This window comes from Paramisgurnus dabryanus, chromosome 7, assembly GCF_030506205.2.
Source record: "Paramisgurnus dabryanus chromosome 7, PD_genome_1.1, whole genome shotgun sequence".
Lineage (NCBI taxonomy): Eukaryota > Metazoa > Chordata > Actinopteri > Cypriniformes > Cobitidae > Paramisgurnus > Paramisgurnus dabryanus.
In genome coordinates, this window is record NC_133343.1 from 14,323,104 (window position 1) to 14,395,192 (window position 72,089).

The window sequence follows — 72,089 nt, forward strand, 5'->3', positions numbered from 1 at the left end:
AAGGCTACGTTATCTTTTAAAAAGGAAACAAACACAACACAGAGTAATACAGAACATAAAACATATTTATTTCAAGATGCAAAAATTAAACTGTATAATACACTTCATATCAAAGGAAAAATAAACCTTTGCTATATCATAAAAAATACAATAAATAAACAACAACAAAGAAAGTGAATATATAAATATTTTTTTTAAAAGTTGTATAATGAACTGAAACATGTCCACAATCTGCACTTCTGGTCTGGAATGTTTGAAACGTTCTTTAATGCTAAGGTCCTCTCTGGAGTATATGAAGTAAAGTAAAGAAAAGTATTAAAGTTTTAATCCAAGAGAACTTTGATCCGCCTTCCCTCTGTCACGACGCATTTTTTTTTACATTTCAGTACACCAACGGAAATGGAAATGACGCAAATATGTCACGTGGCACGCAAAGAGCCAATGAGCTTTTGATATCACTGCCGTAAAGCAATGTGTTGTAAAGCTTCTTGAGGCGGGATATTTGAAATCAAATTTATATTAGCCTATGACGAACGCGCGAGGGCTGAATTTGGATCTATTTCTCCGAATCGTATGAATTTTAAAGATGTGGATTACAGCAAATGAATAAAAGTAACATCTTTTGTGAATTTATGTTGTATTTTGGTGTAATTGTTGCTTAGTAGTAATAATAACGTATTGCATAGATGACACGTATTGCATAGAGAAAACGCGTTTTTGTTTGTCATGGTAAACTAAATGGTAACACTTTATAATAACTGCACACTATGAAGCATTAGTAAAGCATTAGTTAAGCATTACTAAATAGTCAATTCTTCATTTATTAAACATTAATAGACATTAGTAAGTAGTTTATAAATGCTTTATTGTTGATTTATAAGCATATGTATATATATATATATATATAAGGTTTTTAATAATTGTCTTTTCATGCTTTACTAATGATTAATTCATCATTTCTAAAATAAGTTTTACATTATTTACAAACCAGTTATTAAGGAGTTTTCAGTGGTTCATAAGATCATTTAGGAAGTGTAAGTAAATAATTAATAAACTATTTAAACATTCATTTATACCTCTTATTTAATTATACATATAGTAATAAGTTAGTCAGTGTGTTAATAAATGCTTCATTAACACATATTCCTACTGTAATTCATGATTAATTCAGGTAGTTATAAAACATTAAGAAGTGGTCAGTTAACTATTTTTGTGAGCTCATCTAAAGTGAGGACTATTTATGCTTTGTAAAGCTTTTATAAAGGAGATTTAAAGGCTCAGTTATCTTTTAAACAGAAAAAGGAAACAATCACAACACAGACTAATACACAACATAGAAATATTTATTTCAAGATGCAAAACTTAAACTGTACAATAGTACACTTCATATGAAAAATAAACCTCTGCAATATCATAAAAAGAAAAAAGCAACAAAATGAACAACAAAGAAAGTAAATATTAAAAAGCAACAAAATAACAGAGATAGAAAAACAAATATTTGACAATTACGTTTTATATAAATTCTTATATAAAGTACTCTTATGCTTGTTACAGTGACTAAATAATGCTACTTGTACATTCTTGAAATGTCATGAATCAGTCTGCCACATGCACCATCATAGTGTTTCTTTGCCAGCCATTCATTCCACTCTATCACTGCAAAGCAAACTCTCAGTCCGATTTCCCCTAAGCCTCCAGATCTGCTCCTTGTAAGATCTCCAGGCCCTCTCAATATGTTGGGTATGGGCACCAGTGTGGGGATCTACATACCACTTGCTGTGGTTGACAGTGTGACGGTTGTATGATCGACAGCAACTTATCCTCTGATAGTCATATCGCCAACGTCTGCGGCACAGCATTCTTCCATCTTAGAAATATCTCAAAAATATGCCCTATACTGTCTACATCTGACGCAGAGAAGCTTATTCATGCTTTTATGACCTCTAGAATAGACTATTGTAACTCGCTACTCGGGGGATGCCATTCAAATCAGGTCAACAAGCTTCAGCTAGTTCAAAACGCTTCTGCAAGGGTACTTACTCGATCTAAGAAGTATAGGTAGGTAGGTAGATTTTTATTGTCTCCCTTGGGAGAAATTTGTCTCGGACAAGAGAACCGCTGCAGCGTACTCACAACACAATAACAAACAGACATCACAATATAACAATAAATTATCTAAAAACAAAAATAGGTAAAAAGAAAGTTGTACCAGCAACTGCATAGTTTGGCGTCATAGCAAAAGCTTCCAGTTCACACACAGGTTAACAACCGGCCTATAGCTATATTCCTGGCAAGAACCCGGTGGTTCACATATTATCAACCAGCATATGTGGCTATACTCATTACATAAACTCATTAATTCCTAAGAACCCATTCTATTGCAGTTGCTTATTAATCAATTTGACTGACAGTGGGACAAATTAATGTTTGTACCGATTATGCCTGCACAATGGGACCCTATATCTCCGGCCAGAGTTCATCAATGTATATTCTGAGTGCAAGACATGTAAAGGGTCCTGTAGAATCCTATTAGCGCACTGGACCGTACAAATCTCAAACATTTCTGGTAAGGAACTGATTGTCTTAATCCCCATAATTTTCCCCGCCACTCTCACCAAGCTATCTATTTGAGCCTTCATTTGTACGGATAGATTGCCAAACCATGCAATAATGCCATATCTCAAAATAGACTCTATTGATGCTCTATAAAAAATTAGCATTATATTGCTGCTCACTCCGAACAGTTGTAGTCGTCTTAAAAAGTGTAAGGTTCAGTGGCAAACGAGGTTAGGGGCTAAGTAGACCACATAAGCCCAATTCTTGCATCTTTACACTGGCTACCAGTTAAATATCGCATCCAATTTAAAATATCACTAATCACCTACAAAGCTTTAAATGGCTTAGCACCCTCATATCTTAGAGAATTACTATCAGAATACAATCCATCACGCACACTACGGTCGCAAAATTCTGGTCTATTGATTATCCCTAGACTATCAAAAGTATCTAAAAGTGGAAGATCCTTTTCCTACTTAGCCCCTAAGCTCTGGAATGATTTACCAACCGATGTCCGAGAATCAGACACAGTCGATCATTTTAAATCTAGACTTAAAACTTTTCTCTTCAACAAAGCATTCGCGTAATTTGTCTAGTAAAGGTTCTTAACTCGCAATAGTTATTTTCACGGAACAAAAGCACTCACGGTCATAACACAGACCAACCAAATAAATAAATAAAAACCTTTTCTGCATGAACACTTAAAATGAATTGCATTAAATAGTTTGCCATCGTTTGCCACTGAACCTGCATTAACGACGAAAGTGGGGCTTCCGGCCTTAGTCAAATGGTTTGGCACGTATGGTTGGGTTGCGATTTTGGTGCTTTCGTGTGTCTTGTGAAAAGTATGCCATACCGACCCGTTTGCCACTGAACCTGCATTAACGACGACAGTGGGGCCTCCAGCCTTAGTCAAACAGGTTGGCACGTATGGTCAGGTTGCGATTTTGGCGCTATTGTAAGTCTTGTGAATAGTATGCCATACAGACCCGTTTGCCACTGAACCTGCATTAACGACAACAGTGGGGCCTCCAGCCTTAGTCAAACGGGTTGGTATGTATGGTCGGGTTGCGTTTTTCGCGCTTTCGTGTGTCTTGTGAATAGTATGCCATACTTACAGTGGGGCCTCCAGCCTTAGTCAAACAGGTTGGCACGTATGGTCGGGTTGCGATTTTGGTGCTATCGTAAGTCTTATGAATAGTATGCCATACAGACCCGTTTGCCACTGAACCTGCATTAACGACGACAGTGGGGCCTCCAGCCTTAGTCAAACGGGTTGGTATGTATGGTCGGGTTGCGTTTTTCGCGCTTTCGTGTGTCTTGTGAATAGTATGCCATACATACCCGTTTGCCACTGAACCTGCATTAACGACGACAGTGGGGCTTCTGGCCTTAGTCAAACGGGTTAGCACGTATGGTCGGGTTGCGATGTTTTTGGCGTTTTCTCCTGGTCCTGTAAATGGTATACAATATAGACCCGTTTGCCACTGAACCTGCATTAACGACGACAGTGGGGCTTTAGGCCTTAAGGGCGATTTATAGTCGTGCGTAGGTGCTACGCCGTAGCTACGGCGTAGGCTATCCGTAGCCTGTGCGTAGCTCTGCGTAGCCTGACGCGCACCTCACAAAATTCCTAACAGCGCGTCGGACCTACGCGGACCGCAAGCTCTGTGATTGGTCCACCAGAACCCCTCCCGTCAGGTAAAAAAACTGCGTCATAGGTATTTCCGGTTGAGACGGTGAAAACAAAGATGAGCCAAGTCGAGGAGTGATTTAACTAAAACTGCAACATAAGTCGCTGTTTATTTACTTACATCATTGCTGGTCTTCTCAAATTATACACAACAAGTTGCTATTTTTTCTTCGTTTGTGGATTAACTTGCTTAGCTTCTTCTTCTGTGACGACTTCTGCTGCTACTGTGGTTACACGCGTGATTACTGCCAACCAGCGGTTTCGCGTGTCTTTGCACGTCGACGCGGACGGCGACGCACAAGTATAAATGAAAACCGACGCGGAACCTACGCCGTCGCTGCTACGCCGTAGGACCTACGCACGAGTATAAATCGCCCTTTAGTCAAACGGGTCGTCAGGTTTCATTTTCTCTTAAAGATCGGAAGGTGACCCTTATTTACCATATATACCCTCGCATTGGGCCCCCAATTTGCTAAATCCTCAACTGTGGATAATATAATTATGCCGCAATAGTTAGTCTGTCTGGAACTAAGCTGAGTTAAACCACATCACTGTGTGACACTTCAATACATATGAACGCCCGCTACGCTAATATGATTTTGTTTTTCTCTCCCTGTCTCGTCCTCGACCCGAGGACAACGAGACAAACAGACCCAGTCCCGGTAGATGTGAAAGTCGGCACACCTCTGATCTACTAACCGTCCTTCAACGTGATGCCCAGCTGATGCCTGACCAACGATCACCGGCAGAACCCGCTTAATCTCCGCTAAATCTCCTTATCCGTTCTCCCAAGGGTTTTTCCCTCCTAGGACTTATTTTTCCTCGGATAAAAGCCCGGGTTTTTTTTCTCCTAGGGGGTTTTTCACCCCGGGGAGGCAGCCTTTTTGGGCTTTACCTAGTTTCCTCTTCTAGACGTTGCTTTAGTAATACGTGCACTTATAATATTGAGTCATAGCCGCAGCAAATTTAACTGCTCATGCTATCATGTATTTTGTTGTGCTATCTGTCGTTTTTCTGTGCTTTTCACTGCTTCTATTTATGTAAAGCTGCTTTGAAACAATTGACTTTTGTGAAAAGCGCTATATAAATAAAATTGAATTGATTTGAATTGTACCCTAGTGCAGGGAGGATGTTATAGGCACGCCACTCGTCACTCAGAATTGAAGACCCAGGCCTCACATGATGCACAATCAAAGGGACTAGATCATTTCGAGATCTTCTCTTCAGAAGACGTAGAATAGGTTTTCTGGATTTTTTCTGCTGATGATGTCTCACACCTAACATACCAAAGACCCACTTCTTTCTTTTCCACCCACCAGCCATTCTTCCTCTACCACGGCCATTCCCAAACTGTGGTCCGTGAGGGTACTGCAGGTGGTCCGTGTAAAGGCAAAATAAGAATATGTATATTTTGAGAATATGCTGTGTTGTGCTTGAACGAGTTCATTGAACAAAAGTTGAATGTGATCTGAACGTACTGTATTACTGCCTGATGAATGTTACTGTGATCTTTGATTCTGGTGCCTGTGAACGGCACACTCTTTCAGTTTAACGTCGTTCAATAGGGTGCCAGATTTCTATTTTCTTTCAGGCAAAAACCTGACTAAAACACACTGTAAACAGGCCTTAATGTGTAGCGGAAAAACACCCAATCTGGCAACACCGCCACCAGTCAGTTTTCACCAGTCACGCTGCATGCGTAATCAAAACAACACAGACGCTGCTGATATTCCTGCCGCGCCACTCAAATAGTTTAACATTAAATAACATCATATTTATCTTAAATTGTTAACGATTAACATAGGCTGCTAACGCATATTCTGGATCTTGAAATAGATTCTGACTAGCTCACGCAATTTAACATGCACGTGCGGTGTGCGATACCTGCGAGTTGTCATACAAGCAACCCCCACCCGGCTAGCCTTTCAAGGTATGTGCAAGCAAATACAAAAATTAAAAGACAGTCAATGATTATGTAAACCATGGTTGGATAAGGATTTAAAGTTGGATATTAAGATGAAATCTGACGCATTTAGCTTCAGTGTTAAAACTGATAAAATAATTGCTGTCTGTGGTTCTATATGGGCTATAATGGCAATCTTTTTTTAATAATATGGGGAAAAAAAACTATAAATTAGTTCATTTTTGGAACTGTGAACTAGTTCAAAATTTTGAAATATGAACTGAACTAGTTTACTAGTGTAAACTGTGAACTGAAGTAGTTCATGTAGAAAGTGAACTTTCCCAACACTGAGAATATGTATATAAATAATATTGATATAAGAATATTGATATACATTTTTAATTAAATTGTCAAGTTATTGTGTGATTACTGAAATAGGCCAGTGGCACTCGGCCGTGACATTCAAGTTCAGTGCCGTACAAAATGGATTGCTGTATGAATTTGTGGCAGCTGTTTTGTGCAGTAAACTTTCTTTTAAGAAACCTGTTGTACTGATGTGATGACCAGTTATAGTTTTAGTGCTAGTAAGACTATTTTGATGTGCAGATTAATTCAGGACTTTGTGTAGACATATTTTATAATGAGTATTATGAGTTGGTCCGCGAAAATTCTTGATTACAAATAGTGGTCCACACACACAAAAAGTTTGAAAACCCCTGCTCTACCATACTAATAGAGAAAAACACAACAAACACAGAGGTAAACAGATACATTATAATAACATAATAACTTTGGGATCTATATTTCACATTTATTTAAAGTTGCTATTGCTATAACATACCTTTCTTTTGTGCCGAAAATGGCTTTCGTCGATCACAACAAACTCCCTTCTTCCACCAATCAGCTGACCTGTATGCCTTCGCATCCTTTCAACTGCTGTGACACAGACTTCCCTTATTTTCTTTGCCATTTTACTAAGAGTTGCCGAACTGCCTGCAATGCTGTCGTCCATCATGTCTATCTGCCGTAACCGCAGACCCTGAGAAAACCTGTAAAAACAAATAGAACATGTTATGGTTATGAATGCCTTTATGTAAAATAATTGACACATGCATTATTTTATGCAAATTACAAAGAGAACAGTGACAATGTGAGTTAATTATATAAATATTTATATTACAGTTGTATTCCTACCTGTACAGGAATTGCATCCACCTATTGAAGGAGACCTTTGATCCACTGAATATTGATTTGTGCCTGACCGAAATTTGTTTTGCCCTTCCCTCATGTGCTTCTGCTTGTCGACAAATCCTATTGTAAAAAAAATCTTTCAGTGTGATGCACATTTTATATATGTATGTATGTATGTATGTGTGTACACACCAGTGGCGAACCGTGGGTACTTTAGCTGGGCCTTCAAAATATGCAATGAAGTGCAAATGCCTCTCCATCCATAATACTAGGCTATTCGTATTTCGTTAAATCATACAGTGAACGTGTAAAAATTCTGAGCACACAAAGTTAAATTACAGAATGGGCATTGTCTGCCTTTAAATGCAGTTTTAAAGTTTAAAATTACTTTAATCTAACTGATAAACACAAATACAGACTCTGCTGCTCTGTAATGACAGGGACTCTGTAAATTTGCATTTAACAAGCTTAAATTATGTTCTTTAATTTATTTTTTATTTTTTGGAAATATATATTTAGCTGTAGGATACCTTGTGATACCTTGTTAGTCTTTTTCATAAGGGGAAATATAGCACCCTGCGTTCTCAGTGCACCTCCTTGTGGCTTATAACTGTTGTTATAAGATATCCAGGGCTCGCAAAATCTCTAGCCCGAGCCCCGAGGGCTACCAAAATGTATATTCAAAAAAATATTTGAACGTTTTCGCATTCTCTCAGATTTAGTTAGGAAAATATATTGTATGTAATTCAGCGTCGTCTGTCAGTCATTACTATCCTAACGTAACAAGTGAAACTGTCAGGAAGTAAAAGTATAATTAAACCCATTATTTTTCTCGCTTGTGTTCGCGTCATATGCACAGTCTCCTCTGCACGCGCTTCTCCCGGCTGTGCTCTTCACGAGTACGCGCTTAAGTAATTTCGTTTTTACCTCAGCCCTATCAAACTAACCACAACGTCAATCACGTTTTCCGCCATTTACCTTAACCACTCTCACAGCAGAGATTCGGGCCACTAGACTGTATTAATATTAACGGTCTATGAGCTTCGTCTTTGGTGTTTTATGGCAGCTCACATCCAGTTTGTTGCATGCTTAGGACTTCATGAAGGCTTACAATGTTTTGTTTTTTACCCGCCCACTTGAAATCAAAACGTGATTGGTCGATTTGCCCGTCACTCTCCACACCAAAACACATAGCTTGGCCTTCCCTGGGATTCATGAAGTCCTAACCAATGAATGAGCCAGATAACCGGGCCTTAATAGAGAGAGACGATTCTGATTGGATTAGATGTTTTCATGACATGAACCTGACAGTAAGCTTTACGTTAGAACATAGATGAGAGAAAATATATTACATGTATTGTATTAAATTGAATTAAATAGAAATTTAAAAATGTAAAAACATATTTTTATTGAATACTATATTATTTATTTGTATTATTATTATAAAAAATCTTTTTATTATTTTTTTTAGGCCTTCTCTGAAGGCGTAGAAGGCCCTGAAGGTTCCCCACTGGTACACACACACACACACACACACACACACACACACACACACACACACACACACATACGCACAAACATATGTATGTATGTATGTATGCATGTATGTATGTACGTACGTATGTATGTATAGCGTGTGTGTGTGCGTGCGTGCGTGCGTGCATGCGTGTGTGTGCGCGTTTGTGCGTGCGTGTGTGTGCGTTCGTGTGTGTCTTACCAAGCATATTGGTCTCTACTGTTCGTCCTTTTCTTCATTTTCATGTCCCGATGACAAATTCTGCATTTAATTTTTGTTTTTAGCAGTTTCCTTTTCTGAAGCCAATTAATCATCTTCAGGGATTTCTTTTTAGAGCTGTGCTCATTAATAAGCTTCTTTAGCCGCCTTAATCTGCTCATTTTTATTTTATTAAATTTTTTATTTAACAATTGCTTTCGATTCCAGTGATATAGTGACAGCTAGTTTGTGATCAAATAGTAGGGAGAAATCGCGCTCCCGCTTTCAAACGTAATCAGTGTGGGACAAATGAAAACTCGCGGTCTCGAACGTCATCAACAGGGGACAAGGAAATGTGCATGTGCAGCAGCAGTTTGTTTTTGACATGGAGAACTCCGAAAAAAGTAGAAAATGCGTGCGGACCCGGGCCTAAACGGAACGCCAGCGTGGAGATGGATGCATTGGATGAGACTTGATTTTTTGACATTTGGATATAAAGTGTTTTAACCCTCGTGTGGTGTTCATATTTTTGTTACTTAGACAAAGTTTGTGGGTCTAGTGGACCCACGGCATTATTCGTATCCTAAAACAATCCAGTCATACAAATTTATGTATAACTGTTTACAGATGTTTATTTTAGCCTTATTGCAAGTAATATAGACAGAATTTATGGTTAATATTTGTCATTTACCACTAGTAGAGGACTATTTATAGATTAAAGTGCTATTCGTTTTTGTGATAATATGAAATAAGAGAAGAAAATTCTATTCTCTCCCAGATATTGGGGAAAAACATGTTTATCTTAAATAAGTATTAATCACTTTTTCATCTCAAATACGTTTTTTATCACTTTGATGTTTAAGTCTTTGAACTTAGTTTGAAATTGTACACATTTGTGTAAGTTTACATAGCACAAGCCCCATCTGGAAAGATGCTGTATCATAACACATCATCCACATTGAACACATAACCTGTTCATGCCAGCCTACACAACACATAAGAAGCAGATTTTTACTATGTAGCTGTGTTGCATATGCATTTCTTGCATTTTATAGACATATACTGTGTCGTCCTGTCCATCTTATGTCCACACACACTGCAGTAAAATGTGTTGCTATTGGCTACAACCTAAAATGATAAAAATGCTTGGATATAAAATTTTACTTTCTCTATTTCTACTTCTCTATTTACTTTCTTTCTGTCACGCACTCATACACACACACACACACGTGCGCGCACACACCATAGGTTTTGTGGTAAACCCATGGTTTTACAAATGGTAATCAATACACCAATTTGCCATGATTACTACACTTTTACTATAATACAAGCATGAATATTTTTTGTAAGGGAGATAATGGGAAAATGTAGAATGGTTCCTGTTAGACAGAAGGTAAAGTGTTTGGGACAGTGGGGCCAGATGAGTGTTCATGCTTGATATATAATATGTTGTATCCTTGCAGCATTATAGCAAGTGCAGAAGGACAAAACTCTGACATGCATCCATCACATATGTACAGACATATATACAAACACACTCATGCACTCACAGGAGTCCCAGATAGAAGAAAAATAGAGTGAAGTTACAAAGCACATTCAATTTTTACACTCTTATTAACCCCGGGTCCAGTGGACCCGAACACCACATATGTAATATAAATGCGTAGGGGGGTGAACAGTGTACAGTCATTATAAATTTGTTTATTTTTATGTTCTTTATAGAAAATGAGCCAAGGCCAATGAATCTGAGGTTAAAACAATAATTAATTGCATAATTTTTCTTTTAGTAAACATTAAAAACGGGTCCCACAGACCCGAACACCACACAAGGGTTAATACTACAATATATGGTGTAAAAACGTCTGAGTGCTGCCCTCTTCAGGTTAAATGGTGGCTACTGCAGTTGAATTTTCCTATTGGATGGTGGGTCCAAAAAATGATTAGTGACGTAAGCAGGTTCAAGATCACCACGCCCTTGTTACGATCTCACCACACACTTAGTTCGTCCCCTCTATCTCCTTGGGATCTGCCCACTTTTCTTGCATTTTTTCAAATATTGCCAGTGGGTGGAGTCAGGCTCTGACCAGGGGTTTAGTTACGCTTTAAAGACATTTTTTTACTCTCTTTGTGTAATGTTCAGGGATGTGATGAGAGTTTGATAGACAACAAGAAAGTAAACAGAACTTTCACAGTTCATTCAATAATGTATAGTTACTTTTAAATAGGTGTACCCACGGCCCCCACTGCACATCTGGCAGACAAAAGAAAATCTCATGAGCTGGAGATGTGTAAACTGAAAATAGATTGGCAAAAAGACAAGATTGATGAGCTGACCAAGGAGAGAGACTATCTAAAAGAGCAGCTGGCCTCAGGTAAGGCTCACAACACACAACATGTATTTAAATAATAGTAAAATTGAGTTTGTGTTATTATTTGAGTCAAGCTTTGTGTTCTTATGTACCACGTGATGCAAGCTGTCAGACTTATGTACATATTTGTGTCCATTTTAACAGCTCTTAAAAGAGGGGACACCGTTTCAAAGAATACAATTCCCCTGTCTTTAGATTCCTGTCGTGACAGCTCAGAATCTTCCTCTGATTCTATGTCTGACTCCTCTATATCCTCATCAGAGGGGGACAGGAAGAAGAAAAGGGTGAAAAGAAAGGGGAAAGGGAAAAAGTATGGGAAGAAGTCAAAGAAAATGGAAACAAAGACACGTCAGAGAGGTTAGAATGATATTTTTACCCTTTCCACTTGTTTCTCTTGGTTCTTCCTGCATGATGTCCCCGTGTGTGTGTGTGTGTGTGTGTGTGTGTGTGTGTGTGTGTGTGTGTGTGTGTGTGTGTGTGTGTGTGTGTGTGTGTGTGTGTGTGTGTGTGTGTGTGTGTGTGTGTGAGTTTAACTGAAATCGTGTGTTTGTTTCTCTATTTCATTTTTGTTATTGTTGTAATTATTAGATATCATCATTCAGATTTGTTTATTACTTGATTTAGTTATTTTGGGGTTTGTTATTTCTTTTTGTCGTATCAATACCACTCATTTATGGAGCAGATTAAATGGGTGTAATCTTTTTGATCTGTTTATTTGTTGGTTTCTTTTGTTATGTGTGTGCAAGGGAATTAACTTAAGATTGTGTTTTTTTTGTTACTGTCATTATCCGGTATTATTATTTAGATCTGTCTATTTATTGATTTATTTTGGAATTTGGGGTTTGTAATATTTCTTTGTCTTTTTTTTGTATTAATGCTGCTCATTTACGGAGCAGATTAATTGTGGTATAATCTTTTTGGTTTGTGTTTATTCGTTGGTTGTATGTGTGTGGGTGTGTAAGTGAGTTGAATTGAAATTGTGTTTTGGTTGCTTTATTTTTTTATTATTATTAGGATAATAGTTTTACTAGTTTTTTATTGATTTAGTATTTTGATTATTTTGAGTTGTATTATTTCTTTGATTTGCTTTACATTTAATACTTCTCAAGCATGCAATGGGGTTATTGTGGGTGATTGTTTTTTTTATTAAATTTGTTTTATTTTGGTTTATTTGGTGTTGGCCCAGCCAGCAGTGACATGCGGGGCCCAGATGAGGGCTTCATGGGTGGCAAATGTGGGCCCCATTATGGGCTTGTGTTACCCGCTCCAGGCCCGAGAAACCCAGAGGGGCAAGTTGAATGAATTCACTGCAGAGAAATAAGAGAGACACGTTTATGCTGCTGAGCTCTTGCAATGTTTAATGAACTCTGACCAGAGCTCTGCAGCCTCTATTACTCAGAAGCGCTAGGCGCCCTCTACAGGCGGCAAAGATAATAACAATTTAAGGATCAGTCCAAAAACACATTAATGAGTCCATACTACACAGAACAGAATCAGGTACATTTACTAAACAGTTTTTTCTACCATTTAATTTTGTGGGGTGTCTGTTTTTCTTTATGTTTATGCACATTTATTTCTTGGACCTCTACACTCTCCCCTATTTTTTTTAGATGGCTCCTGACATCTTATTGTTCTTTAATCTACAGCTTTGTTTTGACTTCAACTCTAATTAATAGACTTTATGGCACCAATAACAGCAAGGATGAGTTGGCATGTACTGAAAGTGAGAGGTTTCATGCTGGTAATAGGGTGGCTGTGTGAGCTGTACGGATTTCAAATCTGCTCTCCATGGCCGATATGTGGGTCTACCCAGAGTGTCATATGTGAGCACTTCCTTTGGTCTTCCAGCTCTCTGTGATCTCCTTACTTCCTCCTCCTGTCTCTGTTCTACCTCTCTTTCATTCTCAATGCTCTGTCCTTCCTCCATTGCTACTTCCATATGATCTATTCCACTCTGCTCTCCATCTGGAGTGACTTGGTCTGATTCCAGGTCGAGTACCTCTTCTCCTTGACTCTGCTCTAGTACCTGGTTCTGCACTGGAGTACTCGGCTTCGTAGGATGGAACTCTCTGGCAGTTGGACGAAGGCCAATCTGGTTTTGAGGCACCACAGGTACAGTTTTGGTTTTCTTGTGAGGAAGTTTGACCAGTTGGTAACACGGGATTGTTTTCCGTAGGTTGTAATGGTAAGTCTGTTCCTCCTCATCAGAGGTATCAATGTCTGTGCATTCTTTTGTCTGAGTGGTCAACAAAGGTCTTGGTTTAACTCTCATTGTTTCCTTACTCACAGGTGCAGGTTCTTCCACTGGAAGTTCATTAACAGCCATTAGAAGATTGCGATGGAGCACACGTAAGGTCTTTTTACCCATCTCTGGCTGTACCTTGTACACTGGGCTATCTCCCACTCGTTCCACCACTCGGTGCACTTCTCTCTCCCAATAGGCACGTAGCTTACCCGGCCCACCTCTTTCTGACATGTTTCTAACTAATACTCTGTCGCCAGGATGAAGAACGGCACCTCTCACTGTACGATCATAGTATTTTTTTCCTTTGGCAGAAGACTTTTCACTGTTCTCTGCTGCTATCTGGTAAGCTTGTCTCATTCTGTCTGCCCACTTTTGGACGAAAATTTGAGGCTTGGCTTTCTCCATTTCATCCCCTAGGTTAAATAGTAAATCAACTGGCAACAGTGGAATTCTGCCGTACAACAGAAAAAATGGGGAAAAACCCGTTGCATCGTGCCTAGTGCAGTTATAGGCGTGCACTATATGTGGTAGGTGATCTTTCCACTCACTTTTCTTTTCCTCCTCCAAAGTGCGCAACATCTGAAGGAGTGTTCGATTCAGTCTTTCCACAGGATTGCATTGGGGGTGGTATGGAGTGGTACGGGAGTGTGCGATTCCCGATAGCTGTTGTAATCTGCGAAACAAGCCATTCTCAAATTCTTTCCCCTGGTCATGGTGAAGTTTCTCGGGGTACCCGAAACGGGGAATGAAGTCTTGAAAAATCTTTTCGGCTGCAGTCGTACCAGACTTATTCTTTGTGGGATAGGCCTGTGAGAACCTGGTGAAATGGTCTACTAAGACCAAAATGTACTCATAGCCTCCCTTACTTGGCTCTAGGTGAAGATAGTCTACACACCAGTTCGAATGGTGCACTTGATGAAATGGAACCCATTGGTGCTTTTTGATGAAGGTGAGGGTATTTTTGCTTGATACACGTACATTTCGTCGTCACATACTCCTCAATCTCTTGCTTCATCGAGGGCCAGTAAAACCTCTCTCGAGCTAACTGGAGTACTTTTTCCACTCCAACATGTCCCATCTCATTGTGAAGTTTCGTTAGCACCAGTGTTTTGAACTTCTGGGGGAGAACTAATTGCTTATACTGTCCTGTCCTTCGATACAGTATTCCATTTTCCAATTCCAGTTTACTCCACTCGTAGAGAAGCCGCCGTGCTGCCTTTGTTACCTGTTGTCTTTTAATTTCATTTAACATTCCTCCTTTTTCCTTTAATGCAATGACTTCAGCAATTGCAACATCTTCATGTTGAGCAGCCTGAATATTTTCAGGGGTGATACACAGGACACTGCTTTCTGTCACAGTAGGTTCTTCACAAGCTGTGTTAAGTTGTAATGCTGCTACCCATGGAACATCCTCATCCAGGACTGCTCTACTTCCCTGCCACACCGTGGCAATGGCTTCTGGTGTCATTGTCAAGTTATACTCTCCCATGTGGTTTTGAAGCTTTAGGGGATACCTTGACAGTGTGTCCGCATCAGCATTGGATTTTCCAGGTCTGTACCGTATGTCAAAATGGAAGTCAGCTAATTCACCCACCCAGCGATGCCCCACTGCGTTCAACCGGGCCGTACTGAGGACGTAGGTCAACGGGTTGTTATCCGTGTAAACTGTGAAAGTTGGTGCGTAGTAAAGGTAGTCCCTAAACTTGTCACAAATTGACCACTTGAGTGCTAGGAACTCCAGTTTACCGGAATGAAGATGATAGTTTTTTTCCGCAGGGGTTAGGGTGCGGGATCCATAGCCAATGACACGAAGTTGGTTACCCTGCTGCTGATAAAGTGCTGCTCCAAGGCCTTCATTTGAAGCATCGGTGTGTAGAATAAAGGGCAAATCGAAATCTGGATATGCCAATATGGGTGGACTGGTCAGGATATCAATGCATTTGGACACAACATCTTGATGTACAGATGTCCAGGTAACTGGTGTTCTGGAATGCAGTTGTCCTTTATCTTGTGCTCTACCTTTACCCTTTTTCTTGCTAGGTGAGGAGGTTACACCACTGCCGCTATCATCTGGTGAGCATTGGAGTAGTTCAAACAGAGGCTTTGCAAGGCGAGAGAAGTCCTGGATAAACGAACGATAATAACTAAAGAATCCAAGCAAGGTACGTACTTCTCCAACTGTTCGTGGCTGTTTGTTTTTCAGGGCTCTTACCGCCTCCAGGTCCTGGGGGTCAATTTGAATTCCTTCTCCTGACACTAAACGGCCAATGTATCGAATTTGTCTCTTAAAGAATTCGCACTTCTTTGGACGAAGTTTGATTCCATGCCTTCTCATTTGTTGCAGGACCATCCTAAGATGTTCCAAGTGGTCATTAAATGTCTTTGAAAAGCACAGGACATCATCCAAGTACGGAGTACAGCATTCATCTCGTATACTCTCTAGCACCCCCTCCATACATCTCTGAAATGCTGCTGGGGCATTCGTTAGGCCGAATGGGATACGGACCCATTCATATAGGCCCCATGGAGTACTAAAAGCTGTAGCATGTCTTGACTCCTCACTGACGAACCCTTGGTGGTAGGCACTACCCTGATCTAAAATGGAGAACCAAGTGTTACCACCAAGGTTGTCAAGAAGATCTTGAATCCTAGGTAGAGGATGTCGATCCGGTACAGTCTTGCGGTTCAGGTCTCGAAAGTCAACACACAAGCGTAGGCTGTTGTCCTTCTTCCGTACACAAACCACAGGAGAAGAGTAGGAAGATGTTGATTTTGCTATCCATCCCTTATCCAAAAGATTACGTACATAATCCTTTACTTCTCTATAAAGAGGTTTTGGAATAGCATTGTAACACTTTTGAACTGGTGTATTATCGGTAAGGTTGATTTTCAGTTGCAGGCTAGGGATGCAACCAATGTCTCCTTCGTCACGGGCAAACACATCCGATTCCTCAAACAACATCTGTTCCACTAATTCCCGTTCCTGTTCATTAAGATGGTCAAGGTCTACTGGTGGATGCCACCATCTGTTTGCTGTTTCCTGAGTGAAGCGTTTTTCCTCATGACAATTGTTGTCCTTAGAGCAAGTTTGAGTGGCACACAAAAAGGCCTCACATTCAGGCTTCTCGGATCCTGTAACATCAGATCCCAGACGTACAGGTTTAGTGTCCATGATCGGTTCAACAGTACCTAATGGCAGTCTGCCTGGCAGGTAGATGTCTTGACTGGTAAGATTCTGAATAGGTATCCTCACAATTTTTGAGGCACCCCGGGGTACATTCACAACTGAAGGAAATAGTTCCAAGCCCTCTGGGAGACTGTGTCCAATTAAAGGCTCAAACATCATCATACCGCCAATAGGCCAGGCCTTAAGTCTGCATCTTATATTTAGGATTTGGCCACGGTGAATGGTAGTGCCTACTTTTCCTGTTTTTACCACACTTGACGGAACATTCCAGGGTGTGTCAGAAGTAACAGTGGAGACCAGCGCCTCTGCCATGCCTTTCTGTAAGTTCATAGCCTCTGAGAGCAAATCAGTTAGATGGACTTCTGTCACAGTGTCACCATTTTCTCTAATTATCTCTTCAATCACGTTGAAACCCAACAGCAGACAATCTACTCCCTCTTGACTAACTAACATGGGTACGTAGATAGTGATGTTTCCATGCTTATCACTGGTCATCTCAAGCAGAACTTCGACCCACCCTTCAAAGGGCACTACTGTTCCATTTGCTGCTGTGACTTTGAGCTGTCTATCTGCTAATAAGGTCTCCAGTGGTTGGATTTGGACTCTGGGTAAGTTTTGTTGCAGCCACTCTTTTCCAATAATACTAACCTGGGCTCCGCTATCTAAGAGCATCTGTGTTTGTACCCCATTTAAATGACAGGCAATCATACAACGACTACCAATTAACTGTGCAACTTTTCTCCCCTTATTTTTTTGCATTTTCTTAACAGAATTTTGGGAGGCTGACACATCACCTTGGATAGCATTCACATGGGTTTGGGACACAAGAGGCATCCCAGTCACTGGTGGTCCCGTCCCAGTGACCTCGACTCTTTTAACGTTGGATTACTTTTCATTAGGCACCCCACTGCTCTGTGCCCAGCTTGGCCACAACGGAAACAGTGTGTGCAGTGATCATAACCCAGGGTTTGACACTGTGTACATTTTCCCTTTGCTGCAGATCTAGGTTGTGGCTTGGTATTCGCTATGGCTACTGCAGCTGTTGGCTGCTGTGGACTGCTTCCCATGGACACAACTTTCTCCAGGTTTTTTGTTAGGGCAGACACTAGAGCAGACAGTTCATATATAGCATCACGGTTAGCTTTAACCTCTACTTGCATCTGTGAGGTAGGTCCTGTCTCTGTATCACTTTGCTGTATCGCACTAGCGACCGTGATTTTTGGTTTACTTGTTGGGCCAAGGCGTTTTTGTCTCTCTGCCTCTTCTCTCACTGACTGAGTTACTAGTTCAAGAATCTGATCATCTGTAATTGTTTGTGCAGCAACAGCAGACTTAATGTCTCTCCTCACATATGCATAACGTTCATTTAGCCCCTGATAGAGTGAATGAAGGAACACACCCTGCACTAACTTGATATCATACTGAAACTCAGCTCCTGGTTGCTGTGATGCAAACAAAACTCGCTGTCTTAGACCCATGAGTCTGTACACAAATTGCTGAGGTGATTCTTTGTCCTGCTGCTTTGCATTACTTAACTCTTGAAACAATTCAGTGCTGCTTTTGTCTCTAAGGTGAGCCCTAAGAAACCGTTTAAGTTCTGCTATAGTGAGACTGTCTTTGGTGATGAGCATCTCTTTAAAGGTACCTGGTTTAATTACTTTAAAGACAGTTCTAATGATTTCAGATTCTGTGAATTTTTCTGCCAAACCTTCATCAATTTGTTTACAGATGCTACTGTAACTAAGATCAGAGTTTGAATCAGAAATTTGTCCACCATAAATTTAAACTCTCTACGTGGCAAGTATGCAGCTACATCTGAGAATTTAATCAAGCCAGTCACATGTTCAGTTACAATTGGCTGTGGTGAAGTACTCTCAGTTCTTACAGAGGACAACATATTTACAGTCCGTTCTACCTGAACCTTTGCAGAAGTTGGTGTCGATGTTGGAGGTGATTTGGCTGTAGCAGTCTCTGAATCCTCTTCTACAACAGAAGGTAACTCTGGAGCATTCAGCTCATCGATGAGGTCTTGGAGCGTAAGCATGGACATCCCTTGGTCCTCCAGACTCTGCAGTTGCTCTCCACGCAGAAAGTCAACGATGAAGTCATAGAGTTCCACTTCCGTAGCACCCTTGCTTGGCAAAGACTCTCCTCCTTCCTTCTGGCAGAACTCAGCTACTCTGTACAGCACCTGGTGTTTCAACTCGCCGACCAGCAGGTGGAGCTGTTTCTCAATATCCCAGCGTAGTTCTCGAAGGGTTGCCATCACTAGAACACTGGTATCTGCTCGTTTAGCTCATCAATCTGGACCGAAATTGCTTTACTGTGGTTATTTTTTTCAGATTAGCACCCAACCAGCCGGTGGCGCTAATCCCGGACGAGCCCCCAAATTGTTACCCGCTCCAGGCCCGAGAAACCCAGAGGGGCAAGTTGAATGAATTCACTGCAGAGAAATAAGAGAGACACGTTTATGCTGCTGAGCTCTTGCAATGTTTAATGAACTCTGACCTGAGCTCTGCAGCCTCTATTACTCAGAAGCGCTAGGCGCCCTCTACAGGCGGCAAAGATAATAACAATTTAAGGATCAGTCCAAAAACACATTAATGAGTCCATACTACACAGAACAGAATCAGGTACATTTACTAAACAGTTTTTTCTACCATTTAATTTTGTGGGGTGTCTGTTTTTCTTTATGTTTATGCACATTTATTTCTTGGACCTCTACACTTGCACCCGGGATTCACATTGGGGCAAGCTGTGGAAGCCCAGACGTACTAAAAGTGGGACCTGTAAGGGTACTGCATGGGTCTTAACTGGGCAATTCATGTCAGACCCATTTAGGGCCCACCTACCCAAATGCGTTTGAAAGTGGGCTTGCACCCGGGATCCAACCATGGCTACCCAGATGGGCTTTAAATGGGCTCTGTAAGAGTCTTATGTGGGTCCTAACTGGGCAATTCATCCCAGACCCATTGGGGCCCCACCTGTCCAAAGGGGTTTAAAGTGGGCTTGCACCCGGGATCCACATTGGGGCAAGCCGTGGAAGCCCAGACGTACTAAAAGTGGGACTGGTAAGGGTCTTATGTGGGTCCTAACTGGGCAATTCATGCCAGACCCATTGGGGCCCCACCTGCTTAAAGGGCTTTTAAATGGGCTTGCACCCGGGATCCACATTGGGGCAAGCAGTGGAAGCCCAGACGTACTAAAAGTGGGACCTGTAAGGGTACTGCATGGGTCTTAACTGGGCTATTCATGTCAGACCCATTTAGGGCCCACCTACCCAAATGGGTTTGAAAGAGGGCTTGCACCCGGGATCCAACCATGGCTACCCAGATGGGCTTTAAATTGGCTCTGTAAGAGTCTTATGTGGGTCCTAACTGGGCAATTCATGCCAGACCCATTGGGGCTTCACCTGCTTAAAGGGTGTTTAAAATGGGCTTGCACCCGGGATCCAGCCGTGGATGGCCAAATGGGTTTTAAGTGGGGCCTGTAAGGGTCTTATGTGGGTCTTAACTGGGTAATTCATGCAAGGCCTATCTAAGCCCAACCATGCCAAATGGTTTAAGGAAACAATCTAAGAAAAACGAAGAATGAATATAAGTCCATGATAAATACAAGACACTTGACGCTTTGAACTGCAAAAAATATCTTTTTAAATTGAACTACAAAAATGATCTTTGAAAAACAATGTAAATGTCACAAAACATAGCGGTAAATAAACAATATATTTTATATTATATATTTTTTATAAAAATCTCTGAGAAAAAAAAACATCAACAAAAATACATTAAAGTGATGGTTCGGAGTAATTTCACTCTAGGGTCCTTTGCACCATGACCTCGAGCCAAACACCCCCCCAGAAGCTTTTTTCACCTGGGTCAAACATTGGGAGAGTTAGCATAGAGTAGCGTTATTGGCTGAATAGCACCAGTTAAAACGTGGGTCCATTAGCCCCTGCACCAAGCTATTCAGCTAATAAAGCTACGCTAACTCTCCCAATGTTCGACCCAGGTGAAAAAAGCTTCTGGGGGGGTGTTTGGCTCGAGGTCATGGTACAAAGGGCCCTAGGGTGAAATTACTCTGAACCATCACTTTAATACAAAATACACTCATGGTGTCTGTGTGGTGGATGCTCCTTTTTCTCTTTGGGCTCTTGCAGCCCTCTTCCCTCCACGGTCACGTGCGCCGGTGAACCACTTCCCCAGTGCCATTTCCACATTTTTGCGGTTCACATTTTGAGTCATTGCATTAATCTTCAGTGCACCTAAAAACAAACGGAGCATAGGTCAATTTAGCAAGGTTCTTTTTTGCTCCAACTTGCAACTCTTCAAATCATTTAGTCAGGTAAAACACATTTCCACATGTGGTAAGCTAAAAAAAATTTGCCCTAACATTTACCATGGAGTTTTATGCCTACCTATAACCCTTTTTCCATTACACGTTGAAATTTAGCTTTAAATGTGTACCAGATTTAAGCGACCTTAGAAACGGTTTTCCATGAATATATCAACATTCATAAATTCTCCCGAGGCGACCCCTTGGTATGCATTATTTTAATGCGCCAGGTCATTTTCTTACTAGTTAGTTACTAGTATTACTAGTGTGTGCTAACTTACAGGAGCACTTTTGTGTCCCCACAAACTACTGAGTCATTTAACTTTGGATACATAAAAGAAAGGCCAAAGACAAGTTTCATTGAGCAATTAAAAAAATGAATTTACCATAGAAAACTTCAAAAAGACACTGATCTTTAAAGCACAGCTTGCCCAACCGTCCAGTCACATTATACTGCCGTTGCAGTTCTGGCACCATTAGGAACCTCATCATCCTCCTGGTGGCATCTTCTAGTGAGGAACCCCCTATGTCTGCAACCATGAAAACCTTAAGAGTATAAAGTAATAGAGCTCAGTACATTCAAAGTCACAGGAAGAAAACATCGTATTAAGTCAGTAAATATCATAAAATATTCTCTGTCCCCATTACATAGCCAAGTTACATAGGCCATATTAACTGGCTTACCATATTGTTCAGCTAGACAACTCATCCTCAAAATATTCATCAATGACCAAGAGCTGTTGCACTTATTCTACTGTTTCTGTGTAAGTTAAAGGTTCCGTTTCATCTGCGTTTTTAGAGCTTTGATTGTATTTATGGTAGTGCAATTTAACATATGGTAATGTTTCGCGTGTTAAAAACTGTGTATTTTTCACACAATTTACTTATCTGTATACCGCTGTTTTCACTGTCCTCAAAACGGGCTGATGGCTTCCTTGTTCTATGAAGTCCCGCCTTCAGAAATACGTAACGAGTTCTGATTGTGCCAGCGGTTTCTGTGTTTTGATTCGACAGCAGCTTTGCGCACGTTGCCCGGAAAGGTCACGCCTCTGACCATAACGCGGAGATGCATGCGCTGTGTTATTGTAAACATGTCTTTAATATTACCTTATCAATTTGAGCCGGAATCAGACCCGGAGAACATAGATGAAGTGGATCGATTAGAACCTGTTCAAGCACGACTTTTGCAGGATGTTTCACAATGGTAAGCTGTTTATTTAGTTGTTGTCATACTTTTACGTTTGGCTGTTAATTTGAATTGGTTAAATGCTAATCTTACAAATTGCTATAAAAGCTTGAGGCATATGGTTTTGTCCGTTAACGATGGTGTTGTTGAATTTTTAAAATAAGCCCATTGTTTATTCCTACCTTAGTTACACGTGAGCACGAGTTTTGATTAGTAATATGTGTTTTATAGGTGTACATGTGGTAACTGTGACAAAATGCCAATGGAGGTTGAAAACATCTGCTGCAAAGAAATACAAAAAGTACTGTAACACCTCCTAATTCAATAATTTTTTGTTGTGTATAGTTCTTTTGAAATCCAAACAACTTTATATAACTACACTTTATTTTCACCATGAATATTATTTTCACCATCATTAAAAACTGCCATGTTTTCTAAAAGAAATCGTTGCCATGCATTACAATAATTTATGTATTTAAATTTGAATGTTACGTGACTGCACATTAAATTATTACTGCCTCACATCAATGTATAGGTTCAACGAAGAATGATGCAGATTGCAGACCCTCCTACATGTATGGTTCATCACCCGGGCTTTGAAGTAAACTGCTTAAACCCATATACCTTACAAAACATAAATAATATTTACAGAGCTGACTACGGACGAGTGAGGCGAAGAACTGAAGAAGAGTATGTTTTTATTAAATATAATAATATTAAACAATGTAAAATAACTTTAGTTATATAAGAAATAAAAAAATAAAAATGTTTTAAACAATGTTTTTTTATAAACATAATGCCATTGTATACACATGATTTTAATGAACCATTTGTTTTCTTTGTCTTTGATTCAATGGCATAGGCGTTTCCGTTACGTGGCATATCGCAGCTTTGTCAGCTGGTGCTGGGGCTACTTAGGACGACATATGAGGGTCGTCATCCCGTCTTGTGTTGTTCGCCGGATCCGCCAGCAGTTTCCTGATCCAACTGGACAGTACGTTGGGTTTCGGCCACCCCTCGACTAAACCGAGACACATGGCGGGCAATGACATTCTCCCTGGAGGGTTTTTCAAAATGTGATGATAGGGGAGGTGGAATGGTGATCTGATGTAGTTCTTCTACATATGGTGTTGGGTCCACAATGACTTTGTGTAGTAGAAGACTCATCAGGTCATCGACATAGTCTGAAAGACAAATGTAAAACATGTTTTTAGTCAGTACTTTTAAAAGCAATGTTGTGCATGTTACCTTAGTGTTGTTACAGTTTGCTAAAATCTGTTGTATTAAAGTAATAATTTTGTTGTGTTACATTTTATTAATAAAATTTTAGAACTAACTAAATGTTGGGTCTGTTTTAACAGGTTTGGCTGTGCATTCCCCTTGTTTTGACTTTGGAAAAGCGATTTTGAAAACAGCCTGTCCTTGTGTTGTTGTTGCCTGTGGACGGTGGGCATTCTCATTGTAGTACATGGCTGCGAGATACAACCTGCAATAATTGAAGAAAAAGTTAAATGTAATCATTAGTTGACCGTAATAAATAATATAATAAACTTCACGTTATTTTTGATGTCATAAACAATATTACCTGCACAACATTCCTATATAAAAGAAAACTACATTTTTGGGGGCAAAACGTATAACCACGCTGTGGAAAGCCTCCAGTGTCGACGTCTGGAAGTGATGGCTGAGTTTCTCGAAGTCCTTGAGAACTCTCTTGTTGCACGTTATTTTCTCCACTTTGCCGAGTGTCACTGACCCTGTAAACAACACACACATCACACCTTCTTTTTTTGCATTTTAACAGTACAGAATTTACCCTCTATGTAGACATACCTTTTTCAAACCATTTTTTGTCATCCCTTGAAGTCTTTTCTTGGTGTTCACATTTAGGAAACAGGGGGTTGTCATGAACATGGATGTTCTGCATGTGATTAAGAAGTGATGTCCACTTTGCCACCTTTTCTGGTCCCGAAACAGATGTAGACGCACTCCAGTAGAGATGATTTCTGATGCTTTTCAACCATTTCTTCAGCAACTCACAGTCCTTACTTTGTGAAAGCTTCAGAAGTTTCTTAGACAAAGCTATGAAAAGATAAACAGAAGTGAAATATTTATTGATGGATAGTAATAAAACTGTAAACACCAGTTAAGAAAAATAGATAGATTTTTACCTTTCTCAAAGTGCCACACATCATAGTACTGAGTGATGTTGCGTTCCCTCAGGTACTTTTGTATCTGTGGATGGCGATCAGTGACTATGTAGTCAACCACCAAACCACAGGATTCCAGCTTATCCAGACATCGTTTTAAACCCTCCTTTTCCATGTGGTAACTACCACCTACCTCGTTGCTCTGTCAATAGGCACACAGAATGTGAATATGAATATATAAATGTTAACATATTTAAAAAGTAACAAGTTTAAAACATTTTATTAATTTATTGACCTGAATTAGTTGAAGATCCACAATTGAGTTGGTTTCCATATCCATCAATGTGTAACTCCCAAATTTTGCAGAGTGCCCTATGTAAACAAAACAGTAATTATAGGCATAACATTGTTGAGAACTTCAGCACTATAAATGTTATGTTAAACTATTAAATAAGCAGTATATATACACATTTCGTTCTCTACATCTACCTGGTGAGTCAGCACGCATATCTCCTGCTACTGCAAGTTTTCCCCTCTCTTTCAACTGCTGAACAACATGTTGCTGATCTCTGTTCCACTTGTGGATGATGGCAGGCTCTAAAAACTGTCTTGCGTGTCTCCGGAAGGTACCATATTGGACAGTTTGTAGCTGCATGGCCTTAAAAATCTATGAAAATAACATTGATAAAACATTTAGAAAACTTGCCTACTAATAGCATTAAATGTAGTATTAAATCAAGTACAATAAATAATGGAATACCTTGAGTAGTTTTGAAAAGGACCCTCCCATAAAATATGTAGCAGCACACAATTGCAGGTTCCCCAATGGGGTACTCCCTACAATGGGCTGACTCTGCCACCGTCTGTAATGCTGACATTTTTCACAAAGCTGGGTGAATGCAACAAAAGTACCCATTTGTCTTTGTTGGACATCACATTTCGCCTTACAAACTGGACATGCCTCAAAAATCTCTCTAAGGCAGCTTTCATAAACAATGTACTTCTTCTCACTGTAGTTGGACACAGGATCTATTCTAAAACAATAAAAAGGACATTTATATATGTCAAATATTATTATTAGGTAACAAAAATAATCATTAACTACTGTCAAAATTAATCAAATACTATTTACAACTTACGACAATTCTGATTCCTGAGTGAAAGACTCAGGATGAAAGGTTGAATCATGTGGCTCTACATGTATCTCAGATTCTGTTTCTTCCTCTTCATCTTCCTCCTCTAACTCCAGGCGAAGTCTCTTGCTTGGCCTGAAGATTGAGCCACGTACTGGTGTTGAAGACAGCTGGGTATCTGGCAACATGAGTATTGTTTCAGTGCCAACATCCTGACTGGAAACTGTTGCCTGAATGCCTACGAGGCAAAAAAAAGTTTTAATAATTAAATTATGATTTAAATGTAATAATTATATGTTATTATTCAAAACAGTCTTTCATGCAATTACATACAATTTCTCTCTATTTAAACATAGTCCAAACAAATACCTTTGCTTCTTATGTGGACATCCCTCAGTGTACCAACAGAAAGTTGTGTGCCCACTGATCGCATCTTTGGTGATATCTGTATGGCAACTGTTTCTGTGTCTGCATAGTCTGTCTGACATCCAGCTTCATGAATTGAAGATGTTGTATGAAGCTCTTGGGAACTTGGTCCCTGCTGAGATGAACTCTGTAACAAATATGTCAAATGTGTATTTAATTATAAAGTAATACCAATGTATACATTTTCCATGTTCAACAGTCATGACATTCAATTTACATTTATCAGAATACAAAGGAAACAACGCAAAAGACACAAAATAAAGCATGCATTCTCTATAATTTAATTTACTAACATAGTCCTTGAATAAATTATTACATCAAACACTGTGGAAATACAGTGTTTGTTACTATTTATCACATTGTAGGGCTGGGCGATATGACCCAAAAAAATTTCGAGAAAATGTTTTCCATATCAGTCGATATCGATAATTATCATGATAAATAACAAATCTTTACTCCTGTCAAATTTAAAGGCAGATTTTTGCTCCTGAATGAAAATTGTAAAAACCAGACAGTTAATAATGGTTTTGAACTACTTTTTATTCAGAACATGACAAATACAAATACTAAAATCTTGTTTTAATGCATCTGTATTGTATTAAATGTAAATCTATTTGTTATGAAATCAACACATTTCTGACACAAAAGCAGCAGACCACTGTCACTTTAAGACCCAAGACAGACTGATTTAAGTTTCAATATACTGAGTAACAGCTGTTTATGTTCACTTAAACAAAAAAGAAAACTTAGTTCAGTGATCATGCGTGTGTTATACATATACGAGCTATACACGCTGATAAATGGATGTCAAGAGTGTCACGTTGCTGTGGGAGCGCACATACGCAAACACTATATTCACTGCAGTGTTGGATCTGCTGCTTTTCCTCAGTTTCCTGAATTTGTGAATGTCCTGTAAATATACTTTTAAAGCTGTGCCGATGTGTGTGTGTGCAAGGCGGACGCTGAATGAAAGTACAGTATACTGCACCTAATGTGTCTGCTGTGTTTGACGAACCCTGTTTGCGCGTCCAACATAACACACAAGAAAATGTTTCCGCGCATTTGGATTCCGTGATTCCGTCCGTGTCATCCGCATGGCGAAAATCATAGGTCTCTACTAATAAATGAATAACTTGCCTCATCTTCCACTCCTTCAACTCTAACTGACACTGTGATCGTAAACCAAGAGCGCGTGCCGCATCCGGAAGTGCTCGCGCAACATTACGCACAGTGCGTAAACATTATCGATCACTTATCGAACTGTCCTTATCGTTTTATCGAAACAGTTTATATCGGTAAAATTATCGTTATCGAATTATCGCCCAGCACTACATTTGCGTATATATGAATACTGTAGCACAATAGCTTCGCAATTAGTAAACAAACATGGCTTTACTATAGTAAGTAACGTTACATAAACATAGAACAATGATTCGCGTGGCTGTAGCTAAACGAGCATGTGGTTAAACAGTAAACAATATAATCAACAAATCATTTACACTGATCATTACAAACACCAACAATCGATGCTGTCTCTGGTTGAATTACTAAACTTTTTTAAAAAGTTTGTCGGATTAGTTTCAATTACCATCCAAGTTAGTTAAGTTAACAAAGCTAAAGAGCGTTGCCCTTTGTGTAATGAGTTACAGAAACTGTTGAACGCACCAACTTAAACATTAAAACACACTTACCGGTTGTGGTCCATAATCAACGTCTTCTCCAGACAACGAGGGGATCGCTCCATCTTTCAAGATTAATCTTTGTGCGAATCCGGCATTAAACTGATTGAGATTGAGGAAGCTGTCCTCAGCAAAATGTGCTGCACATAGTTTCACATGTGGATTATAATTTTCTGGAACCGAGTTAAACATAAATTGTAGCCATTGATCTCTAAGTACAGCGTCCCTGGGAAGGCCAAACAAAGGTGAATTGACTCCGGGATGAAAATAACATCGTCTCGCCGCCATGCTGACAAACACACTCTACAAACACAACTCTCCCTCTTCTCAGAGGGAGCGCGAAAAGACCACGCCCCCTTTTAAACACAACTCTTCTCCGAGGGAGCGCGAAAAGACCACGCCCCCTTTTTTGGTGTAATCCTGTGGGCGGAGGTTAGTCAAAAAACTGTTTTAGTGATGTCATGAAATCAGGAAGTAGAGGGTTGTAGTCCAAACGGGCCGTTCGCTGTAGGCTTTGAAAGAGGACTTCTGTTAAATAAAATATCTCGCTTGGCAGTGAACTTTGAGCTTTACCACTTTACAGGTATTATTTATGATATGATAGCAACATTACACACTAACTAGGGTTTAAAAAATGGGATCAGGAAGAACGTGACCTTTAATAAATCGCTTTAAACCTGGCATCCTTATATATTGGCATGTCAATAATAATAATAATAATAATAACAATAACAACAACAACTAGATAACTTTTATAACACGCGACTCAATGGGCAAATCAGCATTGTTTCTCCAAATGTGGTGCATGTGGCGGGGGTGGAAGCAAGGCTGTTGGCCTATATAAAATTTTGCAGACTGTAGCTATGCAAGCATTATGGTCTTAATAACTTGGCTATTTAGCTAAGGATTGTTTTTCTGATTTCCAATACGGATTACTCAATGCAGCAGTGAACTGATGTTCAAGTATACTTAAAGCGTAACTAAACCCCTGGTCAGAGCCTGACTCCACCCACTGGCAATATTTCAAAAATGCAAGAAAAGTGGGCAGATCCCAACGGAGATAGAGGGGACTAAAGTTCGTACCAAGTGTGTCGTAAGATCGTAACAAGGCCGTGGTGAGCTTAAGCCTGCTTACATCACGAGGTATTTTTTGGACCCAACATCCAATAGGAAAATTCAACTGCAGTAGCCACAGTCTAACCTGAAGAGGGCAGCACTCAGACGTTTTTACACCATATATTGTAGTATTGAAACACTTTATATCCAAATGTCAAAAAATTTACTGAAATCAATGAACAGCACTAATAAAGCATCATTCTTACAAATCATTAACTAAAAGAGAAACTAAACCTTAAACCAACTTTAAGTCTTGTCTGTATTGGGACTACATTTGGGTGAAAAATGTTGTAGCAGACATGGTTGATTTGTTATACATTCGCAAAGTTTTGAAGCAACCTGGCATGGGACTTGAACTCTCCAAAGTTTAGTGATTCATTATGCATGGGAAGGATTTTGTCAGACGAAAGAAAAACACAGGAAACAAGAGGATCTGGCCCCCAAAAACTTACCACTGCAGACATGAATTCAGGGTTTGATAATTTCTCATTCATGGGAATAACATCCATAACGTTGGCCAGGGGGAAAACAGCCCCATCTGGTATTGCCATGATTGGCATGGAATCTTTTTTGAGCAGTGCGTTTAGCATCTGCCCATGCAGCTTCAGCATGTCCTTCACCTCTTCAAGCAATGTCAGTAGTGTGATGAACATTGCTCTATCAATGTTTTTGGAGGCTACACTTTGGCCACGCAGTAACTGGGCTGTTCTGTGGCCAGAAGAGAGGGTGGGGCTGCCTTCAAGTAGGCTCATGCTGAGGCCACTTGTGGGGGACCCAGAGGGGTTTCTCGGGGTCAGACTCTGTCTTGCTGGGCTGACCCTGGTTACCTGTACAATTTGGAAGCAGAAACTTTGACTTTAAAGAACATTTCAATACCTCTCAATGAAATCAAAAAAACTAATACAAATACTGAACTGCTAGATCAACAAGCTCATAATGCATTGTAACATCAGGCGTTGTGAACTCGCTCACCCTCCCAGAAATGTTGGGGCTGCTCCCCCCACTGGATCCACTCCCCCTGCGGGATCTGCTCCGCCTCCCGGTGACTTGAGGGCTACGGCTTCTCCTCTGGGACACATGAGGGGTGCTGAGTCCCCTCTGGGACACTTGAGGGCTCTGGCTTCCCCTCTGGGACACTTGAGGGCTCTGGCTTCCCCTCTGGGACACTTGAGGGCTCTGGCTTCCCCTCTGGGACACTTAAGGGGTGCCGAGTCCCCTCTGGGACACATGAGGGCTCTGGCTTCCTCTCTGGGACACATGAGGGGTGTTGAGTCCCCTCTGGGACACTTGAGGGCTCTGGCTTCCCCTCTGGGACACATGAGGGCTCTGGCTTCCTCTCTGGGACACATGAGGGGTGCTGAGTCCCCTCTGGGACACATGAAGGCTCTGGCTTCCTCTCTGGGACACACGAGGGGTGCTGAGTCCCCTCTGGGACACATGAGGGCTCTGGCTTCCCCTCTGGGATACACGAGGGCTGCTGCTGGTCCTCTGGAAAATTTGAAAGCAGAAGTACAGCATTAACACCATTTCAATATCCTAAGAGGAAGAAATACCAGTAACACTGCAGCAAATTAAAAACACAACACTACCATTAAACACACACACACACACACACACACACACACACACACACACACACACACACACATGTTGGTGTATGTGGTTTACGGGGACATCTCCATAGACGCAATGCATTTTATACTGTCCAAAATGTTATATTCTATTCCCCTTACCTACCCCAATCCCTAACCCCAATGTCACAAAAACCTGTTGCCAGTCTTTAATCTATGAAAAACTATCATTTAGTATGTTTTTTTAGCTTTTCCGTTTATGAGGACACTCTCTGTGTCCCCGTAAACCACCTTTATAGCATAATAAACATGTCATTATACACTATTCATGTCCTCGTAAACCACATAGACCAACCCACACACACACACACACACACACACACACACACACACACACACACACACACACACACACACACACACACACACACACAATGAATCTACCATATCAACCCTTTGACTTTGACCTCTCTGCTATCCCTCACTATACTCTCTTGCTCTTACCAGGATGGTAAACAAATTGCCCCTTGGGGATAAAGTTTTTGTATTGTATATATATATATAAATATATCACACACACAAACATACACGCACATACACACTTGGGGCTTAAGATATTTTAACATTTTTAGCAAGTTTAGCGTTACTCATTTTTTTGCAGCTTCATTTCCTTATCATACTTACATAGCCTCCCTTATGTCCTTTTCCATTAACAAAACAGTTATAGATAGAGGTTGCACAGGTTGAATAATACTTAAATATCCATTTAGCAGCTACAGTGGGAACATTAATTAACGTTAAAGTACTGGTAGCTATTTGACTCCTTCCAGTGTTACTAAATTACAGAAATCCATTGCACACAGGAAGCAATGCAAGGCGGCATTGATAGAATATCTAAAATATCATTATTTTGCGACTGACACTGCTCCACTGTAGCCTCCTACATGGAATTATTTACTGTAGACCAACACATTATAGGTCAAAAACCAGGGTCTTGTAGCGCACTGTGAGTGGTTAATGGTGATCTGCAGGGTATGCTGCTAGATTGGCCTAATAGGATTGATGCTGACTTCTGTGGTGCAGGGAACATTGTTCTGTCTCAGCGTAGGATACTTACACTAGCCTACTTTTTTACATGGTATCACCAAAGGCTGTTGCGGAGCTTTAGAAGTTTTAGAATTCTGCAGAAATATAGGCTACATTGCCGAAATACAAAAAGCGGCAATTCAGCCATCTTGTAGGTTGCTTTAATTAAATCATACAAGTCTACAGATTCACATTTCAGTAACTATCGGCTTTCATTGGAAGATTAGGCTACTGAAATCAAGTTTGCCTTTTACCAGAGCTAAGGATCTCTATCATTGACCGACAAAACGTAGCCTAGGCCAATGGTTCTTATCCTGGGGATTGCGACACCCAAGGAGATTGCAAGATGTTTCCGATGGGTCGCGAGATGCTCTCAATGTAGATTGTTGAGAAAGAGAAAATTAAGATTTGAATAAGGTGTCTTACAATATTAATGTCTTACAATATAGCCTACTGAATGATCGAAACCGCATATCAGAACTTTCTGTCTGAAAAGAGACAATGTATCTTATGCTACATATTCAGCGAGAGATATGTCCCCTGTGACAGAATGCTGCAGATTCACATTAAATTGTGAATGAATACGCTATTCTCTGACAAAAAGTTTAAGAACCACTGGCTAGGTGATATGTGGACAATCAATCGAAAGTCAATGGATGGGTCAGTACATCAATTAAATTAAAAATACATTTAAATCCTGACCATATAGCCTACTATTTCTCATTGAAGGGACATTTTCATGTCTCCTTTTGTAGGCCAATACACCTATTGTAGGTCTCGTTTCACTTAATCACTTCACACACTTAATCACTAACCCTGTTTTTTGTCCGGCCTTCGCCTGCATCCCACCCTTTCTTAGACACAAACACCTTGGGAGGGGTAGGTGGCACATCTCCCTCGATGTCCGTTTCCTCCTCACTGGACGTAAGCAGGGGTTTTGGTGCTCTATATTCAGTTAAAAGCATACATTTAAACTTTTACAACAGAATACACTGAAAAAAAACAGGTGTTTGTAAGAGGCATACTGATCTAGTTTTGGACTCTAAAATATTGGCATCGATATTGTTTTTTATGATTTATTCCCACCAAAAGGAGTTTTTATACTGTATGTGGTAAAGGCACTTTTTTTAACAACTGGCATGTTTGAGGTAAGTGAAAAATGGAAATGAAAGGAAAAGGAAAAGTTTATTTGAACCTGGACATTATTTCTAGCACGAAATAAATTCATAAACTCACCCGGAGAACTTTGGAGTCACCCGATGTCATTCGCAAGAAATTTACATCCATCTCAATGAGTGCTATTCCAGCACTCCAGTAACATTTCAGCCTAAATAAAACATTATCAGTAACAACACGTCTTTTCACCAATATGTAGTTATACATTGCTAGTGCTATCCCTCGTTGACTTTGAAGCGGCTTGGTTGTCTTCCAGGGCTTTTTAAAAAATGTAGCAAACTAGCCTGAGGTTAGCTCTAGATAGCTTTTGGTTGGCAGAAGCCCAATGAAGATGTCCTACACATGCTCAAAATATTCTGATATTCTGCTATATTGTTCTAAACTAGCAGTAGCAAGCAGGCCATTGAATGTAGTGTACAAGGCTGAAATAAAGTAATTATGTGGTGGCAAACGGCAATGATGTCATCAGCTCGTATTGACAAATGTTTTTAAAAATGCCTGGATGACAAACAAGCTGTTCCTAACTCATTGAGGGAAAGCACTAGCAATGCATAACTACATAATGGTGAATAGAAGACGTTTTGTCACTGATGTTTTATTTAGGCTGAAATGTTACTGGGCCGACCTCTACCGTTTTGCTGGAATGGACGCAATAATAGATCAAAATATCTCCCGAAGGACAAAAAGTGACTCGAAACTTCCCGGGGTAAGTTTATAGAAGGATCACATGCTAGAAACAAAGTTTAAAAAAACAGTACGGGTTAAAAAAACAGTACTTTTCCTTTAATGCCAGAAAATCTGCAACACCACAAACATTATATTCTGTATATTACATTACCTCTTTTCTCGCCTTGCAGGCATATCATCACCATCTGTCTGTAGGTCAGACATTGCCTCTGCTTTTTTACATTTTTGGCGAGCAGCCTCGAAAGTGTCTTAATAAACAGAAGGAAAAGGGGTATTAGTAAGCAATCTATGGTGATCGTGATAAAAAAAGCAATTTTGGTGTCTGCAACTTAAATGATCTCAAAAGCCTGGAGTTGAATAAACATTAAACAATATTGTTATGAAAACAATTGAATATAGAAATCAGGCTAAATTTGTAAATTATTGGCACTTATAGAAATTGATGTCTTATTGACATTGAGATAGATAGATGACAGACAGAGTCAAATTCAGAAAGAACCTCTTACCTGCCCATCCAAGTACTCTGATGGAGTATTTCAGCCACGATTCCTCTGGCTTCTGTCGGTCCTTCATAGCCTTGGTTACATTACGGCCTGATGGCCAGAAACACTGATTGTTTCCTTCGGTCATCCAACAAGTTGGAATTATATCCACCACAGATTGGCCATCATGGGTCTCGCCAATAAACTCGACGATACAGTACAGGGACATGCTGTAAAGGTCATAATGGTTACTGATTGTGTAATTGGACAAATGCAACAGCTCCGTCCTGCAATGGCAGAAGTATTAGTCTCTCAGTTAAATCTGTGACTGACACACCGTGCAGCTGGTGAGACAGCCGTGTCACTTTTCTAATCCCCACACAAGTTGACTCAATAGGGTAGTTGTAAAAGCTGTCTTGTTTTTCATAAAACTGACAGACTGCATACATACCCCCCGATACCAACTCAACAATGTTCCGCACCACAGCAACTTGGCCCTTAACATTAAAACAATTGCTGCCTTCACGACTTGAAATGATTTTGCCCTCATGTGTGTACTTCATGTACTGCATGCGGACAGGAACATAAGGGAGAGTCGGACCTGAGAAATGTGGTTGTAGAGGCTTATTTGCCCTCTCTTTTCCACTTTTAAGGTAGAGTGAACGCTGTTTTTCACCGAGACGCCTTACGAGTTGTTGAACTGCGCCTTGGGGCCGTCTCACCATTCGCTTCATAGTCCCCAGATGGTTTTCGAAAGGGAAACATGACACGTTGTCTAGGGCACCAAAGTTTCTGGCATTGTCAGCAAGATGGATGAGTGAGTGTTATAGACTAGCTGCTCTGATCCATATATGTGTCCAAAATTGGTCACATAACATTTCAGTAGCTTGCCTGCATATTCACAGTGCTCAGAGCACAAGGCTGGACTGAGAAGTATCCTCATTGCAACTGAGAGCATCATAAAGTTTTTGTAGAGCCTTGTTGGTAGGCGTCCTTTCAGTACCACAGGACCTGTGTACAACAGAAACTGCCGATATTCAGTGGCCTTCCAATTTCTGTATTCTCTAAGTGACCTGGGCTTACGTGAAAAATTCTGTGGGAGATTTGCTCTGATGGATTCCAAGTGATCAGAAATCATGTTGATTGTGGAAGCAGAAAGACGACTACTGAAAGGTCCCTTGGTCCAAAGATGTACAATTCTTCTAACATGTCCTAAGCATACCAAATGCATATAGTCAAGGACAAAGCTTGACACCATTCTAATGCCAAGCTCTTGTAGCGGAGAGACTATATCATTATGGTGATGTTCACTATTGAGCTGCTGATCAAAGGTTAAGTCGGTTCGAAGCGGTGCAGTCAATTCTGGAAATACAACGGTACCTAAATAAACCCCATACTCAATACAACGCTCGCAGGAGCTGTAGCCAGTGTGACCTTTGATGCATTTCAAGTAGGCACGAGCAGGTGCATCACAGATAAATGCATCTGGAAGAACAACATTGTAATGTCTTTCATTGTATTCTAGACCATCATGCATTAATAGCTTCAACTCCTCAATGAAATCCTTCAGGTATTCATGAACCAATTGGGGCTTTGTTGGACCTGCAAACAGACCAATGACACCAACATTAGCTCTGGGAAGTTCCTTGATCTTAACCAGAATAGGGCATAACTCCTGTTTAGAGCAGCCTGAGAGAGGTATGCCATCAATGTTGATGCGCAGTGTTATAGTGTCTACTGAGGAATGTTCTTCCTGTGACAGCGCTAAAATGATTACGTTAGACACTCCAATATGGCAGTAGCATCCTGTTCCGATGTCTTTGATTTCGTAGGTTGTTGAGGTTGACAAAAGAGTTCTTGGATGTTTTGGTAAGTCCAAGCCACACTGCACGAATAAGTGCAACAACTCTGACAGGGCACTATGTGAAATATTGTGATTTACTGACCAGACTGCCAATTTCCTTCTAATGTCACTAAAGCTACAAGGGTCTGATTTGTCAACTGTGCTCTGCGATTCAGTCTGATCATTTGTGGGTTCAAAACTGTGTTTGGAAACAACTTCAGAATGTGATTCGTCATCATTTTGAGACCCCAAGTCTTCACTATGATGTCCACAGATCTGCTTGTCATTTGAATTGTTACTTCCATGAGACTCCAACTCTTCCTCGGATGCAATGAAATCCATATTTGTTGGCACAATGTCCTCATCATTATGGCAGCCTTCCAAAAAAAATCAAGTGCTCCTGTACTTTCATTTTAACACGTCTTAGTTTAGACCAACGACTGTCATCATAATCCATTTTTCTTTGAGTTCTGTAACAGACAAAGCTTTTATACTTGAAAAAACCGACATACATATTGAGGTGTTTAAGTTAAAGATGTGCTGATTGTCACACATGTGTGTGTGAAATAAATTGTGGCTCAGAGATAATATATTCCAATATCCAACTCTGCGATGGTCTGTTTAAAGGAGTCATATGTAAGATTGTGGCCAAAACTGATACTACAATAAAGTTTGAGCAATATCAGGGGTTTTCCGTGGCCAAAAAGGAGAGTGGCGGTAACCCCTCGCAGAGCATGCGACGTGGTGCGATCATATCTACGATGGGGGTGGGGGGTGCTAGCGTAAGATCCAGAAATAGCATGGGTCATGTCGAATAATATAAATTTATAAATATAATAAAAAATAAACCAGCACACCCGACAGACAGCGCTTGAAGTATTTATTTTTGGATTTTCTCATTATGAGGCGGTGGCAGCAAGAAATAACGCAGTTGCGGGCACCACCGAAATCTCTATGGAGGTAAAATCCTGCATATGTAACAAATTTACAAAAATGGGCAAAATGGGTTAAATAAAATATCCACCCAAATTCTGAATACTTTAGAGCCCTCCTCTCCCTGATTGGGAACTTTAATCAAATATCAAATGTAAACAATATAGATGCGAGCAGCGATTACGGGCCCAAGCCGGTGGCACCACCACCCTGGTGCCTTTAGTTTAAGGTGGCGTTAATGAGCCCATCCACCACGCCCCTTTCTGAAACTTTGCACATGTCTGAAAACGAATAAATGTGATGAGTCTGTCCAGTTTCATGCAATTTCAAGCATGCTAACAGACTCAAAATCATCATAAAAGAAGATTAAAGTTTGATGTGTTGCCATGGCAACAGTGTCTAAGATATCAATAATCTTTTGTGATATTAGTCAGTGATATAAGAATTTGAAATTAACATCATTTCAATGTCTTGTAACATATCAGGAGCATTTAAAGGAAACTTTAAGGTCGATGTATGGAAACTTACGCCATATTTATGAACAACAGGGTACACCTCCTACTGTTGCTCTCCTGGCTGGCAAGACCTTAATGAAATTAGACAAAAATTGAGAAAATCAGTGTTCAACATGAGCTTTCAATCAATAAAAACATAAGTAACAAATGAACATAAAATAACCAGCTTACATGACACGAAGTGTGTGTGTGTGTGTGTGTGTGCGCGCGCGTGTGTGTTTTTCAGATGCCACGTGGAAAAGGTTTTCGGCGGTCCCAGGCAGCCAAGAGGCGAATGGCTAAGCCATATTCACTCAGTCCTGCAGATCAACTTGCTGACGAAAATTCCATGGTTTCCAATTGTTCCAATGACCCTCCAAAAAGTTCCAATGACTTTCCAAAAAGTTCCAAAAGTTCCAATGACTTTCCAAAAAGTTCCAATGAGTTTCCAAAAAGTTCCAATGACCTTCCAAAAAGTTCCAAAGACAATTCCGTTCATGTAACAAACTTTGCTAGTTTTTCAGATCAAGTTCTAAAAGGCTCCTTTCATCAGGGTGATGAACGATTTGGGTACAACAGGAACCGGCAGTGTGGAGTCAACAGTCTGACAGCAGTGATGATAAGTAAACTGAAGAATGTGCTGACATGGACCACAGATGACCTGAATACTGTGTTGGTTAAAGGAGACGAAATGTATACATGTATGTGCTTACAGGGAAAAATTAATGATTCAACAGGTCGTGGATATGTTTCCATTGCAGAATTGCCAAAAATGCATACACTGTACAGTACAAAGTTCAAAATAAACTACAATGAGTCATACAGTGGTCGTATTGGTGTTTCTATATATGATGAAGATGTAAAGAATATCTGTATGCCGGTAGATGAAGCCATCCAGAGGGCGTTGCTAGACTGTGATGCTTGTTTGTTAAACATTAAAGATAACATATGTTCTGTTATAAAAGAGGGAACCAGGTTTGCAATATTTGATCCCCATGCAAGAAATTGCCAAGGTATGTGTGAATATGGTATTGGTACAAGCATAGTAGCATATTATGATGATATACATGTGTTGTATGATCATGTTCTTAACCTTGCCAAGTCATTAAATGCTGAGCTAAAACCATTTGAGGTAACTGGTGTTAATGCAACAGTGATTGAAGATGCAGCTGTAAAATTAACTTTGAAGACTGGTAAAGCATGCAGTTCCAAACAACAGTCACATGAGGGCGGACGTGAGCAGAGTAAGTCTTTTGGTGAACATGATGGTAAAAGGTTTTCTAAAATGCAGTCTGATCAAAAATGCGTTGTTTCAGGTAAGAGGAACACAAAAGTTAAAGGTCACATATTTTTAGGCTTTCTAGAGTTTTATTTTAGGTTATGATGTCCTTAAGAATATATATTTGCTGTTTAAGTACCAAAAACAATCTCTATATATTTTTTACAGCTCCTCTTTCAGGAGCTCTGCTAAAAACAGGTCGTTTTGGCATGTAATAGTAATATTCATGAGCCTCTCTTCTGATAGGCCTGTTATTTTATGAGTGAAATACGCAGTTGAAATAAAGTTACCCATGGAATTACACTAAGTGTTAGTTTCTGGACACTAAATGTTAGGTTAGTAAACCAATAGACACAGAGACTAAGAGATTTTAACCTTACCATGTTTAACTCAATAAACAAACAGACACCAAAAGGGCTTGTGTCTGTAACTTAAGAATACAAACAACGTCTGATTTCCAACAGATATTCTATCAAAACCGGTGGCTACCAAAGACTTTAACGTTACAAAACAACACTTTAGCATCTAGTTAGCAAACACGTTAGCGTTGCATAATTGTTTACAATATATCATTTCAGTTTTCTCTGGCTCCATAATGTAATTTAAAAGTTAGGACTGCTGATAATTCACATGCGATTGTCTCGTGCATCCCTTCAGTAAAGCCGGTTCATTGATTAGTAGTAAATCACCATCAGCTGCTTTCAGAAGCGGCAACCGGCAGCCGGTTCTGAGAGCAGGTGATGCCGCTTTACTACTAACGACGAGATTCGCGTGACAATCGCGTGCAAGTTATCGTGCAGCCCTGCTTAATATGTGTTTACTTACGGGTTGTGGATTTAAGGTCGGATCCAACAAAGGACTGCAACATCTTTGATGAGTAGATTCCTGGACAAACCAGCACTGAACTGCCACACCGAAGCAGTCACTTGTGAAATGTTTAGATCAGACGGCTAAAGTTGAAGTAATTATTGAGGAATTTCTAATTAAATGAATATTAGCCATTGTTCTGGTATATTAATGTTTTCAGAAGCCTTTGCAATGATTTAGTTTCCTGACATCCATCAATTGAACAGCATTTTCTCACGTGGTGTGATGGAGTTTGTTTAGCAACAAGGGGGTGGGGCAGTGGATGGTGGACAGTGCTCGGGGTGGAGACTGAAGGCGGCGACTGTCTCACGGTGACGTAGCAAATTCACGGAAGTACAAACAAACCGTTTTAACTCACAGCTACTTCAAGCAGGCTGTGTGAATTTGACTCTTAAATGACTGTTTTGAAACTTATATGGTACTAACATAGCCCCTAGACCTCAGTTATCATGAAAAAAGCCACAAAATTTCACTTTTGACCATATGTGACCTTTAAAACTGAATTAAAAGTAAAACGGTTACATGACAATTTAGTTGTGGATGACATTGTTATTGGAGAAACTTTACATGAAGAGTTTACTTTTCAACCTTTAACATCAGTAGATCAGGATGCTTTATGTACACGTTTACAACTGACTAATGAATACAATGCTGTACAAGGTAGAACTTTGTGTTCTTTAAGATTCCCATGTAAAACAAAGAGCATCAAAGGAGATGGGAATTGTTTTTTTAGAGGAATAGCACATGCAGTATGTGGCAATGAGGAGAAACATCTTAAAATAAGACGTGCAGTCGTGAAACATCTTGAAAGTAACAGTTCTAAGTTTGTGAGGTATTTAAGAGAAGAGTACAGATCAGTAAAAGATTATGTGACGCAGTGTAAAATGTATTACTCTGGATCTTGGGCCACAGAAATTGACATTTTTTGTACGGCTGATTTGTTGAAAATAAATATATTCACCTTCAATAATGGCAGATGGAATGTGCATGCACCCACTGGTCAGTCATTTACAGATAACGCAATTTATCTGAACCACTGCAACAGTAATCACTATGAAGTTGTTACATGTGTTAAAAATCAGGACAATGTTTGTGCAGAAGCATGCAAAAGTGTAGGAGATGATAATAGCATTAAACAGTGTTTACGAAAAAAAATCAAATGAACCAATTTAGCACCTCAAAAATAAGCGAGAACGTGAAAGATACAATAGTGATAATGAATTCAGACAGAGAAAAATACATAACCAAAAATCTAAATATTCTGAAGATATTGACTATAAAGAAAATAAACTTAAAAATCTCAGAGATAAATATAAGACTGATTTAAATGTTCATCAATCAAAGTGTGAAAAATCAAAGATGAAGTATTCCACAAATATTAATTTTCAGAAATAAGTTAAGCTGTATTCTAAGACCAATGATAAATCAAATGAAGCTTTTAGATCAAGAATGTGTGAATATTCCAAACAAAAGTATTACAGAACTCTAATATTTAAAGCAAAGGTACGCCAGTATTCTCATAAAAAGTATCATGAAAACCCAACATTTAAAGCAAAGGTACTCCAGTATTTTCATAAAAAGTATCATGAGAACCCAACATTTAAAGCAAAGCTATCTCAGTATTCTCATAAAAAATATCATGGAAACTTAACATTTAAAATGAGTAAAATACAGAAAGGATGTGCAATGTATGCAAAACAGAAGGAAAGACAGAATGATATTGATTTCACTATTAATCTGTTTCATCAAGAAGTCAGTAGAGGCCCAGAATGTGTTTGTTGTGTATGTCATCGTTTATTGTTCAGAAAACAGGTTATTGAATGTATAAGAGATTGTTATGAACAAAAAGGACACAAAATAGCTGATTTAAGCAAAAGATGTATTACACTCAAGTATTTACATGCATGTAACAATGAATGTAAGTCTAATTGTTATTTATCTGGCAATTTGTCATGTAAATTGTGGATTTGCTATACATGCCATCGAAAAATCCTTAGAGGAAAACTACCTGAAGAGAGTGTTGCCAACAATATGCATTTGGTGGAGATTCCAAAAGAATTACAATGTTTAAATTCATTGGAACAACATCTAATAGCACTCAACATTCCTTTCTTACATCTTCTTTGTCTGCCTCGGGGTCAACAGAGAGGTGTTCATGGGCCTGTTGTCTGTGTTCCAGTAAATACTACAAAGATGACCAACATTCTCCCACGAAATGAATGTAATGACCACATGATAAAGATTAAACTGAAACGAAAATTAACATACAAAGGCCATTATGAATATAAATATGTCCACACAGATCATGTAAGAAATGCTTTATGGTATCTGGTAAAACAAAATAAATTGTATAATGATGTGGAGTTTAATGAGCAGTGGGTCAACTCATTGAGTGAGCCAGATGATATTCAAAGTAATGCTAATGATGAAATGGATGATGATGATAATGTATCAGATAAAAGTGGTGATGAAGTTGAAGAAGGTGAAGAATTGGAAATTCAGCCAGAAGAAGATTTAAGTTTTATTAAAGAGCAAAATGGTCTTTTGTCAGACACATCACTACAGCCTGTTGATATTGGTTCAGAAGTTATTGATCAGCATTTTCATGATGTACTAAATGTAGCACCAGCTGAAGGTAACAGTCCTGTTAGGTTGTTATCAGATAAAACAAATGAGGCAAAGTGCTTTCCTGTTCTTTATCCGACCGGTGGTCCAACATTTCATGATGCCAGACCAGAAAAAATCACATTGACAAGATACCTGAATGCACGAATATTGAATGCTGATGGACGTTTTGCACAGAACACAGACTTCATTTTTTATGCACAATATATATCAGAAGTTGATCAAATTGTATCTAATGTCTCAATTGCATTACGCAAAGGTTGTGAGAAAGATGAGTTATCAAAGGTAACACCAGATATGCTGACAAATTCTGATAACTTACAAAAAATACTGAAGTATAATGAAGGATATAAGTTTTTGAGACCTGTCAGAGGGACACCTCCCTATTGGATGTCTACACAGAAAGATCTCTTTGCACTGATTAGACAACTTGGCATACCGACTTTCTTTGCATCTTTTAGTTCTGCGGATCTGAGATGGTCTGAAATGATGAACACCATTATTAAACAAGAGGGTAAACAAATCATTGTTGAAGACCTTGAGTGGTCTGAAAAATGTGCATTTTTGAGAAGAAATCCTGTCACTGCAGCAAGGATGTTTGATCACAGATGGCATTGTTTTCTGAAACATGTCATTATGTCTCCAGCTGAACCTATTGGTAAAATAAAAGATTATTTTTATCGTGTTGAATTCCAACAACGTGGTTCTCCTCATGTTCACTGTCTGTTTTGGGTAGAAAATGCTCCAAAGCTTAATGATGATGATGAAGCTAATGATCCTGTGGTTGCTGATTTCATTGACACATATATCACCTGTGAGACACCACCAGAGCAAGACACTGAACTCTTTGAAACAGTAAACAGTGTGCAGAAGCACAGTACTAAACATTCAAAAACATGTCGCAAGAAAAATACAGTATGTCGTTTTAATTTTCCAAGACCTCCATCTAGCCGTACCTTTATTACAAGAGCATCTAATGCAGATGAGTCCAAAGGGAATGATGAAGATGAAACAGCAAGTGCAATCATAAAGAAAGTGAAAACTGCATTAAATTCTGATGTGAATTTTGATTCAGTTGATGCGTTTTTTTTTATCTCTGGGAATTGATCAGACTGTGTTTGAGAAAGCATACAACAAATGTTCTAAAAAGAAAAGCATTGTCCTGAAAAGAAATACAAAAGATATTTGGGTAAACCAGTATAACAGAGATTTATTGCGTGCTTGGCAAGGGAATATGGATATTCAGTATGTCACAGATGCTTTTTCTGTTGTGGTTTATATTATAAGTTACATCACAAAAGCTGAGCAAGAAATGGGACTGTTACTTCAACGTGCACAAAATGAAGCTATGAATGGTAATCTTGAAGCTAAAGCATCATTAAAACAATTGGGAAGTTTGTATTTGCACAGTAGGGAGCTTTCCGCGCAAGAAGCCGTGTACAGACTGACAGACATGCATTTAAAGGAATGTTCACGTAAAGTACAATTCATTCCAATAGGACCAAATCCTGTTAAGATGAGTTTGCCTTTGCATCTACTACAAAATAAAGTGGAGAAAGACCAGTCTGATGATGAAAGCAGTTATTGGATGACAAGTGTTGTTGACAGGTACAAGAACAGACCTCATACAGAACCAATGAAAAATCTTTGTCTTGCCAGTTTTTGTTCAGAGTACAGAGTTTTGTCAAAATCTGAAGTTTCTTCACTAAAGCAAGTTATTAAACTCAATAATAATTGTGGTTATGTGAAACGAAGGACACGAACTAAACCTGCAGTTGTGAGATATCCAAGATTTTCACCCACAAAAGATCCAGAAAAATATTATCAGTCTTTACTTCAGCTTTTTCTACCATATTATGATGACTGTCATCTTAAGCCTAGCAACTATGAGACATATGAGGACTTTTACAACAGTGGTGTCATAAAAATTGGTTGTACACTGCATAAAGTAAAATCAATTGTTGACTGCAACAGAGAATTGTTTGAAAAAGAAAGTGACAAAATAGAAAAAGCTAAACAGCTTTTGGAGCAGGATATAGATTTAGAGGATGCTTGGGCTGCAATATGTCCTGAAACTGAAAGACAACGTTATGAATGTATTGAAATAATGAAGAATAAAGTATCACCTGATGATGACACTCGAGAAGTGATTCCAGATCTTACAGGAAACCCTCAAACTGTTTGTACTATTGAAACCAACCACACTATTATGCCAAGAGATGCTGCATTGGATTTACTACGGTCATTAAATGAGGAGCAATCTGCTATATTCTGGAAAGTCCGGAAGTGGTGTCTACAGAAAATACTTGGACAGAACCCTGACCCTTTCAGATTATTTATTACTGGTGGAGCAGGAACAGGAAAAAGTCATTTAATTAAGGCAATACACTATGAATCATCCAGACTATTATCTCAGTTGTCTGAAAATCCTGATGATGTTACTGTGCTTTTAACAGCTTCAACAGGAGTAGCAGCTTTTAATGTTGGTGCTTCAACTATTCATAATACATTTTCAATTGGTGCAAATGTCAGATTGCCATATCAGCCACTCAGTGATGAAAAATTAAACTCTTTACGTGTGAGCATTGGTAATTTGCAAATCTTGATTATTGATGAAGTCTCTATGGTTGACCATCGACTGTTGTCATACATTCATGGAAGGCTGCGAAAAATAAAACAAACTGGTGATTACTCTCTATTTGGAAAAGTCAGCATTATTGCTGTGGGTGATTTCTATCAGTTACCGCCTGTAAAGGGTACTACTCTTTATTCTGATGCAAAAGTAGTAAACATATGGGAAAACAACTTTGAACTTGCTCAGTTAACCAAAGTTGTTAGACAAAAAGATTCAGCTTTTGCTGAGATGTTAAATCGTCTGAGAGTACGTAAAAAAGATGAATCTCTTACAGCTACTGACATTGCTACACTGAAAAAATGTGAAACAGGGGAAAAATGTAATGATCTTCACATATTTGCTACAAATGCCAAGGTTGATAAATACAACATTGAAAGACTACATGAATGTTGCCCAAATGCAATAAGTATACATGCTCAGGATTATATCAGAAATTCAAAAACTAGAAGAATGGAACGTAAAGTTGGATACCACACTAAAGTTTTCAACTCATGTTTGTCTAAATGTATTTCCTTGGGTGTTGGAGCAAGGGTTATGTTAAAGAAAAATATTGATGTTGCTGATGGTCTTGTTAATGGAGCTTTTGGTACAGTTGTCCATATAAGTGAAAGTCAGAAAAAAGGTGAAGATAATGAGGATTTACCATCAGCTATTCATGTGGAGTTTGATAATGCAATTGTTGGAAAAATTCAGACACAGAACAAGTCAGAGATTTTCTCAGAATTCTACTGTAATTAATGTACAAGAAGATCAAGTAACAAATGATGGTGGAATAAGAAGGCAGTTTCCACTCAAATTGGCATGGGCATGTACAGTTCACAAAGTGCAAGGGCTTACAGTAGATAAAGCTGTTGTATCACTTAATAAAATCTTTACAGCAGGACAGGCATATGTTGCATTGAGCCATGTGAGATCTCTTGATGGATTGATTATTGAGGACTTTAAAGATGTTGTCATATTTTGTAATGACAAAATTGAGTTGGCATTAAAAGATATGCCAAAATTAACTTTGGAAAAGTACACTTTCAGTAAATCACTTGGTACATTTAGAATAGCACTGCTTAATGTACAAAGTCTGAAAGCTCACTTACCGGATGTTACATCACATACAGTTTTGATGAATGCTGACTGTATTTGTTTGACAGAAACATGGCTAAATGTTAATGACCAAAAACCACAGATACCAGGATTTGTGTTCAAAAACAACCCAAGGGCTAAATGTTATGATGACAGCACTGCACTTTTTACTGAATTAAAACATCAGAGAGGAGGTGGAGTTGGAGTTTATTTTTCTGAAAACATTGAGTGTAATATCTTTGTACCTAAGTGTTGCAACTTAGAGTGTTTGTACTTTGTGCTTCCATGTGTCAATTTGACTGCTGCACTTTTGTATAGGCCTAATTCATATAAAACTGATTTGTTTCAACAGCAACTATTACATGTTTTTAATGAGATGGAGAAGCATCCAGGACAAAAGATAATCATGGGGGACTTTAATGAGGACATCTTTACTTCTTCCACAATTATGAAAGTAATGGGACAACATGGATACACTCAACAGGTACAAAATTCAACAACAGAAAAAGGTACACTAATTGATCATGTGTATACAAAAGATATGGAAGGTGTAACTTTTGAAATTGTACAAACATATTACAGTTATCATCAGGCAATACTTGTTACATTAATGTAAAAATACATAGACACTTTATAGCCAACTCGGTTGTCCTATATGTCAATTTGACTATTGCACTTTTCTAAAGGCCTAAATTATTTAATATAACTATTGTTAAAACAATTAAATTTTAAATCATAATTATATTAAAATAATCTCCAAAAATATTTAAATATTTCGGGATTTAATATATGTTTATTTATACTTTATAAATGAACGTCAGAACATGAATTCAATAAATCCAGCCATAAAGATTTATACACCATGTTTATGTGAGATTTAACTATTGATTTGTCCAAAGAACTATAGTTTTCATAAGTTAAAAAATTTTGCATTGATTTTTAGAAATATTCCGCCACTTATTAAATAGGGGCTAAGGGAGGACACAAAGTATTGGCGGCTCCCTGGGGCAGGGTAGGGAAATTGGGTTAGCTGGTACAGGGGTTGGTTGATAAAGGGGTGAATTATGTGTTTTAGGTTGATTAATAAATAATTATAATTTTATCGTTATAGTCATTCAAACTTCTACAATGTAACATAGATTAAAATAATTAGCTCTTAAAATATATTAGATTAAAATAGATAAATTAACCAACTGAAAAAATGAACAAAATTGTTTGTAAACTAAAAACAACTTTTAAAACTCTGTCAACCAACCCATAATACCAGTTGTTCTTGAGATGTACGTTAATTAGGGAATGTAGATAAGTTCTAACTCATTTATTCATGCAGTCTTATTTTAAATGTTATGTATGTGTTTTAATACTTTTTTTCCTTTTGTTTATATTTTTTGACATCTTAGCTATGACATAATCTACAATGTTTCTACATTATACATGCAATAACTCATTTTTTACAAGGGTCATATGTGGGAGTGTGTTTGGAATGAGGTGTTTTATGAAGGTATGGATGAGCCATCACTTTTAAAAAGAATTTCAACTTCATTATGGCAAAACAAATTTTAACACTACAAAGAGAAAGAAAAAACAAGAAATTGCATCAAATGACCCTTTAATTAACTTAGTTATTTTTATTAAGCAGTATTACTTTATTGTTTGTTAACAATACATAATTTACAACTATTTTAAATGGTATGCCAGCTAACCCAGTTCTCCCCATTTTTGTTTAATTTTATTTTCAGTTTTTTTAAATAATTCCACATGTATTACACTTGGATCAAGATATTTGTATACTATAATTTGAAATCGCACTTAAAGGCAAATGTATGTATAGTATTTATTTTATTTTTAATATAAAAATGTTTGTATAAAAGCTACATTTTCTACCTATCTTTTAAGTTGAACTGTGTCACCGAAAAAAAATATGTTAAAATGTTTGTTGTGTGGTTAATTATGCCAAGCACTTTTTAAGTTTATTTAATATAAAAAAATGCACAAACAATCTGGAGTTTAAGGACAACACAGCTTATGAACCTTTGTTCAAAAAGTTTCTCCATTTGCTTAAAGCAACTGACCTTCCTATTCCGTAATGGTTGTTTTATATTCAACAACAGGAACTGTATTCAATTGACAAACGATCTGGAACTTATGTACAAATCAACTTATGAACCATTGCTCAAAAGGGTTCTTTATGAACAGTAAAACAACAGAGCTTCTTGTCCAGTAATTGTCGTTTTGTATCGACTAGCCTTTTCAATGGACAAACAATCGGGACTTTATGGACAACTCAGCTTCTAAATATCTGTTTAAAAACCTTTTGTATCTGCTTAAAGCAAGCTTCATGTCCTTTGATGTTTGCTTTTTCTATTCACCAGCAGGAACCCTTTTTAATGGACAAACAATCTGAAACATCTGGATAACTCAGCGTATGGAAAATTGCTTGAAATGTTTCTTCATGGACAACTGATCTGCCTGTTCTATAATGTTTTTTCATATTGAACAGCAGTAACCTTTTTCAGTTCCCAGACAATCTAAATCTTATGGACAATTCAGCTTCTGAACCTGTGTTCAAAAAGTTAATTCATCTGCACTATATATGCATTGGAACGTATCTACAAACAATCTGGACCTTATGGACAACTCAGCTTCTGAACCTCTGCTCAAAAAGTTAAAAGAACAGTGATATTTATTCCCTAACCTGCCAGATTACAAGAGTACTGTACACATTGCTGAAAGTTGCTGATGAAAAATCATCTTAAAAGACACTTTAGGTAAGTATAATTGTTTTTATGAATGATGTTTTACGTTAGCTTTTCATTAACACAATCATATTTAATATGGCATAATAATTAAATATTTGTTAATGTTGAAAAATTATAATACTAAAACAACACCTTATCATTTATCATCTGATAAACAATAGCACAGAGCAGTAACAGCAATAGGACAATAAGTTCACTTTATTACTTCACATATCATAATACTGAATAGACTGTTGATGTATGTGTATTTTTGTATTTATTATCATTAAAATAGCTTAACATAATTATAGAAAATATTTGTTGTTTTGTTTATGTCACAAGCCAGGGGCTGGCTGCTAGTGTTTAAGCCACGCCCCTTCTAAACTTCCACCTCGAGGAGGTCCCCAAAACCAACCCAATGACCAGACAACAACGAGTACAGGTAAGTATAAAAATATTCTTTATTTGTTTAAATAGTTAAAATATACGGGGGCTTGGGGAAAGGGGAATTAAAAACTAAAATCAGGATCTGCCCTCCAGGGGGCCACGGCCGAATGAATGCCAGAGGGAAGGGGGGGGGTTTGCGTCGGGGAACTGGCTCCCGCCTCTGGTTCCCTCTGCCCGTGGCGCGCTCCTCTTCCTTCCTGGAGGCAGAATAAATCACAATGAGTGTTGGTATGGACTTTTCCTGTCAGTGTACCTTTATTTAGCGCACGGCGGTTCGCCGCCTATTTCCCACAGCTCCTTGCTCGTTGACTCACTCTCCTTCCCTATTCTCTCTCTCTCCACAGACTCCAGCTGGGACACGAGGACACAGTGAATCGGTTTCGAGGGTTTCTCTCACCTCCGCGCTGGTTACAACTCCCGGGTAGGTATGGCTCTCTTCACAGCTCAGTATCTCGGCACTCACTCTGACTCTCTTTCTCTCTACAGACGGCTGTTGGGATACAGGGGCACAGTGAATCGGTTTCAAGACTTTCTCTCACCTCTGTGCTGGTTACAGCTTCTGGGTAGGTATGGCTCTCTCTCCACAGCTCAATATCTCAGTGTTCACGCTGGCTCTCTTTCTCTCCACAGACAACTGCTGGGATACAGGGATACAGTGAATCGATTTCAAGGCTTTCTCTCAGCTCTGCGCTGGTTACAGCTTCTGGGTAGGTATGGCTCTCTCCACAGCTCAAAATCCAAGTGTTCACGCTGGCTCTCTTTCTCTCCACAGACGACTGCTGGGATACAGGGATACAGTGAATCGATTTCAAGGCTTTCTCTCACCTCTGCGCTGGTTACAGCTTCTGGGTAGGTATGGCTCTCTCCACAGCTCAAAATCCCAGTGTTCACGCTGGCTCTCTTTCTCTCCACAAACGACTGCTGGGATACAGGGATACAGTGAATCGATTTCAAGGCTTTCTCTCACCTCTGCGCTGGTTACAGCTTCTGGGTAGGTATGGCTCTCTCCACAGCTCAATATCTCAGTGTTCACGGTGGCTCTCTTTCTCTCCACAGACGACTGCTGGGATACAGGGATACAGTGAATCGATTTCAAGGCTTTCTCTCACCTCTGCGCTGGTTACAGCTTCTGGGTAGGTATGGCTCTCTCCACAGCTCAAAATCCCAGTGTTCACGCTGGCTCTCTTTCTCTCCACAGACGACTGCTGGGATACAGGGATACAGTGAATCGATTTCAAGGCTTTCTCTCACCTCTGCGCTGGTTACAGCTTCTGGGTAGGTATGGCTCTCTCCACAGCTCAATATCTCAGTGTTCACGCTGGCTCTCTTTCTCTCCACAGACGACTGCTGGGATACAGGGATACAGTGAATCGATTTCAAGGCTTTCTCTCACCTCTGCGCTGGTTACAGCTCCTGGGTAGGTATGGCTCTCTCCACAGCTCAATATCTCAGTGTTCACGCTGGCTCTCACGACTCACTCACTTCCCTGTTAATCAGCAGACAAAACAGGTTATACGGTAGCTTACAGGGTGGCGGGCTTACGCTGGCTGGCTATGCAATGCGTCGATTGAACCGTGGTTTGTAATGGGACGCCGGGGACCAAGACCCTCTCGGCGAACTCGTTGGTTGGCAGAGGGGCGAGAACGTCACGCCGGCACACCGGGTCGAGCGCTGCCCTTTCCTCGAGACCCGTTGGTCGATCGAAAACTGGACCGGGGCGCCCTTTCGTCGAGACCTCGGGCCGGCGGATCTCTTTCGCCTCTACTCTGGGATGATGAAAAAGACACAAGTAAGGTAACAATAGTAGATGTGATACTCACACACACCGCCAATCTCACAGTGCTTCGCCGCCACTCTGTGATACTGTTAGACTGAAAACACACTACAGCATAATCGTACAGGTATTCTCTAGCGCCGTTTTTCCTCTTCGTCGTCCCGGGACGAGTGACTGAAGGCGGGGTTACGTCAGACAAGACACAGCACTCTCACTGCAATACACAGCATTACACAGCACCACTTCAAGTGAAAATTTCTACATCCAAAGACTCACCCACCACGCTCAGTGTACACAATAGACACCCGTCCTCTTCCACTTCGCTCTGGGCGAGAATAGGGAGATGGTAGACGGCCTAGTATTTGTTTGTTGTCGTCACTGTAGCTGCTTCCACACGAGAACCCTTCGGCTCACCCACCACGCTGGTACAGGGGTAGGGCCACTCAGTCTCTCTTGAAAACACTCCAAACGATGTATAGATCAAATACATACAAAACACCTACTTCAAGGGATTTGGTTACTCACAATTTCTGTGTTTCTTCGTCCTAGGTTGACTTCACGCTGTAATAACTCCAGATGCATAGACAGGGCGTTCTCCAGCCACCAACACCACTTTTCCACAGGTGTATACTCACAACAGTAAGTTTTCCTCTTCCTCCGTTTCTCTCATCCAACGTCAGTATCCGTCTAGTATTCCACCTATAAGGTCGTCGATATCCTCATTAGCATCGATCTACGATCCAAACGAGAGAGAGAGAGAGCAATACAGCGATCCAAATAGCGGATCCGGCGAGCCCAACTCGGCGCTACGATACACATCAACACACAGCGGATAACATCAGCTAAGACTGTGGTTTAAGTTGTTCTTAAATACTCTCCTGGTGTTACTCTCGTCCAATCACCCGGCGCTCCTGTTAATAACTCCCAGCTGTGTGTAATTTGGCTGCTTACAGCGTTCGCGACGCTACCGGATGTCCGGTGTTTTCTCTTACCGGTCCGGGCGGAAACATCCGGGCGGAACCAAACCTTCCCAATTTTTGGTTCCGCCTAAAAGATCGTCACTCCTGTGACATCTACCCTGTAGAAATGAAAAGCAAATTGATCAAGAACTCTTATGAGGGCATGGCATGCAGGGTGGTTCGTGAAGGACAGCTAAGAAAGAGCTTCCAGGTAAAGACAGGGGTGAGGCAGGGCTGTCACCGTTTCTGTTCCTCTTGACCACAGATTGGATAATGAAGTCTGTCACTGACGGAAAGAGGAATGGTATTTAATGAAGAATGTGGAATAACCTGGAGGACTTAGACTTTGCAGATGACCTTGCCCTCTTGTCACACAGGCATCAGCAGATACAGGAGAAGACAACAAAACTGCTCTGTGTGTCAGCACAGGTTGGACTCAAGATCAACAGAAGAAAGACAAAAATTCTTAAAGTGAATGCCACAAGTCAGGAGCCAGTGATGCTAGAAGGGGAAGCCCTGGAAGAAGTAGACTCTTTCACATACCTCGGTAGTGTGGTGGACAAGCAGGGTGTAACAGAGGCGGACTTTAAATCAGGATAAGAAAAGCACGCACAGCATTCATCCAGCTTAAAAACATTTGGAATTCAAAAGAAATCAGCCGCCACACCAAAATTTGCTTATTCAACTCAAATGTTAAGGCAGATTTGCTTTATGGAGCTGAGACATGGAGATTTACAAGGACCACTTTAAAGAGGATCCAAACTTTTGTCAACGGATGTCTGCGAAGAATCCTCTCAATCCACTGGCCCAAGATTATATGAAACACTTATTTGTGGCAAATAACTTACCAGTGTCCTGCTGAAGGGGAGATTGTAAGATGGAGATGGGCCTGGTTAGGCCACACTCTGCGAAAACCGACAGATAACATCACCAAACAGGCACTCACCTGGAATCCTCAAGGGAAAAGAAAACAGGGAAGGCCAAGAAACACCTGGCGCCATGACCTTGAAGCAGACATCAAAGTGACTGACCTGTCCTGGGGCGAACTGGTCAGATTAGTACAGAATCGAAAGAGCGGAAGGGAAGTCGTCGATGGGCTATGCACCAGGAGTTGCAAAGGGCCTAAGTAAGTAAGGACTGCAGGAACCCCTGTCCCAAATCCGTTCCAGTTTGTTAATGGTCCAACCTTTCTCCACTGCCGTCTACTCAACCCTTAGTCTTCTGGACAAAAAGACTTGTGTGTAGAATGATATTCATAGACTACACTTTAGCATTTAATACCATCATCCTCCAATAGCTCATTCACAAACTGGTTCAGCTTTTCCTTACCATCTTGTTATGCAATTGGCTGCTGGACTTTCTGACTGTGAGTCCTCAGGAAGTATGTGTTGGCAGTAACACATTTAGCACAATCAAGCTTAACACAGGGGCTACTCAAAGATGTTTGCTTAGCATCTTCCTATTGACTCTGCTCTCCCACAACTGTATTATCTCTTTAGCTGCATTATCTCATTAACAAAAGAGATAAGATAAACTACAGGAACGAGGTGAGCCTGTGTCTGGATGTGAACAAGATGAATTAGCAAAAATTTACTGGGAGTACACATCACATAGGACCTCTCCTGGACTGACAACATCACTTCACTGGCCAAAAAAGCACACCTGCAACTATACTTATTTCACAAAAAAGCCAGAGTCCTAAACCCATCATGCACACCTTTTGCAGAGACACTATTGAGAAAATCATGACCAGCTGCATCACTGTGTGGTATGACATCATAGGACCCTCCAATGCATAGTAAGAGCAGCTGAAAAGATCATTGATGTTGCTATCCTCTTGCTTCAAGATATTTATAGCACACATCTCACCTGCAAGCCCTCTGTATTGCAGATGATTCCAGCCAGCCCACACATAGATTCTTCAGTTTACTAACATCCGAGAAGAGACTGGTATTTTCCAGGTCAGGACCACCAGACTGAAAGACAGCTTCATATATCAAGCTGTCAAAAAGTTGAACCCTCTCCCCTCCCATCTGGAACTCATTGCATTATACCATCTCTACACCTGCTGTTGCCCCTTTGATAGTTCAGTAACCCACAATTTACATGTTGACTTGCACTAGCTACTTTGTGCATCATTGGAATGCTCATCACCTTACTGCAACATTGGACTGAAAACTCATTACACAGTTTGACTTAATTAGTTCTCTGTAACTTAAAAATGTTTTAAATTAGTCTCTTTGCACCATATCAATTATATTTGAACTACTTATTTCATTAGTTTTTAAATTCTATCTGCATGCATTGTGTTCTTACATTATACTTTATTTGTTTTATCTGTATATATTGATTTGTAATTTGTTAAAAAATTCTTCCTTTAGTTTTTAATGTTATAGAGCCGGTGTTGTGTTCTCTTATATGTTGCTGCATGATAAATGTCCCCTAGAGGGAGCTATTGTGTTAGAAATGAAGGTAGGCAGGCGAAGAAGAAGAGTGTTGTACATGCTGAGGTTGAGAGTAAAGAGACCTGTTTTGTTACTCGGTGTGCTCTTGTTTTTTTATGTGAGTACACAACAAATTGGCGACGAGGATGTCAGTTCATCTTCCTCCTACATTCTTACAATGTCCTGGTGAGCCTGCAGTTCCGTTTGGGATATGGACGCAGATGTTTGAAAACTACTTGTTGGCGATTCATGCTGAGGGAGATGACTGGCCGGATACCCGTAAGCGTGCAATATTACTTCACTGCCTGGGCACAGAAGCACAGAGAATTTTCTACACTCTTCCAAATACCGGTACGACATATGCATCTGCCCTTACGGCTCTCAGAAACCATTTTGTACCGAAAGTTAATGTCATTGCCGAGCGACATAAATTTCGTCAAAGGGAGCAAAGGCAGGACGAAAATATACTTCAGTATGTCGCTGCGCTCCGTGATATGGTGTCATTATGTACATTCGGGGACAAAGAAGATGAAATGCTAAGAGATCAAATTGTGGAGAAAGTGCACAACAGTCGAATCTGTGAACGCTTACTACTCGAAGCGGACTTAACGTTGGACAGAGCAATACAGGTGGCCGTTCAAGTGGAAAATGCCATGGCTAATGCGAGTGAATTTGCAAAACCTGCCGATTTACCAGTTCAGCGGCTATATGTCAGAAAAAAAGAAACGACCATGCGTAAAACCACACAAGGTAAAACTCAGAGCCATTCTGCACGCAAATGTTATCGCTGTGATTCCGGCAGCCATTTGGCAAATTCCAAGCAGTGCCCTGCTTTAAATAAGACATGTAAATCATGTGGTAAAATGGGACATTTTGCAAAAGTGTGCCGCTCTGGACAGAGACAGGACATCAGAGAAATTGAAGTTCCTGAACTTACTGTTTTGTACATGAATAACACATTCAGTGCTGCAAACAAAATTGTGTGTGACGTCGAAATGGGCACATCTTCTGGTACTACGACGCAAGAACTGATTGTTGATACCGGATCATCCGTATCTTTGCTTCCAGAACATATATATAAGCAATACTTTTCTGAACTACCCTTGGAACAGTCAAATGTGCGTCTTGTCACATGTTCAAAAGATGATCTGCCAGTGCTAGGATGTATTAAGACGTCTGCGCGACATGGTGAACATTCAGTACCTGCCACATTCTATATTGTGAAAAGTGGAAACGCACTCATGGGTATGGACTTAATATATTCCTTGAATTTGTGCATAACTGGAAATAAAGTACTCACCTCTAAACAGTCAGTGCAACAAGTTTCCGATACTGCCACGCCACCCTTTGGCTGTGCAAAGAACTTTGTACACAAAGTAAAAATGCAAGAAAATTTCATTCCTGTGCAACAGAAGCTACGTAGACTACCTTTTTCTGTAAGAGATGCTGTGTCTGCAGAGTTGAACCGCCTACTCGCAGCAGATATTATTGAAAGAGTGGATGCTTCGCCTTGGGTTTCGCCCATTGTAGTTACTCAAAAGAAATCAGAATGTGTGTGGATCTTAGGGAACCCAATAAAGCAATCGTTGTGGACAGCTACCCCATTCCACACATTGAAGAACTCTTTTCACATTTGAGAGGTGCTGTGATGTTTTCTACAATCGACCTAGCAAATGCTTACCATCAGGTACCACTACATGAGGACAGCAGGGACCTCACTGCCTTTATAACACATGATGGTTTGTTTCGCTTTAAGAGAGTTTGCTACGGATTAGCATCAGCCCCAGCGGCATTTCAAAAACTGATATCTACTATTCTCAGAGATGTCACAGGTGTCCAGTGCTGTCTGGACGACATAATTGTGTTTGGTGACTCTGTTACTAGCCATGATGCTCACCTTAAAGTTGTGCTGCACAAATTACAAGAAGCAGGTCTGCATCTAAATGAAAAGAAATGCACATTTCGCCAGGAAAAGCTCACATTTCTGGGACATACCATCTCCAAAGAGGGACTGATGCCAGATCACAGTCACTTAGAAGCAATACTTAATGCTCCACCACACTCGGATGTGTCCACACTAAGATCATTTCTAGGTCTCACCGCTTGGTATGCTAAATTCATTCCAAACTACGCAGCAGTTGTTGAGCCTATGAGAGATGCTCTTAGAGGAAATTCAAATTTTGCATGGACTAATAAAGCACACAAAAGTTTCCAGGAAGTGAAAGAACTGATTGCACAGAGCCCTGCACTGTCTTTATTTGATCCTGCTTTGCCCACAATTGTTACAACAGACGCCTCAGACTACGGCATAGGTGGCACCCTGACTCAGCTTCATCCAGATAAGTCGGAAAGAACCGTGGCTTTCGCATCCAGAACCTTGACATCTGCAGAAAGAAAGTATTTTGTTGTTGAGAAAGAAGCCCTTGCTTGTGTCTGGGTCACTGAGCGTTGGAGAACATACCTGTGGGGCAAACATTTCACATTAAGATCAGACCACCAAGCCCTAACCACCCTCTTGACTACAAAAGGTATGGGACGAGCTGGACTGAGAGTAGCGCGTTGGTCTGCCAGGTTGCTCTGCTTCAACTATACTATGCAGTATAGACGGGGGGTTGACAACCAGGTAGCGGATTGTCTTTCGCGTCTTCCCTTGCCAAATGAAATTAATTGTGACTTTGATTTTGAGCCAGAAACCGTTGCTGCGATCACTACACTCCTGTCAGCTGTTCCTGTGGCCGAGTTTAAAGCCGAGTGCTCCTCATGTCCTGAGCTTATCAAACTTCGCCATTACATCGAGCATGGTTGGCCCACTACATCCAAAGCCCTGCATCCTGACATGTCCAGATACTTTCCAATAAGAAATGAACTGTCTATTTTGGACTCGTATGTGCTAAGAGGACCACACAGACTGATTGTGCCACTCAATTTACGTTCACGTTTGGTCACCCTCGCTCATGATGGCCATCAAGGCATTGTGAGAACCAAACAGCGGCTTAGGGAGTTGTACTGGTGGCCCAGGATGGATTCACAGGTACAGTCCACAGTTGCAACCTGCGTCACCTGCCAACTCAATGATAAATCTGCTAGAACCACACATGCACCACTTATCCCAGTCGACTATCCAGTAGGTCCGTGGCAGAAACTGGGCATCGACGTGGTGGGTCCTTTCGACATTGGTCCTGTAAGTTGTAGATACGCTATCACGCTGATTGACTACCATTCAAAATGGCCAGAGGTTGCTTTTGCACCTCATGTGACTGCATCTACCATTAACTGTTTTCTGAGATCAGTGTTCAGCCAAAAAGGGAATCCTTTGGAGATTGTTACTGACAATGGGCCTCAGTTCCTGTCGACAGAGTTCAAACTATTCCTACAGGAAAGAGATGTAAGCACATCCGTACTTCTATATATCACCCAGAAGGAAATGGAGCTGTGGAGCGGTGGAATAAGGTACTGAAAGAGACCATTCTGACTGCAGAAAGAGAGAGAGCTCCGTGGACATCATTCATTGCAGATTTTGTGCAAACTTACCGAGCCACACCTCACGCAACTACAGGAATTTCACCTTTTGAGCTAATGTTTGGAAGGAAAATGAGAACAAAATTGACAATTCTTCCAAAGTGTAATGAAGATCCTGCTATGACAAAGCTGAAAACAAAAGTGATGCAACAACAGAGGAAAATGAAAGTTTACCTGGATACAAAGCGCAAAGCAAAGACTCCAGGGCTGAAGGAAGGTGACTTTGTACGGGTGAGAAAACCGGTGCATGTGAAAAAAGGGAAATCAAAATTCAGCAATCCTATGCAGATTGTTAGAAGGAAGGGGACACATAGTTTTGAACTGAGTGATGGACGAACTTGGGACGTATCTCACTTGGCACCACTGAACACAGAATTCACTCAGGCTCCTGAACACGTTGAACAATCAACTCCTACACCATCTGGAAGTAGTAACAACCAAGTAGAGGGACGTTGTAGAAGGAAGCCAGTGTGGCTGAAAGAATATGTAACCTAAACTGCCATCATAGGCAAAGAAGAAAGTAACAAAAACCCCCAGAAGTTTAAAGTTGTTGTTTTGACCTGAGAGGATGTTCATGTAGCTATTCATGCTATAGGTGTTGGTAAAAAAAAAAATGTGTTAGACATTGTTCTGTGTTTTCTAATCTAAGTAAAGAAAACTAGTTGAAAATAATATATATACTAAATATATATATATATAGACTAAGTATACTGTTAGCAATGTTTACTGTAACTGCAGAAGAAAACAAATTAAGTCAGAGGGAAATGTTGTGTTCTCTTATATGTTGCTGCATGATAAATGTCCCCTAGAGGGAGCTATTGTGTTAGAAATGAAGGTAGGCAGGCGAAGAAGAAGAGTGTTGTACATGCTGAGGTTGAGAGTAAAGAGACCTGTTTTGTTACTCGGTGTGCTCTTGTTTTTTTATGTGAGTACACAACAGCCGGTTTCATGGACAGGGATTAGACTAATTGTAGACTAAAATAAATGTAGGATCAGTCCAAACTGAAAATAACTTGCACTGACATATCTTAAAATACATCAGTGCCCTTTGTTTTGCCTCAAAATGCACACAAGTAATGTTTTAGTAAGGTATGTTTGTTTAAACTAGTTATATAATTAAAACTAAGATGTACTCCTAGTTTAAATCATTCCCTGTCCGGGAAACCACCCCAGAGTGTTTACAATGTAGAGTTTAGAATATAAAAGTAACATAATTAAAATTCTCTGTTTTTGCTGAACCTGTGGCTGAATTGACAATAAAACAAATTTCACCTTGAACTTACAATCTTATGCAACATGCATTTTATGATGACACATTGTGTTTTAATGTAAATGCAAAATATGTTTAATGTGATTTTTCTAATTATTGTATGATTTTTACACACAAACCTTACATTACACTTACAAGTAAACAAATTGTTTAATCTGAATTCATACTTGTAATTCACACTATTTGTTGACTTATCCCATTGCTGTGGTTTTGTTTATCAACTAAACTACGGTGGAAATGTCATTATTTAATTATAAGATTATGTTGAATATAGCATGAACATCCACAATATATATATTGTTTAAGTATATATACTATTACATTATAATATTATAATATTTTAAGCATTAGTTCTTTGTAATTCTAGCAAGTTAAATTAACTTTCTTTTGTTAATAATTAGTAAGGCTTTATTTAAATTTTTAAAATTAAAGAGGATATTTGTTTTGTTATTCCTCTTTTGTTTAATTTCTTGATGAATTTGTAATAATACTATGTATTCTATGAGTTTAAGATTTTGTCATAACAATACATTGTATTGTTGTATAAAAAGTAAATAGAATTTAAATGAAAGTATAAGTGATTTTGCATTCCTTTATTTACAATTTCTTTATTAATATTAATTTAAAATAAGCACATAACTTTTAAGTTTTAAATACATTTTATCTATATGCACCAATAGGTGTCACTGTCACAAAACTGTCATGCATTCTAAGGTTAATCAATTTAATTTAATAATACAGCACTTTTCACAATTGTACATCATTTCAAAGTAGCTTTTCATGGAAAAAACAAAGTAAAGAAAAAAGCTAAGAAAAAAGTAATGCAATTTTTAAATATACTTTATGATGCAGTATATGAATAAATATGGGAATAGACTAATATTATGTTATTTAAATAAGAAATAAATGTGAATTGCCCAAAGTATATTATGAAATAATAAAGTATGGAGGTATTCAATTTTGTTATTACAGTTTTTCTCAGTAGCTTTGGTACACTTCTCAGATCAGAATTAAAATTCTCAATTGAAATTGTCATTTAGTATTCACTAAGTCATAGAATATAGTCTATAATATATTATAGAATTCAGCATCCCTGCAAAATTCACAAGGAAGTAGTCAATTGTCAATGGGAATTCATCAATTTAATAGCATGATAGTAGACATCAAGTGGATCAATTGTGGGGTGAACATCATAGTAAAGTGGAATTGAACCTATTTGTCTTAGATGTCCTCTGTGAACCAAGGATAACACAGGGGAACAGACGCAAGATGTTATTAAGGCTACTTACATTTAATATTAAAGGCATACAGTCATACAGTATAATAAATATGACTGTGCTCATTATGACAATGATTCACATCAATACACAAAAGTTTATTCACTATTCAGTAATGTATTCACTTTAGACAGCTTTAAAGTTGTAATTCTATAAACCAGGTTTTGTAATTTTATAATTAAAATGCAGCCATATTTATCACTGTACATCTATGCCATAATTGACTATCATAATTGATTGATCAAAATATATTTTCTGTTCATCTGAAAAAAATTAATTCATAAAGGTTAAGAACAAGATGCAAATTAGAAAATTTTGAAAAAAATTAATTTATAAGTGATCACTTTAAAGCCAATTTCATAAAATGTATAACCAGCAAGTGGAACTGTCTCAAAACACAACAAAATCCCCTTTGATAAAATAAAACTCTTACCCAAGGTTTCACAGACTCAACAGAAAATAACTTGCACTGACAAATCTTAAAGGGACACTAAACTTAAATATTTCAATTTTACCATTTTGGGATCTATTCAGCCAATCTCCGGGTCGGGTGGTACCACTTTTAACATAGCTTTGCATAATCCATTGAATCCTATTAGAGAATTAGCATCACACTTAAAAATAACGGGAGAGTTTCGATATTTTTCCTATTTAAAACTTGACTGTTCTATAGTTGCAGTGAGTGATATTATGCAGTGATATTATGCAGCACCCGAAAACAGCCCTCTGCTATTGAAAGTTACCAAGGGGACTATTTTTGGCCATCATTGCACCTCCTCCAGCCATGGTACAATAGCAAAGTCCTTGATTATTATGCAGGAATGAGAGTACAGTACCTTGGATAATCGGCCTAGAAAATTGTAACTTTTAATTTTCTGTCAGTTTTAGTACACAATGTAACTACAGAAGAGTCAAGTTTTCTGAAAAATATTGCAAATTTTTCTAAGGCATGTTTAAAAAAGGTCTTAATTTAACTAATTCTTAGTCCAGTAGTATTTTCTGTGAAACTAGGCCTTAGTGTATATATAATCCACAGACAGATAGTCTATGTTATATTAACATTATATATTAGTGTTAAAAGTAACATTGTATGAGCATTGAAGTTCATGAGATCATGAACTGATGAATGAACATTACAGTTTTTTTCAGTTGCTTTGGTGCATTTCTCACATCACTATTTACATTTGCACAACAGTTAATGCAGTTCTCAAAATTAGTACAAACTACAAAACCTAGTTTATAATCTGCAAAGCGTGTCACCTGCTCAAAATGGATAGGTCATTTTTCAAAAGCAAGTATTCATGTCAATGAAAGTGTCAGTGTCATCAAGATGAAAAGTCCTGACACCATTGTTTATGAACAAGATAGTCAAATAACTTTATCATGTTTTCATTATGAAAGTTTACTGTGTAAATGTTTTTCAATGCAAAAAAGTCAGATCTTGGTGACACTACCTGAAAATGCTCAATACAGCACTATATACTATTTACACAGTCATTTGAAAAATACAGTAAAGTTACACATTACTGTATTTAGTGAGGTAACTGAGTACAAGACATTGAATATGTATGTTTCACATTTTTACTGCATTATGCTCTTTGCTATTCTAATTTGTTCACAGCATTGTGCAAAATAACAAATAAACCCTTATTTACCAAAAACATAAACTCCCTTTGGATAGAGCTGTGCTCTATAAGTTATAAGCAAAAATATAAGTGCAAATTTGGACTGTTGGTGGCGCTAGACGGTTAGAGATAGAGACTCAAAATTTGCTGTGTAGACACATTGGACTGTCCTTTATCAGTGTGCCAAATTTACTAACTTTCCCATGTATGGTTCTATGGGCTGCCATAGACTGCAATGGCTGAAGAAGAAGTTATCAACAAAAATAATCTATGTTTTTGTCTACTGCAATCGTCCTTCTGTTATTGACAATCATGGAACATTAGAGCACTGAAGGACATGTTAGTGGTGTTTGCAGTGGCAAAACATGGGTCACATCATGTTACATCAAGTTTAATTAGTCAAAAGAGACCATCCCCGTGTCTCTACGATGTTCTGATGCAAATATATAGCTTTTGCAAAAACGGTTGATAAGGTATTCTCAATGGTTGCTAGGGAGTGAATTGGCAACCACCAGTGATTATAGTCAAAGCCATGAAAGGAATAATCTGTGATGACTCATGGTTTTAGATGTGTTGTTGCAGTAGTTTTACGCAAAAATATCATATTCTATCTCAAAACCAGTAGGTGGCGCAATTACAAAAATGTGCATGCAACATCAGGTCATGATTGTGTTACATCTAGCTAGTTTTATGACTATATACTTTAGTTTAGTTAAGAAACAATTGTATGACCATAGGGCTGGCATGTTATCAAAGGTTTTGTTCAATTATAAGGCCATCTAGTGGCCATTTTTTTTGTGTGGCCTCAGAATGTGCTCATACATCAGTGTATCAAATCTGGTGAAAAAATCTCTTTTCGTTACGAAGTTACAACAATTAATTTGTAAAAAAAACAAAATGTGAAGGTAATTTTTCGTTTGTTGCAATTTTCGGCCATTTCTGATGGAAATTTTAATATAACGGCAATAGAACTTTTTGTTCAGAAGGTAATGTAATGTTCTTCCTATGGTGTTTTCGAGTCGATCGGAATAACGCTTGCGGAGATATTCGCGCGTGTTTTTTAAGTGCTGTTTTGCTGCGCAGGGTTAACGGTAATGCGAAATCTGGCATGTTTGGTATTGTTGGACTCGGCGACTACTCAGGACTGCTAAAAATCAAGTCCCGTCAAAATACGTTGATTGCAGCCAAAGTTATAGGTGTATAAATCATTTGTATGGCCACTAGGTGGCGCTGCGACGAAACTGTGCATGCCCCCTCAGTTCCTGACTGGCATCACAAGTACCAAGTGTCGTGTCAATAGGCCTAAGTTTGACGAAGATACAGCCTAAAATCTGTTTTTTTGCGCTCTACGTAAAATTTGTTGACGCGCTATACGACAACGGATTGGTTTATCGAAATTCTTTTGATAACTTTTTGCCGTGAGGGTCTCTAGATGCTACATACCAATGTTCGCGGCAATCGGGTAAAAACTCTAGGACGAGTTCGCAAAAGTAGGTTTTACGAATAATTCAAAATGGCGGAAAAATTTTCATGACGGAAAATGACGTCATAGGGTCCAATCGAATCGTCTTGAGCCAAGGAATCAGAGGAAACAAGAATTTCGTTTCTAGGACTTACGGATCAGAAGTTATAAGCAAAAACACAAGTTCAACTTTGGACTGTTGGTGGCGCTAGCGGGTTAGAGATAGAGACTCCAAATTTGCTGTGGGGACACATTTGACTGTCCTTTATCAGTGTGCCAAATTTCATAACTTTCCTACGTACGGTTCTATGGGCTGCCATAGACCGCAATGGCGGAAGAAGAATAACTATTAAATATAGCTGCAAGCAGCGATACCGGGGTCAAGCCAAACATGGCAAAAAATGATTCATACGTGATGACTGCCATGATTTAACATCTAAGTTTGCATTAGTTTTATGAAAAAAAGCAATTTTTTCGTATCTTGAGACCACTAGGTGGCACTGTGCCGAAGGAATAGATGGTGCCTCAGGTCATGACTGTGATGACACCCACCAAATTTGGTGTAAATACAATAAAGCGATACGGAGATATAGCCTTAAATGACTTGACCACTAGGGGGCACTGACCAAAAAATAAATTGTGACTCAGGTCTTGATTGTGATGACACCCACCAAATTTGGTGTAAATACAATAAAGAGATGCAGAGATATAGCCTTAAATGACTTGACCACTAGGGGGCACTGACCAAAAAATAAATTGTGACTCAGGTCTTGATTGTGATGACACCCACCAAATTTGATGTAAATACGATAAAGAGATGCAGAGATATAGCTTCAAATCTCTTGACCACTAGGGGGCACCGAAAAGTTTACAAGTCCTCCCAGAACATGTTGCTGATGAACCATACCAAGTTTCATAACAATACGCAATTGCGTTTCTGAAATATTTGAACTTAAAGAAAATTCAAAATGGCCGACACATAAAATGGCCGACCAAAAACCATTTGGTATCGTTTGACTTGGCATGCCTCATGAAATCTAACAAGACCAGTCTCATAATTTTACATTCAAATTTGCAGTAGTTATAAGCAAAAATAGACATTTTTATATCTCGTGACCAGTAGGGGGCAGTGTGACGAAATGGTGCATGCACCCTCAGGTCATCACTGTTATGACATATACCAAGTCTCATATTAATACGCAAAAGTTTTGCGAAGATACAGGCTCAAACACATTTTGGCGTGCTCGCCCTCGCATTCTTTGATGCGTTATACGACAACGGATAGGTCTACCGAAAATCTTTTGATAACTTTTTGTCTAGAGTGTCTCTAGATGATGCATACCAAAAATCAAGCCAATCACACGAGCGCTCTAGGAGGAGTTCGAAAAAGTAGCTGTTCAATAAAAATCAAAATGGCCGACAGGAAGTAGGTTTGACTCTGACATATTTGGTACAGTCGGACTCAGCATGAGCCAAGGAATCTATAGAGTGAAGTCTTCTGTCATAGTGGCAATTTAATCAAATGATATAAAGATTTTAAAAAATTGTTTTACATATCCTGACCACTAGGTGGCGCCGTCCTAAAGATTTATAGGTGCGCTCAGAACATGTCACTGATGAACCATGCCTAATTTCGTAGCGATACGCCAATCTGTTTGTGAAATACTGAACTTAATGAGAAAATTCAAAATGGCCGACACCCAAAATGGCCGACCGAAAACCGTTTGGTATCGTTTGACTCGGCATGCCTCAAGGAATCTAACAAGACCACCTTCATGATTTTAGACTCAAGTTTGAAGTAGTTATAAGCAAAAATAGGCATTTTTCGAATCTCGTGACCACTAGGTGGCGCTGCGACGAAACGTTGCAGGCACCCTCAGGTCATGACTGTAATGACATATACCAAGTTTCGTGTCGATACAATAAAGTTTTGCGAAGATACGGCCTCACGTCCGTTTTGGCGTGCTCGCCGCCATATATGTTGTCAGTTTATATGAGAACGCATTGGTCTATCAAAAAGCTTTTGATAACTTTTTGTCTGGGGTGTCTCTAGATGCTACATACCAAAGGACATGCAAATCGGACGAACGCTCTAGGAGGAGTTCGAAAAAGTAGGTTTTACGGAAAATTCAAAATGGCGGAAAGATTTGCATGACACAAATGACATCAATGTGTGCAATTGAATCATCATGAGCAAAGGATTCAGAGGAACCAATAATTTAGTTTCTAGGACTCACGGGTCAGAAGTTATGAGCATGAACATAAGTGGACTTTTGGACTGTTGGTGGCGCTAGAGGGTTTGAGTTAGACACACCTATGTTGCTATAGTAACTTCTAAGACTGTCCTCTACATGTGTGCCAAATTACATAACTTTCCTACGTACGGTTCTATGGGCTGCCATTGACTTCAATGGCGGAAGAACTAGGATGAATAATAATAAGAAAACTAACAGATACAATAGGTGTCTACGCCACTTCGTGGCTTGACCCCTAAATATAGCTGCAAGCAGCAATCACCGGGGTCAAGCCAAAAAGGCACAGCAGAAAGTAAAGTTGACTTCGGATGAGCAGTTTAAAAAACCTAGGAAAATCTCTTGATTTCAGACAAAACAATATAACAGTTATCAGCAAAAAAGCTGTGTTCTCATTTAGTGACAATTCTCCCTCTCTTTCAACGAGGATTGATAACTAGAACACTGAAGTAAAAATGAGTGGTGCTTGCAGTGGCAATACTCAGCTCACAAAATGTTACAGTGGTGTTAATGAGTCAAAAGAGCCCACCCCCATGTCTCTACAATGTTCTGACGCAGAGATATAGCTCTTGCAAAAACGGTTGATAAGCTATTCTCATTGGTTGCTAGGGAGTGAATTGGCAACCACAAGTGATTATAGTCAAAGCCATGAAAGGAATAATCCATGATGACTCATGGTTTTAGATGTGTTGTTGCAGTAGTTTTAGGCAAAAAATTCCATATTTCTATCTTAAAACCAGTAGGTGGCGCAATGACAAAATTGTGCATGCAACCTCAGGTCATAACTGTGTTACATCTAGCTAGTTTTATGACTATACACTTTAGTTTAGTGAAGAAACAGTTGTATTACCATAGGGTGGCTTGATTTCAAATGTTTTGTTCAATTATAAGGCCAACTAGTGGTGCAAGCATACATTTTTTTTGTGTAGCCTCAGACTGTGGTCGTACATCAGCGTTTCAAATCTGGTGAAAAAATCTATTTTTGTTGCGAAGTTATAACCATTTATGTGTAAAAAATGCAAAATTTAAAGGTAATTTTTCGTTTTTTGCATTTTTCGGCCATTTCTGATGAAAATTTTAATATAATGCCAATAGAACTTTTTATTCAGAAGGTAATGCAATGTTCTTCCTATGGTGTTTTCGAGTCGATCGGAATAACGCTCGCAGAGATATTCGCACGTGTTTTTTAAGTGCTATTTTGCTGCACAGGGCTAACCGTATGACGAAACCTGGCATGTTTGGTATCGTTGGACTCGACCACTACTCAGGACTCCAAAAATTCAAGTCCCGTGAAAATACTTTTATCGCAGCCAAAGTTATAGGCGTATAGAACATTCGTCTGGCCACTAGGTGGCGCTGCAACGAAACTGGGCATGCACCCTCAGTTCCTGACTGGCATCTCAAGTACCAAGTGTCGTGTCAATAGGCCTAAGTTTGGCGAAGATACAGCCTAAAATCTGTTATTGTGCGCTCTACCTAAAATTCGTTGACGCGCTATACGACAACGGATTGGTTTATCGAAATTCTTTTAATAACTTTTTGCCTTGAGTGTCTCTAGATGCTGCATACCGATTTTTGAGGCAAACGGGCAAAAACTCTAGGACGAGTTCGCAAAAGTAGGTTTAACGAATAATTCAAAATGGCGGAAACATTTTCATGACGGAAAATGACGTCATAGGGTCCTATCGAATCGTCTTGAGCCAAGGAATCAGAGGAAACAAGAATTTCATTTCTGGGACTTACGGTTCAGAAGTTATAAGACAAAACGTAAGTGCAACTTTGGACTGTTGGTGGCGCTAGTGGGCTTGAGATAGAGACTCCAAATTTGCTGTGGATATTATTTGGACTGTCCTCTATCAGTGTGCCAAATTTCATAACTTTCCTACGTACGGTTCTATGGGCTGCCATAGACCGCAATGGCGGAAGAAGAAAAATTTACTAACAGAAACAATTGCCAATATAGCTGCAAGCAGCGATACCGGGGTCAAGCCAAACATGGCAAAAAATGATTCATACGTGATGACTGTCATGATTTAAGATCTAAGTTTGCATTAGTTTTATGAAAAAAGCAATTGTTTCGTATCTTGAGACCACTAGGTGGCACTGTGCCGAAAGAATAGATGGTGCCTCAGGTCATGACTGTGATGACACATACCAAATTTAGTGTAAATACGATAAAGCGATACGGAGATATAGCCTTAAATAACTTGACCACTAGGGGGCACTGACCAAACAATAAATTGTGACTCAGGTCCTGATTGTGATGACACCCACCAAATTTTGTGTAAATACGATAAAGAGATGCAGAGATATAGCTTCAAAACTCTTGACCACTAGGGGGCACTGAAAAGTTTACATGTCCTCTCAGAACATGTTGCTGATGAACCATACCAAGTTTCATAACAATACGCAATTGCGTTTCTGAAATACTTGAACTTAAAGAAAAAATTCAAAATGGCCGACACACAAAATGGACGATCAAAAACCATTTGGTATCATTTGACTCGGCATGCCTCACGAAATCTAACAAGACCAGTCTCATAATTTTACATTTAATTTTGCAGTAGTTATAAGCAAAAATAAAAAAAAATTATATCTCGTGACCAGTAGGGGGCAGTGTGACGAAACGGTGCATGCACCCTTACGTCATCACTGTTATGACATATACCAAGTCTCATATCAATATGCAAAAGTTTTGCGAAGATACAGGCTCAAACTCATTTTGGCGTGCTTGCCCTCGCATTCTTTGATGCGTTATACGACAACGGATAGGTCTACCGAAAATCTTTTGATAACTTTTTGTCTAGAGTGTCTCTAGAGGATGCATACCAAAAATCAAGCCAATCACACGAGCTCTCTAGGAGGAGTTCGAAAAAGTAGGTGTTCAATATAATTCAAAATGGCCGACAGGAAGTAGGTTTGACGCTGACATATTTGGTACAGTCGGACTTAGCACGAGCCAAGGAATCAATAGAGTGAAGTCTCATGTCAGTGTGGCAAATGAATCAAATGCTATAAAGATTTTAAACAATTTCTTTACATATCCTGACCACTAGGTGGCGCTGTCCTAAAGATTTATAGGTGCGCTCAGAACATGTCACTGATGAACCATGCCAAATTTCGTAGCGATACGCCATTTTGTTTGTGAAATACTGAACTTAATGAGAAAATTCAAAATGGCCGACACCCAAAATGGACGACCGAAAACCGTTTGTTATCGTTTGACTAGGCATGCCTCAAGGAATCTAACAAAACCACCTTCATGATTTTAGACTCAAGTTTGAAGTAGTTATAAGCAAAAATAAGCATTTTTCGAATCTCGTGACCACTAGGTGGCGCTGAGACGAAACGTTGCAGGCACCCTCAGGTCATGACTGTAATGACATATACCAAGTTTCGTGTCGATACACAAAAGTTTTGCGAAGATACGGCCTCACGTCCGTTTTGGCGTGCTCGCCGCCTTATATGTTGTCACTGTATACGAGAACGCATTGGTCTATCAAAAAGCTTTTGATAACTTTTTGTCTGGGGTGTCTCTAGATGCTACATACCAAATGACATGCAAATCTGACAAACGCTCTAGGAGGAGTTCGAAAAAGTAGGTTTTACGGAAAATTCAAAATGGCGGAAAGATGTGCATGACACAAATGACATCAATGTGTGCAATTGAATCATCATGAGCCAAGGATTCAGAGGAAACAAGAATTTATTGTCTAGGACTCACGGGTCAGAAGTTATGAGCATGAACATAAGTGGATTTTTGGACTGTTGGTGGCGCTAGAGGGTTTGAGTTAGACACACCAATGTTGCTATAGTAACTTCTAAGACTGTCCTCTACATGTGTGCCAAATTACATAACTTTCCTACGTACGGTTCTATGGGCTGTCATTGACTTCAATGGCGGAAGAACTAGGATGAATAATAATAAGAAAACTAACAATAACAATAGGTGTCTACGCCACTTCGTGGCTTGACCCCTAAATATAGCTGCAAGCAGCGATACCGGGGTCAAGCCGAAAAGGGCACAGAAGGGTGTAAAGTTGAGTTTGGATAAGCAGACCAAAGAACCTAGGTAAACCTAATGATTTCAGATGAAAAAACGCAAAAGTAATCAACAAAAATAATCTATGTTCTAATCCACTGCAATCGTCCTTCTGTTATTGACAGTCATGGAACATTAGAGCACAGAAGGATATGTGAGTGATGTTTGCAGTGGCATAACATGGGTCACAACATGTTACAACAAGTTAAATCAGTCAAAAGAGACCATCCCCATGTCTCTATGATGTTCTGATGCAGAGAAAAAGCTCTTTCAAAAACGGTTGATAAGGTATTCTCATTGGTTGCTAGAGAGTTAATTCACATCCACCAGTAATTATAGACCAAGCCATATGAAATGAAGAATCCATGATGACTCATGGTTTTAGATGTGTTGTTGCAGTAGTTTTAGGCAAATATAGCTATGTTCTATCTCCAAACCACTAGGTCGCGCTATGACAGAATCGTGCATGCAACCTCGGGTCATATCTGCCTTACATCTAGCTAGTTTCATGACTATACACTTTAGTTCAGCAAAGAAATAGTTGTATGACCATAGGGCTTGCTTGATATGAAAGATTTTGTTCAATTATAGGGCCACCTAGTGGTTCAGGCATACCAATTTTTTTGTGTGGCCTCAGACTCTGCTCATACATCAGCGTATCAAATCTGGTGAAAAAATCTCTTTTCGTTGTGAAGTTATAACCATTTATGTGTAAAAAACACAAAATGTAAAGGTAATTTTTCGTTTTTTGCAATTTTCGGCCATTTCTGATGAAAATTTTAATATAGTGCCAATAGAACTTTTTGTTCAGAAGGTAATGCAATATTCTTCCTATGATGTTTTCGAGTCGATCAGAATTACGCTCGCGGAGATATTCGCGCGTGTTTTTTAAGTGCTGTTTTGCTGCGCAGGGCTAACCGTAAGGCGAAAACTGGCATGTTTGGCATCGTTGGACTCGGCGACTATTCAGGACTCCTAAAAATCAAGTCCCTTGAAAATACGTCAATCGGAGCCAAAGTTATAGGCGTGTAAAGCATAAGTCTGACCACTAGGTGGCGCTGCGACGAAACTGTGCATGCACACTCAGTTCCTGACTGGCATCACAAGTACCAAGTGTCGTGTCAATAGGCCTAAGTTTGACGAAGATACAGCCTAAAATCTGTTTTTTTGCGCTCTACGAAAATTTTGTTGACGCGCTATACGACAACGGATTGGTTTATCGAAATTCTTTTGATAACTTTTTGCCGTGAGGGTCTCTAGATGCTACATACCAATTTTCGCGGCAATCGGGTAAAAACTCTAGGACGAGTTCGCAAAAGTAGGTTTTACGAATAATTCAAAATGGCGGAAAAAATTTCATGACGGAAAATGACGTCATAGGGTCCAATCGAATCGTCTTGAGCCAAGGAATCAGAGGAAACAAGAATTTCATTTCTAGGACTTACGGATCAGAAGTTATAAGCAAAAACATAAGTTCAACTTTGGACTGTTGGTGGCGCTAGCGGGTTAGAGATAGAGACTCCAAATTTGCTGTGGGGACACATTGGACTGTCCTTTATCAGTGTGCCAAATTTCATAACTTTCCTACGTACGGTTCTATGGGCTGCCATAGACCGCAATGGCGGAAGAAGAATAACTAATAATAATAATAATAAATATAGCTGCAAGCAGCGATACCGGGGTCAAGCCAAATATGGCAAAAAATGATTCATACGTGATGACTGCCATGATTTAACATCTAAGTTTGCATTAGTTTTATGAAAAAAAGCAATTTTTTCGTATCTTGAGACCACTAGGTGGCACTGTGCCGAAAGAATAGATGGTGCCTCAGGTCATGACTGTGATGACACATTTCAAATTTAGTGTAAATACAATAAAGCGATACGGAGATATAGCCTTAAATGACTTGACCACTAGGGGGCACTGACCAAAAAATAAATTGTGACTCAGGTCTTGATTGTGATGACACCCACCAAATTTGGTGTGAATACAATGAAGAGATGCAGAGATATAGCCTTAAATGACTTGACCACTAGGGGGCACTGACCAAAAAATAAATTGTGACAAGTCCTCCCAGAACATGTTGCTGATGAACCATACCAAGTTTCATAACAATACGCAATTGCGTTTCTGAAATACTTGAACTTAAAGAAAAATTCAAAATGGCCGACACACAAAATGGCCGACCAAAAACCATTTGGTATTGTTTGACTCGGCATGCCTCATGAAATCTAACAAGACCAGTCTCATAATTTTACATTCAAATTTGCAGTAGTTATAACCAAAAATAGACATTTTTTTATATCTCGTGACCAGTAGGGGGCAGTGTGACGAAATGGTGCATGCACCCTCAAGTCATCACTGTTATGACATATACCGAGTCTCATATTAATACGCAAAATTTTTGCGAAGATACAGGCTCAAACACATTATGGCGTGCTCGCCCTTGCATTCTTTGATGCGTTATACGACAACGGATAGGTCTACCGAAAATCTTTTGATAACTTTTTGTCTAGAGTGTCTCTAGATGATGCATACCAAAAATCAAGTCAATCACACGAGCGCTCTAGGAGGAGTTCGAAAAAGTAGCTCTTCAATATAAATCAAAATGGCCGACAGGAAGTAGGTTTGACTCTGACATA

General features: G+C 39.4%; 1 pseudogene; it reads left to right on the plus strand.

The window, feature by feature from the left end:
• Nucleotides 1-40,987: 40,987 nt before the first annotated feature.
• Nucleotides 40,988-49,338, plus strand: LOC135734377 (uncharacterized; annotated as a pseudogene).
• The last annotated feature ends 22,751 nt before the right edge of the window (nt 49,339-72,089 follow it).